This window comes from Wyeomyia smithii, chromosome 2 (genome assembly GCF_029784165.1).
Source record: "Wyeomyia smithii strain HCP4-BCI-WySm-NY-G18 chromosome 2, ASM2978416v1, whole genome shotgun sequence".
NCBI classification, from domain to species: domain Eukaryota; kingdom Metazoa; phylum Arthropoda; class Insecta; order Diptera; family Culicidae; genus Wyeomyia; species Wyeomyia smithii.
In genome coordinates this window covers 119009711-119070658 of record NC_073695.1, presented here as the reverse complement: position 1 = coordinate 119070658, position 60948 = coordinate 119009711, and the positions used below count along the sequence as shown (strand labels likewise).

The 60948-nt window shown below is 37.2% G+C and overlaps 2 protein-coding genes across 3 annotated transcripts; both read right to left on the bottom strand.

Annotated features, from left to right (window-relative positions):
- Nucleotides 1-2302: 2302 nt before the first annotated feature.
- LOC129723919 (protein wech) lies at nt 2303-27070 on the bottom strand. Of its 2 annotated transcripts, none has more exons than XM_055678417.1 (6): nt 26929-27070; nt 26065-26857; nt 7253-7453; nt 5311-7192; nt 5099-5251; nt 2303-4954 (listed from the first exon to the last, which is right to left on the bottom strand). In XM_055678417.1, exons 3-6 carry the CDS (start codon nt 7444-7446, stop codon nt 4784-4786), a joined length of 2400 nt encoding a protein of 799 aa, XP_055534392.1. In that variant the 5' UTR covers nt 7447-7453; nt 26065-26857; nt 26929-27070; the 3' UTR covers nt 2303-4783. The 2 variants fall into 2 exon arrangements, with proteins under 2 accessions (XP_055534392.1, XP_055534393.1); XM_055678418.1 differs by having other exon boundaries at nt 5311-7189; nt 26929-27069.
- A 30412-nt stretch (nt 27071-57482) lies between these two features.
- On the bottom strand, nt 57483-59264 carry LOC129719848 (uncharacterized). Its single transcript, XM_055671256.1, has 3 exons — nt 59077-59264; nt 57672-58336; nt 57483-57619 (listed from the first exon to the last, which is right to left on the bottom strand). Exons 1-3 carry the CDS (start codon nt 59262-59264, stop codon nt 57483-57485), a joined length of 990 nt encoding a protein of 329 aa, XP_055527231.1.
- Between the last annotated feature and the right edge of the window lie 1684 nt (nt 59265-60948).

Here is a 60948-nt window from a genome sequence, read left to right as displayed (position 1 = left end):
CTGTTGACGGCCGAAAAGTTAAGTCCGTGTGCACCTTCAAGGGCGACAATAAACTTATCTACAAGCTCAAGGGGGAAGAGTGAATTCACTGTTACCATTTTAACTGCCACAATGACCGCCAGGTCGGCAAAGAGTGTCCGATACTATAAAGTCGTCTAAAACCTCTTCCTTTTTAATAGCATCTATGCGTGATATACCCAGACTCTCGCACCATCACTAAACATCACAAAAACAAGCAATCAGCCTGTCCTTAAAAACACCTGCATCAAACGTCAATGCATCTACTCCGAGATCAAAAATCTTCCTTTATAAGTAATGTTGTTAGACAAATGCTACATGTATTCCGTTTGATTATTCCCTATTCTTTGTCTATTTTTCATTTTTTTTTCTCAAGTAAGTTTTTGTCAAAATAAATCAAAATATCTATTCTAGAATATTATTTCAAATTTAGTGTAACATTTATTTATTTGTTTACTTCATTTATTTACTTACTTTCATGAAGCATATTGTAAGAACAAACCAGACCTGTCGGAAATACATTACAGTATCAAGCAGTTGTTTAAAGACTCCTGAATATTCAGCGGCTTCTACTATCCAAGAGTTGAAACCTCTCCACAACACTTGGATACCCTTGCCCAAATTTTGTTATCATAGCATAGAAACTCATGTCGTATTCGAGAACTTCAGTTTCAAACATTTTTGCATCAACGTGAAATGAATAGTTAACAACTGTCTGAATTTCGAAAGCAGTTTGTCACTCAGAATAAGGACATTGTTCTTGACAGAAAAGTTCTGCTTGTTTCTTACCAATTAGACCTCAGAATTTCTCTTCAGGAAAAGAATCTTCATTTCGAAAAAACAGCATTTAAAGTTCAGATTAGCATCCTAACTGGTTAAGCCCTGTTTCCGTAGCCACCTCACCTTACTGTCACTTCTTTCAGCAAAGCGATTGTTAATCACCTGAGAGACGGGCTTTTTTACGGTTGATGGCGGCAACCTAGCGGGGTTAGTAATGTCTCCGCCAGCCACGCTATGGTGACACGGGATCAAACTTCAACACCAAGATGTTCGAAGTGGGTACCCAGAATTTTCGCTTCACTTCAATTCCATCACTTTTCAATAAAATAAAAATTTTTTTTCGGTAACTGTAAGAGTCCCAAATTCAAAGTATACATATTTTTCATTCGTAATAAATTTTGAAATAAATACTAAAAAGTTGTTACTAGAATGTATACAACTTTTACCATATTGTATGAACTAGGGATCTGAAAAAATAAGAAATTTTTGATATAAATAAGAATATCAAAATGGTATGAGTTTCTAGATTTTTGAACTGAAACTCTTGCCAGTTTCAAAAGTATTGTAAAAAGTATAGAAGTATCGACCTTCTGTTTATTATACACAGACTTCGCAGACAACTGTTTTAGTGTACAGGACAATTGCAGGGCTAGCGCTACGATCCTACTGACACTAACAGATTCTTCCGAACCGAGAATCGAACATACGACGACTGGCTTGTTAAACTAGTAGTGCACCTCGAGACCAACTGGGCGATTAAATTTAGTTACTATAGTTTGAATGAAAAAAAAAACTCTTTATTGACGATTTTACGTAAAATCTCTTGATATTACCAATAAAGAGAGAGAAAGAAAATAAGCACAGACTCATGCGAGTACCCATATTATATGTGATATGTAAATTGCTTTTAAAAATTTAAACCTGTAATAAAACAGCATTAGTTACTAAATCGTGTTGACGTCTACAAATAAATTGAAGTCTTATCTGGGCTGCAAACCATTTTTATTTATCAGGGTAGAGTATAATATTTTCATGTGTATAAAGTGCGTTTTCTAGTTTTCATCAGATATTTGCTGTTTTTATGTTGTACGCTTTAAAATATTTCTTAAAAAATTATTCTTCTATGGTAACTATTTGCCATTATTCAGCTATACTCCATTGTTGTTTCTAGGTATAATTTGCATTTCTCTTCTCTCCTGTTATGTATATATTCAGCAATAATAATGAAAATGTTGTACTTTCGTGTCGTTTCCTATATATTTTTATCATCTACGCTATCGTGTATATTTGATCTAAATTGTGAATTCGGTGTGTATATTTTTGTCGAACACATTTTGGCGTTTTAGAAGTCGAAGCCGTTTTTATGCTAAAGAGAAAAAAAGTAAAGATAAAGTTTTGTTTTAACATAAGTGTAGTAGTAAAAGTGGTTGTAGCACAATTAAGTGAAATATAATTTTTATCCAAGCAGGAACTTGCATCCAGGTCAGACCGAACATCTATTTGCTTGTTTTTTTTTTTTGAGTTTATCATAAACTATGGATTACAGTTTCACTCCTTTTTTTCTTTGGGTAAATTTATTTCGGTGAGGATTCGGATTAGTTCAATTTATTACATAGCAATGTGTTAAATGTTCAACCATAAAATAGTAGTTCGCACATGTTTAACTTTAATATTGCTCCGCATTTGCATGCTTTTTTGTCAATAATCTATTTTGCTCTAATTTCACGAACACAATATATTTGACGCTAGACAATTTGGAGATTTTTTCATTATCTTTGTATCATCCGTTTACATCCTCAGTCGAACTTCTCAGTCTTACTGGTTTCGATCAGTCAACTTAAAATTAATCTTGCAATTCTTCTTTCTGATTAAGATTTGTGTTTTTTCATTAGCCATCCTTACAAGATCTCCCAACAAACAATTTTGTTAAGGACTGACCTATTTAGCTGTTATTTAGTCAGAATCCACTGACTAGTAGCTTCATAGGCTGTAACTCAACAGAATTTTTTATTGGGCTAGAGTGATGAACTTTCGTTTTGCGATTAAGCTAACATTTACTACATGTCTAGATTGCATTTCAATTGCATTTTTCATTCTCTGCATTCAATCTATTTTTTCCAATCAAATGGTAGAAAGAATCAGGACCTTATATTTAGAAAAAATTAACACACACTTAATATACCTTTGTTTACTGGATTGACTTCGGCTAGAATCGAAATAATTTATAGCGTTTTGGAATTTTCAAAAAAGTACATCAAAGCACGAGAACACATACATTTCGATTAAACATGCTAAATGGTGGTTATGTTTACGCACTAAATGTAATTTACGTTAGAGTGTGTTTCGTATTATTTTATAAATAATAGTCAGGAAAATTGAAATTCCAAACCACCTGGCATGTCCCAGGGTCTAAAGTTTAATTTGATTAAATTACATTACAAAAACGCAGTATAATGCTATGCTAATTTTTATTATCAGTAATTTTCTACCGCTCCGCCATTGTGTGAGATTGTTTCATCTTTTGCGATTCGATTCATTACCAAATTGGTTTTTAATGTCTTTTTGTCTTTGAGATTTTATGGCAACACTTGCATGTTTGATTTATTCCATTTTATAGCGAATTGAATTCATCGTTATAGGTACATTCCGAGCATCCCTAGGAATCGATTGAGAATCGAGACATTCGTTCTATTTTTCTTTCTTTTCAAGAAAATTTCTTCCACACGTTCTACTGGCACTAGCTTCATTTCCAATTTCGCTTTCGTTACACGTGTTATTTCAATTAGGTTTAAACTGTCAGCTTCACTTTGTTTCGCGTACAAAATCACAAGAACAGTGGCTTTTCGTAAATCACCGAGCTTTGCTGCTTATAGTTTGCTTTTCATTATCGTTATCATCTACTGGGTAGTTTTTGAGAATGCTCCTGCATTACTAGCAATAGCTTTGAGGCTTTATTGTGCCAATTAGGAGTTTTCCATTGAAGTATCTTCAGTATTACTGGTTCGAAGGTATTTCTACTTAAGCAAATGAATGCGACTAATATTGTGTAGTGTGAATGAAAAATCGAATTAAGTCATTTTTAATGCTCGTTTTTATCTTCTTTTGTAGAATTTTGACTGGGACATGTTTCTACATGCAACGGTTATACTCACAATATTTTACTAAGTAAACTTTTCAGCTTAAAATTAAACTAAATCACCAACTTGCTTGGCGTAATACTCAAAAAGTAAACTTTAGCTCACTAGCTGCAAAATATACAATTAGGTGAACAGCGTCCATAATAATAGGTATATAATCGATTATATATAAAATTGAAGGTTTAAATGCCTGCATCATGCAAACTAATAATTTTCTTGGAAAATATCTGCTTTAAATAACACTATTCTGTTAATTACTTTAATCTCGTTAGATCCACTATCTTCACGATCTAATGAACAAAGAAAATCGGAACAAAAACAATATGACGGAAAACTGCTTTAAACAAAAATATACATCATTATACAGTACAAGCAATAGATAAAAAATAGTATCATATGTGACATGAACTGGCTCCTTCCTCTTCTTTTCAGTCTTTTGTGCTGCTAAGTCTTTGTGGAAAACATTTTTCTAGCTCTTGGTTGCACGTCGGAAATTGCTTTTCCAGTTGCTAAACCATATATATCAGTCACAGCTCGTTACTTACTAACTTGTACTATGGTTTAGTCAATCATGCTCGTGTCCTTGTACTATTAGAATTACCTACGCAACCTGGTTTCTTGTTTATATCGTGATAAAAAGTGTATAAAAGGTGAGTGTTTACTCATCGTACGTGTGTCAAAACGCTCAGCACAAAAATTGGTTTTCATTCTGCGAGAGGTAGCAACGTGAATGCGTGTAAAATTTGTCTAATCATTAAAAATTTTTAAAATTAAGCCATTTCGTTCGAAAACAAACGGTGGCAAATAAAACAAAATGAAAACAGAAAGTAATGAACAGTTTGCCTTTCCTAGTATATCTGAATAAAAGTTTTTTGAGGACTGCACTGATCACGAGCATCTGGCGATGTTTCGACCATCACTACAAGACGACCATCGGGCAACAATGCAACGTCACTGGGTCGATCCTTCTCATCCATGCCCACCGTAAGTAGATTTTGCGAGGAAGGACGTATTTCCACCTGCAAAATTATAACAAAACATTAGTTAAAAGTCACATATACAGAATTATATATATTATACATAAAGCTATGGTTGTTAGCAAGCGTGCTGAGATAAAGATTTCACAACAATTTGGATTAAACCATTGAAAAAGAAATACTTACGGCCCACAAAAACTCTAATTGTGGTGAAAAGATGAGTACTCTTTGATTTTTCGAATCTGCCACTATTACACGCCCATCGTCATCACAACAAATTCCCGATGGCCGACTAAATTCATGAACCGCTGAACCTTCATGTCCTTTTGCTGCAAGTACCTGTAACAACATTGAAAGTTACAGTTATTGAACATTCTATAGAAAGCATTCATTCAAACCTTTGTTAAAGAACTATCTATTAGCAATAGCCGATGATTTTCAAAATCCGAAATAATAATGTCTCCTTGTGGCGTAAAACACGCACCACGTGGAGTGGTTAAACCTTTTAAATAACGACTATGATTGACTCCATCGAAGCTAAAGCGTGAAATAAACTGTCCTTCCGAGTTAAACAGTTGGATGCGATGATTTCTTGAATCCGTAATCAGTATTTCTCCCTTAACGTTAACAGCGACATCCCATGGATACTGGAACTGACCACAATCTTTACCATAGCTACCAAATTTTAACAGAAATAAACCATTCGGAGAGAATATTTGCACACGATGGTTGTCCTTGTCAACGACGATTATGCGGTTGTGGGCATCAGTACAAATACCAGCGGGCAGGTCAAACTGTCCATTAGCAGTACCCTTCGAACCAAACTTTAGCTTAAACGTACCATCCGAATAAAACACTTGTACCCGATTATTGCGTCTGTCAGCAACCAACACATTTCCATCTTTATCTACAGCAATACCCCATGGACGTGAAACTTGGCCATCTTCATGGCCATCGAACCCGAATGTTGTACTTGGACCGACAGCTGGTTTTGCTGACACATGAGACGAGCATCCGGGAATGCATTGTCCTAACACTGGTGCTCCTGGTACTGGGCCAATCCCAATAGCTGTGGGTGATGAACCAAGAACGGGTTTTGCTGATGGAACTTGATCCCAAGAGGATGATGAACTGGGACGCTGTGCAGGTGTAGTGCTTCTAACAATAGGACGCCGAGTCAGGATATTGCCACTTGGTGGTTGAATGCATACGTTAGAACCGTTGGACACTGAGTTACTACGTTGATTTACTAACAGTACGTCACCTTGCATGCGTATATCTTGAAGAAGTTCAAAATTCGGTGGAACAAAGGTGATAAACTCTTCTTTTGGTTGAAGGTTTTTGTACATTGCAGCAAATTGCTCCATCTGGCTTTCACCAGCCGTAAGTGTCCTTGCTATATCCATACTATTCATGTTACCTACTGAATCTAAAGCTTTGGAAAGCATATCTGACGTCTGAGAAAGACCTGCCAATGCAGCCCGCAATCCAGCCATTTGGTCAGATAGTGAAGTGAGCTTTTGTTGGCGAAACTTATCAACCCGCTCTAACAGTGTTCTCTCGCGATCCTCGGCGGCCAAAATGAAATGCCGCATAGCTTTACGAATTCTTGCTGAAGCTTCCATTGCATCTCTTTCAACCGCTTGCGAGTATGTCACAGCTCGATCAATGCTAGCTTTTATATATTTAGTCCCCAACTTTCCACTTTCCAGTATAGAAATTATTTTTTCTGATGCACCATGTGAGATATTCGATACTGGGATACAAGAATGATCCTTGTGGTCCCATAATGTACATTCCTGGCAAACTATTTTTTTACAATTTTCGCATAGGTAGCGTAGTACTTCTCCATGCACATCACAGTGCGGCTCATTTGCCATTGGAACACTTAGTGCTCCTGGGGCCGACCCAATCGGCGAGATCGTGTGAATTGAGATCACACAGTGATCTTTAGCAAAGTTATTTTTGCTGTGGATGTGAGTGCAGTCCTCACACAATACATCATTGCAGTCTAAGCAGCGACTAATTGCGTGCGTGTCACAGCGTCCACACACTGCACCAACCGAATGAGAGCTTCCATTAGAGGAATTCGTTTGCGGCGAAGTACTCGGTGTCATCTGAGTTCCTATTGCACCAAGAATATCGTTGCTTTGAACGCACGCGTTACTAGTTCCGATCGCTCCTAGTACGTTAGAAAATAACACGTCATCCGGAATACTTATACTATCGCGGTCTAACGAAGTGTTGTGACTGAAATTTGGATTTCCGCTACTACTGCTGCTGAAAGATTTCGATATTAAAATCAACGAATCTTCAAGTTTCCTATGAAATGTTTAATACCTTTGCGGCACCGTTACCGGTCCTGTACTAATCTTTCCTGGGGCATCCCAGCGTGGCAGTGTACTGAACAGGTTCGAGAAAAAAATATGATCATTGGAGTTGAAGTCCACGTTGCTATCACTTTTTGCAGGTGCTGCGCTACTGGACGGTGGTGTTATCTGCATTGATGAAGCACCATTTGATAAAAGGGCCATAGCGGATCTAGAAAATGAAAATAACAGATTCATGTATTCACTATTATGGCACACAAAATATATGGGCATGTACTAGAAACTACATTTAATCAATTTTCTAGCTATTAGCCTCTAGACTGAAATGAGCCGCCAAGAGAAAAATAGTTTTGCGATGCGATTATGTATAACTCACATATTCTTTTTGAACGTAAAAATACATATTAAATAGGGTGACGAGAGGTTTTCTAGTTTAGATTACTTGCCTTAGGGGAAAAGGGGTGTAAATTATCTAATCTGTTTAGGCAATTTAAAGTATCTCGTTGCTTGTGAGATAAAAAATGTATGAAGAGTACAAAACAACGATACAGCTAATACTTCGTAAGGACAATCTAAGCTCGATGTAGGGCCGTCACGGAAGGCTCGATGAATCAAACAAGCAGTTAGGCGTCGTACAGAAATTACGTAACGCATGAAGGATGGGGGGAGGGGGGTTGGGTCTGCGTTACTTATTATGACATAGGGTGGTAGGGGGGGGGGGTAGTTGAGACCGTTACGTAACTCTGATGTTTGCTTAAAATTGCAAATATGGAGGGGGGACAGGTTGTCCAGCGTTACGTAATTTTAGGGGAGGGTAATATCTAAAGTTACTTATCGTTACATAGGGGGGTAGGGGGTCTGAAATCTAGGTTTTTAGCGTTACGTAATTTGTGTACGACGCCTTACCAAATAATAACAAAGTGCGAGGGCTAATATTCTAATGTTGCAGCCAACCATTGGTATACAAGACTACTGCACTAACAGTGGCTCTCGATTAGGGATTCAGACATACGCCAACTCGCTCGTCGAGAACAATACTCAGAGAGAGAGATTTACAGAGAGTGTTGTGAATCAAGCGAATTGTCAAAATCTAAGCCAAACGAACAAGAATAGTAATAGGGATGAGAAATAGCAACTAAACTGGCTATCGATAATTATCGATAATATCCTAATACTATCGATAATTATTGATAGTTCGACAGCTGGAAGCAGATAAAGAAAAACAACAAAATGTTGCTTCCGTTGTGGACAGGAACAATATCGAAAGTTTATTCGCACACATAATTCGCACTTATGCGAAATCTTGTCGTACAAGTTAGAGTGAGCGAAAATAAATATCTCTCAATTTTCTAGCAATTTTAAAGAGGAACTCGTGTGATAGCGAACAATCATTGAAGTCTCTTTCAACAATGGCAAGGCCAATTTTTTTTTTTTCAGTTCTGGCATCATTGTGGAGCATGAATGCCAATGCGAGGAAAATATCAATAACTATCGATAACGCTAAAAGCTTAACGATTCTATCGGTAGCTGGAAACTATCGATACTATCGATAATTATCGATAGGTTTCCCATCCCTAAATGGTAACACCTCATTGAAAGGTATTGCAATCAGACCCTATGAAGGATGTGCTTATTAACAAAATAATGATCAATTGTGGAGAAAGTGTATACAATTTACCGTAAAACGGGGCGAACAGAAACAGTCACTGATATACTTTGCAGTGGACAAAACGTATTGTAATGGCTAGAACTAGAGTGAAAGCTTTAAAACATGGGTCTAGGCTACCTCTATCAAGGGTGTAGCTACCATATCGATAAATAAATAATCCATTCCTTCATTGAAATAAATGTTGCATCAGACGGAGTGGATCCGGTTTATTGTTCCTGTTTTGGACCTTTTTGTTCATAAGTTGTGGCCAAAATGGGCAGAGAATGTACAAAACATATTTCATGCATTCATACATGGAAAATGTGATTGCATTTCTCAAAGCTTCTTGTTTTTGCGTAAAAATATTCGCTATGACGTTGTTTCTTTTTGCCCCGTAAATTTGCAAACCGGGAGTTTTCCATGAAACATAATCAAAAGGTTGATAAATACTTTAGAGCAATCCTCAAATTCACTATGAAAACTTTTAATGCTTTACTACCGACCCAGTACTGCACACGAACAAGCTCAGAATGGAACAAAATGGCTTCCATAGGCAGTTTTTTGGCTTTGAACTCGAGCCTACATTTTGTATTTTTTTTAACAACCTGACAGTAGTACTTCTAACCCATGAATAAGTTTGGATGACTTGTTTACTATTGATTACCTACTAAGAATTTTTTTACATGATTTTTTAATGTTGTCGAAGACTTGTAATAACATTTTTCAAAAATTGGCGGTTTTTCATCGCCTATCTCTCCCTCTCTCTCTTAGTATTCTCAGTCGAGACCAACTGTGAGGCTGAACATAAAAAAAATATTCTTGCAAATTTAGTAATCCTCTGTTTATTCTGATGTGCATTTCAAACCGCATGAGTTTTTCGAAATAAACCTATATACAGTGCGAATTTGATTTTGCAACTATTTTGACAAAAAGAATATATAAAAGTAAATCTATCCAACGGACAGTAATTCACTTGATTCACTGCATCCGTTCACAGAACATAACGCTGACACCAAACTTTGATTTGTACTCTGCTCAATGGATCAGAGCAGGACTATGCACAGCGAAACAGAGAAACAGATGAAATCCAACAAATAAAATATGTTGCATCTGGTTTAATTCTACCGTGATTGTATTATTTCTTCCAATTCACCCCAACGTTATTCTTCTTCCCATCGTCATTAAATATCCTTTTCCTGTCATACTACACACGACTAACTGAAACACCTTTAGAACACCGTTTCCCATATGCACGGCCAGGTAAAAAAGAAAAAGATTGACAATACCATACTATAATCATACCCGCCATAGTATGTTACTTATGACGTTTTAGGTTTGCACATTCAATCTAAATTATGAACTTCTAATGAAATTTAGAAAACAACTAGTCAAATCGTTGCTTAGGGGAAACACTACCGTAATAACCCAACAAACAATTTTGTTGTTGTATTGAGCATTAGTTCAGCCGGAATCCATCTAATAGAAGCCTAACAAGCTATAAATCATACAAAATTGTTTGTTGGGAATTACTCTATCCATATTAGAATTCCTGTAACAGGTAACTTCCTGGTTTGTCTGTGATGTTCCGGAAATCTTTTACTACCATCCAAAAAGTAATCTTTAACTAATATATTCAAAAGACATGTCAAGTTTGCTTTTTCCATACAACACAACTCGATACCTAGCGTAGCCAATACCATTCCGCAAATTTACACATAATTAGCAGAATAAACCAATGATTGTCTAAACTGTATTATTGATTTTTTTTATTAAATGTAAAAAAAATGTTCCAATAGCCTGTAATTGTACTGTACGTAATAGAGTACTACTAGCATGCAAAGCCTGTATTTAATAAACAGAAAGAAAATTTAAAATCGATTCACTAAAATAAACAATTCATCGAATTTGAACCGTTCTCGTGTATCAAATATGCCTGTATATATTAAATTGTATTAGTAAAGTTAGTACAAAATTATGTCAATGAAAAAAGAAACTCAAGCAGACAAATGTAGTTAAACAACAAACACATTTGTTGACTTTCGGAGGCTGTAGATACAAAATGCGTATTTGCTTCTAGAATATCCCTTCGTTAACAGGCATTGGAATATGACCTGCTATAAGCATACTAGCAAAATATTCTACGACCGTCAACACTAACTTCATATTGCATAGCACAACATTGATCTTCCTCTTTACACTACATATGCAACTTTCGTCGCACTTTATACGGGTTGAAACAAGCCGATAGAGAAGCAACAAGAATAATGCAGGGCCTGCCTCAACAATTTTGTCTTCTCATCCACAGTCAACTCATTGCATCCCATGCCTTCAGACTGTATCCTATGTGGCCACATGTGGTTTTAATGTATGTGTGTGTGCAACATAACAAAATATTTTAAAAATGATCATGCCACCATGCCTCTCCCGTGCACTTGAACATTGAATTAAAATTAATTAATGTAGTATCAACCAGAACCAAAAGTTACCTCAACGCAGCGTAAAAATTAAGAAAATTTTACATCTTAAACTCTTGTGGTGCTGATTTCAAACACGAAAAACATAGTTTTGATTTCAAACTAAAACTTATTTTGCGGTATTCCTCATAACTTTCGCTGACGTCGGACGTGGGCTACCACTATCAGTAATTCACACAAAAGTTCTCTCGCCTTTCGCAGCAACGATGTCAAATTAATTTTTGCGGTTTTGCTACACTTTTGCACTCTTCGTTTTAAGTATTCGAACTACACCAAAACTACATGTCCCGTGTAACACACGAAAAAAAAGTGTAGTTTGAAAACACTAACAACAAGTAAAATACTGATATAGGTGAACAAAAAAAAAGTACAAATACTGTCAAAAGTCAGTTTTTTTTTCTCAAAGGTAGTTTTCAGAAATACAAAAACAGGAGAATATATTGTAAAAAATCAAAATTGAAAAATTACTAATTTGATCAAAATGATGTCCAAAGACAGCGCATTACCTAGGTTATCCCTAAAATAAATAACAAAGTGAAAACAACGACTCAGTGACAAAAGAGTATGCAGTGTAAATTTTCTAAAATTTACTGCCTTCGATTCCCCAAACATTCTCAATATAATAACTTCGAAGTGTTCGTATACGCAAATTTGCCTACAAAACATTTGAAAAATCTTTACTGAGCGTCTTAGTAGAGTGATTTAAGAAATCAAAAAAAATTTAAGTTTCCATTGAACTCTACTAGAAATTTTAAAAGTAAATATCGAAAATATTACTAGTCCAGGCTTTCATCTCGACCATCGCAATGTAAGAGACCAGCCCACTAGTCTACCTCCTACGCAAATTTGGCACTATATCGCGAGCATTTAAAATAAGAGGTCGATCAGCTATGGGTACTTTATCAGAAGTTGATGAATTGTGGAGTCAATACCCTAGTTAGATGTTTAGGTGTATCTCATAATGACGCTATGCTCATAAATTCTGTGTTTTGTGTTAGTTACTTTCACTTCAGCAGTTTACCTCGAAAAAATCTGGCGACAAATTATGTGAATTATCCCGAATTAATAAACTATTTTAAGTATGATACGGTGATTACCATATATTTTTTTAATTAAATCCAAAAATATTTAAGTTCAACCAAAACGTTTAAAACAGTCTCGCAGTTGTCGAGAAACGCAAAAGATGAGTAGATTAATAACAAACATCTTTTATTTTTTCCATTTTGAGCTTTAGAGCAAAACCTGTGTTTACCAGTGTCATATTCGCTTATCAATCTACTAACTCGATTTTCTCGACAATGGCCTCGAGCGATTCACTTCATCAGTGGCTTTAAAAGTAGTTGTTTTCGGCTTTGCCTTTCACCTGTAACATTTAAAATGAATATTTTGATATTCGGGAGGATCTTCCGCAGATAATCATAAACTTGTGTCAAAATCCGTCTGAATATACTTATACAATATATATATATTCAAAAATGCTTTATTTTTGACACCTTTTCTGCTACAAAAAGCATCCAATGTTCCCAAAGAAATTTTATTATCTATAATAACTGCGCTGGAACAGGTGCGTATTTTTATTATCTTCATAACAAATGTAATTTACTATAAATACCTTAAGTAGTTTTATTGTAACCATTCCCACCAATGCAGCAGCAAACTCGTGAGTGAAGATTACATATAGGCAAACATTGTGATTACTTCAAGAGCGAAATCTATTCTCTATTTGCAATCTAATCTGAAAGACAAAAATCTATAACATTTCATCAAGAAAGCAAACCAGAAATAAGTGATAATTTGTTTCTGTTGGCCAACATCTAAAATAAACACACACTCACCACAAACTCGAAAAAAAATTTCACGTTCTATGTACATGAAAGTACACACTTTTACAAACTATTCAATGTACATTTTAATCATCATAATCAACCATAACATAAGATGCCTTTCAACTGCATTACTGATTTTTTGTGGGATACAACGAAATATTAACGCGTCGATTTTCAAGTGAACAAATCGCGAAGAATCTAATTATAATCCAACAACTTCAAGCATACGTTGCTTAAAACAGTTGACGAAAAAAGGACAAAACCTAAATTGACGGGACGATGGATAAAACATTGAAATCCTGGTGATGCGCGTACGAAGGAAAATACAAAAAAGTATGCTGCTTGCAAAAGAAAAGGGGCGCTGGTAAATAGTCATTTCCAGAGCTGCGGCCCGTGCACTCAATATTGGTAGTCATTTTTTGGCAGATCGCAGCAAGTCCTTCGAAGAAACATGGTGGGGTCAATGAATCCTAAATCTTTCGCTGTTCTAGAGTTCAAGAACCTTTGGCTGATAAGAGGCGCATGCGTCGCACCTCTGCAATTCGATTTCTTCCTGTTACCTTGTCATCACCCCAAGGCAAAAAGCCCAAAACAGGAAAACGCCGAAAATCGTCAAGGGTTGCAGAGTTTGAAATAAGAATCATTGTAGTGGATAAACCGCTTTAACCGGATTGACTTATGGAGGAAACACGGTTTCCTCACCAATGCTCATTAATCTGTTCTCAATTGCTAACGCTTTTGAACTATAAACCGGTATTTTGATTTTGTAACAAAGTTTTCTTCAACAATTACGGTCGAATATTAATGTGTGTATTCCTAGCCGTAATATAGTTATATATATCAAATTTTCAAATAATTTTCCAAATTACTACCAAATATTTTTTGAAACCAACAACAAATCCAACAGGGCCCGAAAGATACAAGCCTTCCACGATTTCCATGCTCAGTGGAACATCAAGATACCCAGTAAACAACGAACCAGCAATTAAAAAAAACCAAATTAATTTTAATTCTAGAATTTAATTCAGCTCGCAGTCGGCAGCGAGAATAAAAAATTTTCTTTTTGTTTTTAAAATACCTTAAAAATTAAGAGACTAGATTTGACTGGCGCCGTTAAACATTTTTTTTTGTTTTGTGCCGCATCAAATAAATGTTGTGAACAAAAAAAAGCAACAAAATGTAACATAAAATTTCATTAAATAATTTTTGCTGATATTTGAAAGTTAAACAACACTTTTCCCGATAACCTCCCACTTCAAAATCTTTATAAGATTTCTTAATGAATAAAGAATCTATAAAGATTTAAAAAACATAAAACCAAAATAAGTACAACATTTTTACTGCGATGGTAATGATAGATAGTGCAATACACTAGGTCTGCCAACCTTACCTTAGAAAGCTAACCTTCGTTAATGCGAAAAAAAAAATGAGGAACCGCATTTTAGGGCAATGATAACCTAACCACCAAATTTTACATTTTTATCAAATCGAAAGAAAATATAAATCTGTTGTTTAATATGTGCACCATCGAGCTTGTCGTTGTTTGCAGGCCTGAAAAAATGATGACGTATGAAGTTTTAAAGTGTATTAACCAAAATTATTTTCTAAGAGTTGAACTGACCATTTAAGTCTGTTTTAATGTAACAATAGCTCAAAAAACTGCTTCTTTCATAACTCGCGTAGCACAGTAATTTTCGAGTGCAAGCTATAAAAAGTTTACATTGTATGGTTATTATAACGAGTGTCTTGCAACTCAAGTAAAACATTAATGTAACTTTGCAGCAGACAATCTTAAACAAAAAACCTAAATTAATCAACCTAGCGGTCAGACCCAGCCTTTCTCATTCAAACTTTTATTTGTAAAAATAGATTTACATGAACGCTTCAATCCAATAAATGTATATTCACTCTTAAAAAATATTGATGTTGTGATCTATACATATAAAAATGCAATCCGGTCTGTCTGTCTGTCTGATCCATATAGGCTCGAAAATTACCGAACCGATCGGCGTGAAAATTTGTATGTAGGGGTTTTTGGTGCCGATAAAGGTTCCCATGATGGTTTGAGACCCCTCCCTTTTCTGGAAGGGAGGGGTCCCATACAAATGAAACATAAATTTCTGCACAACTCAAGAACAAACCAAGCAAATGAAACCGAATTTGGCATGAAGATGTTTTAAGGGGTAAAAAATATGTCCATAATGTTTTGACACCCCTCCTTCTTTTGGAAGGGAGGGATGCCATACAAATGAAACACAAATTTCTGCACATCTCGAGAGCTAACCAACTAAATGGAACCAAATTTGGCCAAATTTTTAGTGGTAAAAAATATGTTCCATAATCGACCATAGGCAACATTTTGGATTTTAAGATAGCAACTTCCGGTTTCTGGAAATCAGCCTAAAATGGACGATTCCCGTTAAATATGAGTATCTCCGGAACCAGAAAGATGCACAGAAGCTAAAAATTAATCACAGACACCATCTTGAATTTTAAGATGGTGACTTCCGGTGTCTGGCAAACAGCCGGAAATGACCAAATACCATTCAATATGAATGTTTTCGGAACCAGAATTACGCCCAGATGACAGAAATTGATTTCACAGGCAATTTTAAAGTTCAAAATGACGACTTTTGGTTTCTGAAAAACAGCCCAAAGTGACCAAATACCACCCAATATGAGTATCTCCGGAGCCAGAATGTTGCAAGAACACCACTATGAATTGTAGGATGGCAACTTCTGGTTTCTGGAAGCAGCTGAAATCGACCACACATCCCATTTTGGATTCTAGGTTGGCGACTTCCGGTTCCTGGGAAACAGCCGAAAATGATCGAATAACACCCAATATGGGTGTTTCTTCAACCAGAATGACGCTCAGAGGCTAGAAATTATCTCAAACACCATTTTGAAATCCAAGATGGCGATTTCCGGTTTGTGAAAAACGGCCTAAAATAACCAAATACCATCCAATATGAGTATAACTGGAACTAGAATAATGCAATGAGCTAACAATTGTCCTCAGGCACCATTTTGAATTGCTAAATGGCAACTTTAAGGAAACAGTCGAAAATGACCGAATAATACTCAAGATGAATATTTCTGTAATCGAGATGATGCATAGAAACCAAACATTGACCCTGGACACCATTTTGAATTTAAAGACGACCACTTTTAGTTTCTGGTGTATTTCCGGTGTCAGATTGATGCCAGAAAATCTGCTAAAAATGACCGAATACCACCCAATATTAATATATTCAGACTTAAGGCGATGTACAGAAGCCAAAAGTCGAGGATATTGTCATTCGATAAACCCAATCATTTCAAACGATTTGTTATTTGATTTGATCTTATCCTATGGCCGATTCGTCGTGCATTTGCAGACTTTTAACACATCGCAAGGAATCAATTAAATTGGAACGTTCTAATAGTACGATACCACATTTAAATTATGTTGAGGCCACATATATCGATCAAAGCTGGTATAGTTTAAAATAGTCTTTGAATTTCTTCGCTTTCCATAACTTTTGAGCCACATATCAAATTGTTATGAAGTTTGTTATTTGTAAGTTCGAGAGATGACTCGTTCGTATGACACTAGTTATGTTCAAATAAGTCATGTAATCTTTGAGATAATAGACTTCCGTTGTTTTATTAACAATTTAATACATAACGGTTGCTTAAGTTCGATTATAATTGAATGAAATGGGAACGTATAGGGCAGCCAAACTTTTAAACCACGTGTTCAATCATAATTCATCAGTTACCCCTTAACTAGCTCGTTCATTTTACATCAATATTGTTCAAATCGGTTGTGTAGTTTCTGAGATAATGAAGTTTCGTGATTTTCACATTGCGATACATTACAGACGAAATTACAGTCCGCTTACAGTAAAATTCAATAGGGTGTTATGAGGCAGCTATACATTTCATTTGACACTAATTTTGAGGAAATCGGGTCAGCCATCTTTGAGAAAAGTGAGTGAGTCCAAGTAGTCTTCGGAATATGTTCCTTTTCATAGCCTGATTTCACATTTTTAAACATAACAGGCAAAGTAATAGTCCGATTGCAAAACAAATCAATAGGGTCTTATGGGGCAACTAGACCTTCCATTTGACACTGATTTTATGAAAATCGGTCCAGCCATCTCTGAGAAACATGAGTGAGATTAAACAGTCTTCAGAACACGTTTCTTTTCATAACTTTTGAACCACACGTTCAATCTTCATAAAATTCAAAAGTGAAGGGTTTTTAAGGTAGCTCGTTCATTTGAAATCAATTTCGTTCAAATCGGTTGTGTAATTTTCGAGATAATGATGTTTCGTGATTTTCACATTTTGATACATAACCTCTAAACTAAAAATCCGATTACAATACAATTTAATAGGGTCTTATGGGACAACAAGACCTTTCATTTGCAATTAATTTCATGAAAATCGGTCCAGCCATCTCTGAGAAAAGTGAGTGAGAATAAAAATCTGCACATACACACACACACACACACACATACAGAAAATGCTCAGCTCGTCGAGCTGAGTCGAGTGATATATGCCATTCGGCCCTTTGGAGCACTTTTATACTTTCGGTTTTGCAAGTGATTGCTATACCTTTCTAGGAGAAAGGCAAAAAGCTATAACAGTACCACGGGCAAAAGCATTGATGTTGATCTTAATCAGACTTCACAACTGTATTGTAGCACTGTTACTGAAATTCAATTAAAATTTAGAGTTAATAACAAAATATAATAAATTAATTATATATAATGAAAAAATATTCTTGAGAACATTAAGTAACTTTTCTAAAGAGTGTAACAAAAAAGGTAAAAAACTAATTATTGCTAAAATATCTAAAGCGCAAGAAACAAGGCGCGAGAAACTAACAACTAGCGTGAACAACAGATGGTGTTCAGCATTCATCCGTCTACAAGTTTTTTCCTTCAATTCTGAGCACTTCCATGCTACGCTTTTTTCATTATTTTCTCTTCCTCCAGGAATTCATTGGTTCTCTGCTTTTTATTCTACCACACCAAACAGAAATCACATTGACAACATGAAATCATTACAACATAGTAGCCTACTTAATGAACGCTCACAGAGTCACAGTACAATAATGTAGATGATGTTGGTGAAAAAACACACAACCGTACTGTAGGTAGGTAGATATCGGTTTCTTGTGCACATCCGTTTTTTTTCTGGAAACGCTTGCACAGGGTGGAGTGGCCGGCCGGTTGCGGAACATCTTGACGGCAATTGTACGCGTAACCAGTAAAGAGTTCCGTGACCACTAAGGGAAAGGCCGATAGATGGAGAAAATGAATGAAATGAAAAGAAAATAGTGTGTTTAGTAGTAGGTATTACGAGAATCTCCTTTTTTATGAATATTTCAGGAAAAGTCGTTACTCGGCAGCGACATGTTGAATCTTAGTAATGAAAGATATACCTATTTTTTATTTTTTTTAAATCTATCATTTTAATGCACTTGTCAAGTCGATGGTTTTGGAATGGCATGATCCTCTCACAAACAACCCAACCGATCTAAATACCGCGAGTTTTTCCGAGGCGACATCTGAATTTATAAAGCTAAACATTTTCCAAACCTGGTGATTGGCACAACAATAGCGAAAGTCATATTTTGGCCCACCCGTGAACATTTCACGCATCTTATTCGATAAATTCAATGAATATTAGTAAACAATGTATGCACCATTGTAACAACATATCTAAGAAGAATATTCCATTTTAGTTTTCGGTAAATTACTCACTCTAGGTAGCATTTTTTTGAATGCAGTTCACAAATATTCAAAACCGTGGCATGGTTAACCCAAAGTCAAGAGGAAGTGGTAATATTCAATTCAACTTTCGACAGCTATTGTCACCAATATGTATGCTTTTGAAACAGTTCTTTTTTTGTAATAAGGCTGATACAAATTTTGAATAGTTTTTAAGTCCACGGTTATCAAAGTTAGCTGAAGTAAGGGTGAAAAAAACACTGAGAAAAAAAAAGGAATAGCTTTCATAAAAAATTGTGGGCAAGTTACGACATTTGTAACGTGCAGAAGTGTGTTGAAAAATGTCACATTATTAACATTATTAATCATTTGGCTTGCCTTTTGATGACACTTTCACTGTCACTTGACTTGTTTTTTGCTAACAAAACGGCTTGCTTTAACAAAACGGCTTGAACTTTTTTTTCTCCTCCTTCCAATTTTCAACATTTTTGAGCGGGGGGGGGGGGGGTGACATAAAATGAAAATGAAATTTGTATCGGCCTAATATCAAAAAAATATTATAGAAACCGTTTCTATACTCTAACAAGTGAAAAAAACTTAAAATAGTAGTTCAACGCATGGCCGAAATATGTGTGGTTCTGTCAGAAGCGAACACGTTTTGGCCATGCCAAGTTTTGACAGTCCATTGTTTACCATTCGACCGTTACGCGCTGGACGGAGATGCAGCTTGTAGCATTTTACAGGTAACTATTTCTTAGTTTATTACATTTCACTATATGAAACTGGCTGCAAATGCATGCAAAATAGATATTTTCAGATACCTAAAAATTAAAAAAACTTCACGGCAGAAGGATATTCTCGTCAAATCCACTATTTTTACTCTAAAAAGATCCATAATGATCTAAATTATGATCAGTCAAAAATATTTCAACACACGATTCTAAATACAGAGGTGGTCCAAAATGTGTTTAAAGCACTTCGTAGAAATTTTGATATTTTTAGGATATTTTCCAATAAATAGCATTGTTGAACGATGCTTAGCTCTTAACAATGGTATCATAAAGCAGGTATTTATGTTCAAAAAATCATGTTTTTTTAATAAATTGTGTGATCATTTCCAAAAGCCGGCCAAAATACCCCTGTTACCCAATTCTATTTCATCTGGTTCAGGGCCAACCTGCAAAAAACTGGGTACCAGCATCGCTTGCGTCAGAATCGATAAGTGGTGGTTGAAAATGTATGGAGTTTGACAGCCACACGAGCACCCTGTTGACATTATGGTGCAGAGAATAACATGGAGCCTAAAGCTGAAAGGTATTACTAGGTAGTGAGTTTTATCATGCTGTTAGGAATTGATAATATTCGATGTGATAAACCTTTTTATATTACATCGTTCAGATTACAAAAGGGACTGCCGCAGGAACTGCCTGCATTATGCCGCAGGAACTGCCAGACTGTATTTTTCATGCAATTGAAACCCGGACTAATCAAACACAAACAATAAACAACAAACAATTGGTCTAGTAGTTTAAATCACATCGCTAGCTAAACTGCCGTTCAAATCATAGTAGTCCCATGATCTACACAAATTTTATGGACGCTGGGACAACTATGCTTTGAACGGCAGTAGATTATTTCATATTTTTCTCATTATTATCTGTACTATCCATTAGCATCTATTTATCAAATAGATATTAATACGATAAATTTATAAGTTGAGAGGGATTGACTTCTATCGTTACGGTAACATAAAGAAAGTGTCACAACATAACAATCATATCGAAACTAGAAAATTTTCTACATATCCTTGCTTTTTATTTTTTTTGCTTACTATTGCATTCTCATTGTTTTCAAAAGAATAAAGCAAAGCCTTGGTGCTACATTCCGATTCGGAACTCGACCTTCTGTTTATTATACACAGATTACGCAGCCGACTGTTAAGGTGAAACGGGACGATCAACTCGAATTTTGCAATCTAATTTTCTCTTGATTTATGAAGACTACGTACATGCAACTTATATTAATTGTTTTCACAACTGTTGCATGCCTGAAGTAGCAATATGAGTGCTGTTTATTTAGTGAAAGCCGATTTTTTTACGCTCAAACTACAAAAGTAAAAAAAAACTCTAACCTCAAAATTGTATAGGAAAAGACCACAATCCCGTTTCACCTTAAGTGTACAGGACAATTGCGGGGCTAGCTCTACGATCCTACTGACACTATTAGTCTCTCCCGAACCGGGACTCGGGCCTACGACGACTTGTTAGGCCAGCATCGTACCTCAAGACCAGCTGGGGAGGCAATTCTAGGTGCATTGCAACCGAATTTGCTTTTGACTTTACATCATTTCTCAATTGAATTCCCGGTACAATACAGATCAAACAAGCCAGTAGTCGTATGTTCGAGTCTCGGTTCGTCCATTTATATGGCACGTTGTTAAACACCTTGATGTGTAGATGGTTGTATTACTTGAATCAACCCTTAGTATTGTTAGTAGGTAGCATTTATTACATATTATATCCAACTAAATTTCTACAAACATAACAATGATTTGCAATAACGTACAATTGTTTGATGGACCATCGCGCAAGTTTCCTCGAGAAGCGAGCGAGCAATACTGCTATTGACAATCTCAGTTTCAGTTATATGCAAAAACTCTGTAAGGTTTGTAAATTTAGTTTGATAGAAATAATTTTTAGCCGCAAAATGGTCAGAATAGTCTGCTACCCAACTTAATTATGAAGACAGTATACAGTATGCCCCTAACTACTACTGCACACTTTACCAAAAAACAATGCAAAATTTAGTCAAGGAACTACCGTACAGAACGCACCAGCGGGGCACAGTGGTCGGAAAGGCCTGGAATCAGGGCGAAATTAATAACTACTAAAGGTTGCCTCCTATATGAACAATGTCTTCTCGAGTGTTGATCCTGAAATTATTGGCCATCTTTTGGTAAAGGCTATTTAGTTCAAAACTTCACCGCTAGGGCGGCGCTGTCGCCAACTTCTCAAGGAAGCAAAATAGAAAGATAATGTCTAAAGGTAGTTTTTAGAGAATATTATTTTGAGAAACTCTTCCTTGGACGTGAAGTTAGTACCTACATGATGTATTTTTTGAGAAATTCAGCGATTAATCCCAAAAAAACATGATATATGGTGATATATGGTCGAAGAAAACACTCCAAAAATATCGAATTTCACAAGCCAGAGATATCAAACAAAGCTTAGGTAAGTAACGGCTATCAAGATTTGAGTAGTTCGAATTTCAATTACATGAGTGGCGCTCTAAGCTAACACTGCTTGCTAAAAAATGGCCGCTGGCGTATCGCACGATCGTTTTTGTTTTTAATATTGTGAATGTTTCGGCGAAAATTGCCCACAAAACTTTTATGTTCCTGTTTCTATGAACACGAGGGAACGTCCTAGTCTTTGAATGAGCGCGGGTAACGGCGGGGATACTATTTAAAATGCAACTTAAAGTCGGAGTTCTACGTATTTCATCATACTTATTTTGTGGAGTGCTTATTTCCATAAAACAACTTCAAGAAGGATATTAAAGTTGTAAGAATGCTGGAGTAAGGCCCTATTATAGATTCGAAACCATTGTAAGATTCATTACAACTTCTGCATTCTGTAATACATCACTTTGGTAAACAACATGAAACAGAGAAGTTGTGAGTACACAAAAAGCCTGCTTTTTCAACTAAGTTAATTGCATGACAACACAAAAAATCCGAACATTCTGATGCATTTTCACATAGTTCAAACCTTGCAAAGATGATTGCCGAAGAGTGCCTGCTCGATGCATTAAGTTGAAAAATTAACTTTTTTCCGACTATTCGCAGTTCCAGACCACTGCAGTGCACTGTGCGGGGTAAGATCGTACATGCTACTTATTTTAGTCATTATGGTGCACTTTCTGGTATGAAAACTGAATAGCGCAGGGTTTAGGAGCGTTTCTCGCTTGAAAATGCGTTGCGGCACTAGCTTTGAAAGCCCATAACTTCTGAACTAAAAATAACACTAACTTGAAATTTTCAGGAGAATTTCGAAATTTTATCAAACGTGCTTGTAATGTTTGTCAGATTCTGCAGTGCCCCAGAACATATTTTTTCAACATATTGTTTTAAATATTGTTTTAAATAGTCAAACAGTTTAGATTTAGATGTATTAAAGAGATTATTCAAGAAAATATTCTCATTAACTACCGCTTAGGATACATCTGCTTTGAAAATTTCATCAAATTCGATGTAATAGTTTTAGAGATATGTCTGTTTAAAAAGCGATGTCTAATTTAAAAAAAAAATATTGACCTAAATTTCAAATGACAATAACAACTTCAAAACTTACTCAGATTCAATAAAAATTGTAAAATCAACTTGCCGAGTGAAACTCTTGAAGTTTTTAATACTTATTTGAAAAAATTAGACATCGCGATTTTTAGTGATCCGTTTCACGAATTCTGATCCAGTATCGTAGGACACAACTATTGAAAAAATAATGCTTTGAAAGCATATACTTTTCATTGTGATTTAGCAACAGTTACCGTTCAAGGGGTGACATACCTTTTTGCTGGAGAAAAAAATGGAACTCTTGAACTTTGAACAATACCGACAACTTTAATGACGTAGGTATAAAAAAACTCTGATTATCTAGCTGTCTTACGAATATATGCAACACTTTTCATCGCAGGCGAATCTTTGAATATACATCAATCAAAAAAATTAACCTAAATTGTCGCAATTCAGGCGCTATTTGTGTACTGAAGAAAACACCCTGCACATTACATGTAATTTGCCTAGAATAGGCTAAGTGACTGAAGTGGTTGCCCTCGATTGGGAACTTGAATTGAATATTGTTAAAGAACAGAGAAAAGGATAGTGTTGATATACTTATGTTTGTTTTTGTCTCAATACTCTTCGAAACTGCATAAGCTGCCTAAAAAAGGTTTCCTACCCTACATTAAAGTTATACTATAAAAAAATAGTACAAGTGTTCGACAATAAAGGATTGGTTTAAAAATATATCTACGATCAGTGAAGTTATGGCCGTTTCCCCGAAACACTTTTCAAAAGGGCCTGCGATGTTTGCGATGGAGATTCAGCAGGTCAACTGAACTCATTGACTTACAAAGCAAAGCCTTGGTGCTACATTCCGTATCGGAACTCGACCTTCTGTTTATTATACACAGACTTCGCAGCCAACTGTTAAGTGTACAGGACAATTGCGAGGCTAGCGCTACGATCCTACTGACACTAACAGTCTCTCCTGAGCCGGGACTCGAACCTACGACGACTGGCTGGTTAGGCCAGCACCGTACCTCGAGACCAGCTGGGAGACTTACACACGGGGTAAAAAAATTGGATATAGCTCAAATTTCTATGAAATTGTGGGCAAATGTCCGTAAGAAGTTGTACTTTAAAACAGAGCAACAAAAATTAATTTTTTGGGAAAATCAGACAGTCCTCATCAAAGAAATATTAAAATTCCAGGTGTAGACGTCAGGGAAACATTTATTTTGATCGAAATGAACATTTTAAATGTCGTGAAATCAGGAAAGAATACATTTCATTGTTTTTAAACAATCTTCGTGCCCTAACACTGAACTTTTTCTTATGGATCAGCATTTTTTGTAATTTTCAGTTGCTTTGGCGATATTTTTCATAATTTACACCTAATAAAGTTCTTTTGAACTTAAATCGAATTTTTTATGTATTGTCTCTGCATCCTGACATGTTTTTTTATTTTCTGATTGTTGGTGCTCTGATGCTTCATAATACAATTATTTTGTAATTATGTTTCTAGCCATTTTTATTTTCATTTTTGACATCCTGTCAACTCCTATCGCACACATTCTATTATAACGATTGAATTAAAAAAATCTGAAAATGGGATTGTTGTTTATTTTAGAAAGTAGTATAAGTGGCACGCCGACCGCCGCTGAGGCAAAATGTTCCTTACGCCGCCGCCGCTGCCGATGATATGGTCTAAACTATTCAATCGCATTTCCATTACACTCCTAAAAATGTATTCAAGTTTTGAAAAAAGGGAATTTCAATATGTAGTGAACAGTTTAGAATTGTTTAAGTATGACAACCTATAAGTAAAATTGTTTAACATGAATATGATCAACAGGCATGTGCGCGACTTTGTTCAATAACGTGAAAATTTAAGCGACATAAATGTTTGTTCATAGCTATCATAATAATCTAATAAAATTAAAAAATGGGTTCAACAAAGGTTGAAAATTAATCAATTGTTGTTACTGTCGAGAAAAACAAGCCATTTTTTCAGTTAGATCTAAGAAAGTATTTTTATAAATAACTTTTAAACTGAAGCAACCAATTACGATACTGTAACTGTAAATGTAGGTAATTGATAGCGCTCAAATTGGTCCAACTATTGCTATTGACACAGTATACTTTTTGGGGGATCACTAATAATTTTGATGTTTTCCTAAAATTTTATTTCTTCCGACGGTTAAGCAACGAAAAACTCTTCTATATGAAAAATAGTATAAGTATTTTGAGAAATAAAAACATTAAATTTTTTATGTTCACTTTGTATATTGTTACATTTACATTGAAAATCAAGAAGTTCATAGAGCTAATTTGTGTTTAAATTCAGCTGTTGTTAAATCAACATTTAGGTAGCTTCAGTTAAATTTGCACATTATTTACAAATGTAGGTACTAAACGCATCCTACCATTTTCTACGTCGTTTCATGAAAAAGTAGGTGCCTCTTCTTCGAACTGCCTACACGATAGTTTTTTTTTTCATCTGACTTTTTCCGCTTTAATTCATTTATGTATGTAGTGGATTTGTGTGAGTGCATGTTTACACTATGAAGAATGCGTGGTAGGAGAGTGGAAAAAGCTAGTAAAGTGCCTTTAACGAAGGAAAATGTAGTGTTGTGGATACAAGAGCGGAAAGCAAGTCATAGATACACGGTTCATGATACATTCATAGAAGAATAGCACACAGCAGAATATATCAACCACATAAAGGAGAAACGTAAAACTAAGATAAAGAACTAATGTGAGCCGTACATTTTCTCATCTGAAACATTTTTGTACACCTACAACTGCATACGATGTTATTCAAATTATACACATATTATTGTTGAAAATAAGCTACGTTACTTACCTTATCACCCGCTCGAAACTTGATAAGCTATAGCCTTATCTTACAATCGAAGATTTTATCCAACAAAGACCACACTTTCACCTTTGCTTTTTTTACACAACGAAGATAAACAGAACTAGCATAAATTTTCTCTCAAACTATTTCTAATGTATAAAACCACTGTTATCTCATAATTTGGAATACTTTTTTTTTAGATCATCAATATACACTAAATTATCAATTGACAGTTTATTACAATAAAAACAAATATCAATTTCAGCCAAACGGATGCCAGCTACGTCTTTGAGCTTTTGAATAAACTCGCGTCAACATCTGCACCGCTGAGGAAGGGATATAAAATGCATCAACGGGCCCTAAAACTTCACTACAATTCGATCCCTTCTCCCTTTGCTTCGCCGTGTCCCTTTTTCAGAACTCCTTCTTTATCTTACTGCTGGTCATAATCTTCTCAACATACTAATACATTCACAAACATCACACAACAATGACAGTAGCAATAGCAAAATAACCTGCGAACTATCCGTTTCTAATACGCAGAAACCTAAAATGTCTATTCAACTTGGAACGAAAATATACACTAATTCAGCTGCGGCCTCTGTCCCGGTTTCATACCTCGGTTCGCATAAGTTGAAAACTGCTTTTCCCCGTTTCTCCTTTCTATTTGCTTTACTTTCTCCTAAAGTGTACCTATGTTGGTTATACCTTGGAGAACTCACTCACACACACCCACTTTGTTTTGGTTGAATTTCCTTTGAAGAATAGAGGGGCTGAAAGTAATGTTCTTCGCACATACCTGGTAAGGAATTATTGCTGTAATTTGTTACCTGAATCAGAAATGTTTCAAAAATGCTATGTAATTCTCACCCGTAATTGAAAGCACTGCAAAAGAATCACTAGCGTCGAAAACGCGTAATGAAAAGCCACATTCAAAAATATTGCATACATTTGGGTAATTCGCGGTTATGAGGTTTCTTGCTAAACGCTCAAGCTGAAGCTTTTTAGCTATTGAATCTCGTGTCGTTAGGGTTTCCAACTTAACGCAAAGTTTTAGTAATCTTAAAGATATAGAATATGGACGTTCCATCCTGGACAAATTGGTTAACAGATGATAGTTTCCCCTCAGTTTGTTTACGACCGTATGCAACATTCATACGAGAAGAGAGAAACGAACTAACTCGGAAATGATATTTCTGAATTTGTAGGAGTTGTTTTAAAGGAAAATAAGAAAATGAAATTTCCATACTTCCTTACGACATTAATTTGTATGTAAACTAGAATAAGAGTTGATAATTATCTCAATTCAAATGACAATCTTTATGTAATTACTCCGTTCGTGGGACAATTCCATACATTTTTCACAATTTTCCAGTTGGCCAAACGCGATACCTGCATAGAGTGTAGTTGAAAAAATACTACAAGGTAGGTTTAAAAAAAAAATTGTTTTTCGCTCGACTTTTTTTTTTCATTTGTTACCATTTACATTCACTTTATTACGAAGACAGCTAGTATACGTATATAATTTGTTAAGTTAAAAATGAAAAAATATTATCTAACAATATTCAAATGTAAAATAAGATTCAGAATAAATCTTGGTGAACGGATAAAAAATTCACAAGCATTCGTCGCCGGCTCTTGCTCTTCAATAAATTTGTATTTTTAGGAATGCACTCTTTCGATATTATGTCGGGCACGATTATTCAGTGAATATCGAAGATAGAATGAAATAAAAATAACTTTTAACTCATCACCGCTGCAAAAATGTTCAGTTCTTGTTGAGTAATTTATGGGAAACATATTCATGAGATAATATTTTAATCACCATCAGCAGCATTCGTACTGTGTCAAATATACTATCATTGATTACCATTAGCAGCAGCATTGCAGTTTTTCCTCGATTGCACACGAATATAAATGTATGAATAAAAGTGATCCGCTGCACTGCGGCACTCTGCTCCACATATACTGTGCGGTATTGTTGCTTTCATCAGCATGTTTTCTTTAAAAAGATCAGCGTATAGCTCTAACAGCAGGTTTAGAAATTGTTTAAGTAAAAGGGTTGTTTTAAACTCTTCTAAATATCTTTACCTTCAAGACATCAGATTAGTCTAAGTTCATGGCAGCAAACATAAATTTACCTATTGGAACGGGGAGACACCTTACCTATTGGACGAGGGAGACAGAACAGACATTCATGTTCATATAAAGAAATTTGAAAATCGTGTGTAAATATTTGAATCCAAATACATTAATACACTAACGACATCTGTCTTGTGGTGCCCCAGTTGCACTGCATAAATATCGCTGTATCGATATTTTATCGATATCTGCGCTTGGTTTTTAAGCGACACGAGCGCCACAAAGCGGGAGCATTACCACTTACTGTTAAATGACGGTTGCAAGTTTTTACACATCTTTTGAAAATAAGATGAACGTCTGTTCTCTGTGGGGGAGACTCTGTCATTTTGTTTATATTGATACAGAGAATATCACAGGGAATGGTTGATATCCATTCACATCGTCTGTGCTAGAAATGCTCGCATGTGATTGGTTCATTTTTCGCGTAAATTTGTCCTTGAAAGTTTTTATTAATTTTTACCGCAGAGCAATAAAATAATAATGATACCTAGCGTATTACAAAATTCTCCAACATTTTATCCATCCAACAACAATAGGTTATTGTTATCGCTAGTGTCGCTTTAAGTAAGCGTGCACATTCATTATCAAAGACAAAAACCGTCAGTAATGCCGCTGATGTTAATTTAAGCCAGCGCGCACACCCATTAGCAAAGACAAAACCCGTTTTACGAAAAGAAGTTAGTAGGCAATCAGCTCACATGGGGGCGCACGAGTGTATCGTTCCAAATAAGGACGAAGATTTTTCAGGATTTTTCTTCGGAGAGGCACGTCTGTTTGTCTGTGATAATAGCATAGCCCATGTGGTTATGCTATTATCACAGACAAACAGACGCGCCTCTCCGGCTAGCGGCATTATTGCCTAATAAGCAATATTTCACAATGATCGTTATTTTTCAGGTCGATGAAATCGTCATCGACTGGCACGTCTGTTTGTCTGTGCTTTCATTATCATCTGAAATCTGACCCGCATAATCAATAACCATAAACGGATGATAATCCATATGGTTTAACGATACCCCATACAGTCGGGACTATATCCCGAACTAATCTGCCGGTACCCAGATAACTGTTCCATAATGAAAAACAACATATTGAGAAAACGGCGATTCAATGTTATCCTTGAATTTTCGGATTTCCAGCAATTACATTCAGAACCAACGACCATAACAGTTTCATGGCAGCACAAGTTTATCATTGAGAACAAAAAACCATAGGTGGAACTGGTTTTACGTTATATAACTTGAAAAAAAGACAAAATGGGACAAAATATGCGGGTACTTTTCGAATGTACTCGCATATTTTGTCCCATCACATATAAATTCAACCAGCAACCGGCAGTATCATTGGCAACGTAGATTGTACTACAGAAAAACAACACTAGTCTAGTTAATTAAATGACATACTTCTATATGCCTAAAATAATCCGATATACTCCAATCCGGAGCAAAATTATATGTTTGCAGTTTGCACCACTATGCAGTGGGACTGTAATGCGGGTACTTTCAATATGGGACAAAAACAACTTGGTATTTTTTCCATGTTTATCCAAACAAAAGTATAAATTTTAATTTTTTTCCAGAAAATATGATAACAGTTAAGTCGATTCCCGATGATAACTCAAAAGTGACCAAAATCAGTATGGGACAGTTATGCGGGTACCGGCAGTTAATTGTTAGGCACGTTTTATGGTTATCGATTATGCGGGGACGCAACATTTGCCAGTTTCATTTCCAATTTCACAGAATACAGCTCAGTATAGAAAACAAAGACATAGTCCCACGTCAAAAAACAACAACTGTAAATAAAAAATTCATGAATGAAATTCTGACAGAAAGCTCGGAACCGCTGAAATAACGCACGTAAAAGCAGCATCAATATCAGCAGGATCCGTGACATCTGCCAGTTCGTAAAATGGTCTATTAGCTCGAAAGTCTAACACAAAATGTTTACGCTTGTTTTGTTGACATCCGCATCCGTAATTCGTACGAGTAAATTACTTGGAACCAATTGAAAAATACATATCCAATTTCGATCGGACGTAAACAAGGGGCGTCCAATACATGATTGCAAGATTTCAAAGTAGGTGTGGCTTATAGAGCATTTTACGAGACGTTTCTGGACTCAATTCATGGATGAAATCTCGACAGATGGCTCGGAACAGCTGACATAACGCACGTAAAAGCAGCATCAATATCAGCAGGATCCTCGACACCTGTCAGTTCGTGAAATAGTTTTTTTTCGGATCTACTTGGTCTTGGTTCCACTGGTTTTGTTCACAACTAAACAAATTGCGTGATGATGACCTATGCGAAAACTTATATGAACTCTTTTGTGCCACCAAGATGAGTACTTTTACGAACCGGGTTGAACGAGATTAAAAAAACAAAGTGACATTTCTATTTTTGAATAAAAAATATACATATAGATATAAATACATAACTTGATAGAATATTGAAAGATAATATGGGTATTCATGTCGAGCTCGTAAACAAATACCCAGCCGTAAAAATACTCACCTCCATTGACGAGTAATGGAAGATACACAGTTTACGGCTGTATATTCGTATACGAGCTCGATATGAAGACCCCTAATGATTAAAGCACAAATTATTGAAAATAAAAATTAAAATAATGTAGGGTAGGCCACTTTTTCTCCGACTAATTAAAATAGGCGCCACTGCTTAGGCCTTTTCCTACCCTACTTCTCGAAAGCAATCAACGACATGAAGGGTAAGTCAATAGAGTATCTAAGAACATAACAAAACTAGTCCAGTCCAACTGTATGACCGTGCTGGATCGAAACCCGTACAGTATCGAAACCCGTACACCGTGATGTTTTTCTTCAGTTTTAAGCATTATAAAAATAAAAATTCATATGATGATTACATGTACAATGTACATGTAACTAGGGACGTTGCGATACCACCGATACTAATACAGAATCGATCCTTCTACTTCCGATACTCGGATATTTGGTATCGATGTTTTACCAGCGATACTTAATCAATATCGATACACACCTCTCAGTATCGAAAAGACTCAATACAATGTGCCATTTTGATGCTTCGTATGCATGCATGCCATCTCATCGGCAATGCAAATTTAACAGAAATTTCTGTAGATTAACCTACGGGAACGATTCTTTTCTACGGTCATGCAGATCCGAAGGTAAAATCTACAGAGCCAGCGGCTCTTTTCGAAAACGGGATCAATTATTAAGGAAAAGCGTAATCGACTTTTGACTAAGTTACTGCAGAAGCTGGTGTTTCTAGATTCAGTAAATTTATAGACCATTTTACGAACTGACAGGCAGGGATACCAAATGTGCAGATTTGTCTGCAAAACGCAGTTTTTTGGAGTCCGTGTGCAGATATTCATTGATTTGCAGTTTTTCCACGGTTTCTGCAGATTTTTGTCAGAGTCTTCTTATATTTGCGCAGATTTTCTTAAATTGTGTGCAGATTGTTACAGACTTTTGCCTGCGCGAGCAAAATTTTTTCGGACCACGGATAGAATTTTTTCAGATTTCGAGCAAATTTTTCCGGTTTTTCGAACAGTTGCAGACATTTTTCAAAAACATCTGGCATCTCTGCTGACAGGTGTCACGTATTCTGCTGTTGATGATGTTGCTTTCACGTGCGTTATGTCAGCTGTTCCGAGCTCTCTGTCAAAATTTCATTCATAGAATGAGTTCAGAAACGTCTCGTAAAACGGTCTATATAAATGATTTAATTGAATTAAACGTTTTATCTTGAGGAATAAATAATAAAAAAAAGAATTATGACTTATATTTTGAATGAAGTGGTATCGCACAACGATACATTTAGGTATCGATACGTTAGCCTCGATACTATCGGAATATCAGTACTTGCTCTCGATACAGGTATCGATCCTAAGTATCGATGTTTAATGATATCGCAACGTCCCTACATGTAACTATCATATGAATTTTCATTATAATGCTTAAAACTGAGAAAAAACATCAAGGTGTACGGATTTCGATACTGTACGGGTTTCGATCTTTCTCAACTTCTACTGAAATGTAAACCAACGTTGAAGCCGCAAAGCCTGTTTTTTACTACCGGTACCCTATACAACCGAAAAGAAGTAATAATTTTTATTTATAGATTTTTAAACCGTTTACCATAATCAAATCCACGATTGTGGTAAATTGTCTTCCTCAACTTCGAATTTGATAGTTACGGGAGGTTCTGTGCCATTTGGCTCATTTAAGTCATTGGCATCCGATCCACCCTCAGTTTGATCAAACTTTCTCAAATGCATGTATTTGGTGTGCTGTTTCAAATAATTTCGTTGCTCAAAACTTCGCGGACAAAAGGCACATTGAAACATTTGCTTAGAGGCTGATAATTTATTGACGATTTCTTTGGGGTGGTATTTACCTAAATGAATAAGCTTGCCTCTTTCGCTGTCGAATCGTGCGTTACAATAATCGCATACTTCAGGTAACATGTCATAATGTGACTTGATATGATGGTTTAACGAAGGACGGTGCTTGAAGCTTTTTGCACAATATGGACACGAATACGGCCCGTAGACATTGGTTGGCTCAACAACCTTTTGAACTGACATACCATGCATTTGCTGATAGTGTACTCGCAGCGATTTCTCTTTCGCATAACTTGCGCCGCATTCTTCACAAGAATAACGCTTGTAATCACCACTATGCGAAGCGACATGTCCATCAAGATGATTTTTACGTTTGAAAGACGCTGGACAAATCGTGCATTGAAAAGGTCGTCCAACATCAGAATGTTGAGATTTGTAATGCATATACAAAAAAGTTTTATTTTTGTATTTTTTCTTACACATATGACACATAACAGCATTAGATGAAACCTCAGCTTAAATATCTTGATGGCCGGCACTGCTAGGAGAGGTAATATTCATTTCATCAGCAGATGACGATGGAAGCAAATGATCTGGATTCACAATTCTCTGATTGTGTATTTCATTTCTCATGTTATCATCGTCTTTGCTGAATTCATCTTTGTAATGACCCAGTAAAAGTATACACCTCTAAGTATACTTCTTTGTTAATTGTAAATATCATTCACAATACTGGCAGCACGGTATGCTGGCGAAAAGTAAATAAAGATTGCTGACGATCGGTTCAGCAAGCTCACTTTTAGATCAAACTTACAAACGTTAAGACTAGTGACCGCGAACGAAAATAAACGTCCTGTTAAAGACATCTCGGATAACACGTTTTAGTGGCGACGAGGAAAATTAAGTGCCGGTGATAAGTGCTAAAAAAGGTGGTTGCTGATTGCTGTTGTAAAATTAAACAGCGTCTTCAGTAAAAAGTTTTTCGTGCGGTGAATTTGGTGGCAGTACTCCGGTGGTTTTTTATCGCGTTTTGCAACCGGATGGTTGACGAGTATTCATTAATTTCAAGCTGGGGTCTGCGTAAGTAGTTTTAAAGCTGCTGTTGCGTCCATTGAATTGTGCATTTTGGATGCTTTGTGTGAAGCCATTTTTCTTACATTTGCTTGTAGCTTGGGTCTGAGGACGCCATCGTGGAAATATTGTATGAGTAAAAAGAATAAAAGCTATTGTCATTTTGATTACAATAAAAGAAATTCATTTTTTTTTTTAATCTCGCTTATTTTCCGTCGGTCTATTTCCGCCACTGTTGTGACCAATTACCGACGCCCAGGGAGGCGACTCCACACCCAGGTCCCTAACTCACGACCCGTTTATTAACGGACCGGCGCCAACGGCTTTACTTCCTCATGCGATGGAAGGCGTGATCCCAGAGCTTTTTCGCCTCAGAAAATCTCCCGGTGTCGGCTAGGATTGAATCTAGACCAGTTGGGTTGGTTGTGAGTGGATCACGCCACCTCACAACCATCGACACCTATGTCGGCGGTGGGATTCGAACCCAGGCGTCGAGCGTGGTTGACGGAGACATTACCAACCACACTAGGCTCCCGCTCAAGAAATTCATTTGTTTTATTTCAAACAAATTATTCTGGCATTTTTTATATTTTGCTAATTTTTCTATTATATACATTTTTTAGCATCAATTTGCACGGTTGAAAAAAAATGTGTAGGGGTACTGGGGGTAAGCCCGGCCTCCTAAGGAAAATGATTCTTTAGTAGGACTTGATAGCGAATATTGTTATATTTCTTTCACAGAATCATTGCTCAGATTGGTTTTCTACAAGGTGTGAAGGTTTTCAGAACTTTCAAACCGTTATTTTACAAAGAATAGTGAAGTTTTGAAACTAAGAAAAAAACGACGTTTAGCAATCAGTGCGGGTGAAACCGGCACCCCTTGGGGGTAACACCGGCACCTAAGTTTGTTCATGAATTAACTCGAATTAACTGAACCAATTTGAATTCGGAAACCGCCGAATGAGCGATCTTACATTTCTGTATGTTACCGTTGAATTTGGTTGTTGTCGGTTAGCTGGTTCTGGGCAGATTGTCGGAACAAGTTCCGGTGAACATTATGTATAAACAATGAAAGAATTTGATACTCGGCAAGCCTATCATGTGGCACTTTAAATCATATTATTAACTAGTTTCATTGAAGCCAGGATCACATTGACCACACCGGAGCATATTTCAAATACCACCGGGTCAGTTTTGTGACTTGATTCAGTACATTTGGCACCTCTAATAACCCTTGGAATCATTTATAAATCACAGAAGAGCTTGAGTGCATGGTTCTAAGTCGATTAATTAACTTATTTATCAGCGAGACATCGGTAATAGACGAGAAATATGTGTCAGTAACATCCAACTAGCCTCAGACCATGTCGGGCTTACCCCACTCACTGGGTGACGGTGTTACCCCGATAGCACACATTTTTTCAAAAAGAGTATTTCTACAAATTTATCGCTTCAATTTACCTCAGATCGATTTCCTGTGATTGCTAACAGTACAGGCAATAAATTGTAGAGCAACGAAAAATTATTTTAGTCTTTTCAAATGAATGAAAGCTTAAGTTCCACTCACGAAAAATTACATCCGTTTACGCATCAGCTGCAGTAGCATATGTTTTGTCTATTATTTTGACGTTTGACGTTTCAGGGTGGCTTCGATGTGTCTTAAAATGTCTAAAATATTAAATACCAACACTTCACATATTCCAAAACACAGTTAATTAGCGTTTTCTAGTAAAATCTTAGGGGTGACGGTCTTACCCTCAGTGCCGGGCTTACCCCAGTACCCCAGTAGTTGGCGTTGACGTGAAATATCTAGATTGTCAGAAATATCGGGCATTTTATTTGCCAAGTTTTGCAAGTCGAGCGGAAGAGCTCCTTGAGACGAATTATTAAAATTGAATTAAAACCAGCAGGATTGAGCATCGAGTCAGCGTGTCCGGTCGAATATTAGATAATGGCTTATAGTGACGAAAATTCCCGCCATAGTGGCACCGTTTTAATCGGAACAATAGAGCCTTATGTAGTTGGTTCATCTTTTTTAAATTATGCTGAAAGGCTTGACTATTTGTTCCAAGTTAATGGCATTACTGACGCCGCTAGACAGAAGGCTCTTTTCGTAACTTTGAGTGGGCCTGCTGTATATGAAGAACTTAAGCTTCTGTATCCTTCATCGGAAGATCTTAAGTTAGTTTCCTATGCTGATATTTCTAAAAAACTTAGAGAGCGCTTTGATAGGGTTGAGTCAGACCTTATTCAAAGATACAAATCGGAATATATATAGTTTGCTTGTCTTTCAGTCACGCGCACGACAAATGAAAGTTACTCAAATTGCCTTTTTCCTAAGCAAACTCTGAAGCTGAGGTACACTAAAGTTTGTTATTTTTTTGTGGGTAGCAACGCAAACACTCCTGTTCTGACTACCTTTGCTTTTAGTCCTCCACTCACCTCCTCCCGCCTGGTATGAAACCAGTCGTAAGGAAATCAAAGCTAACTGCGTTTTAACTAATATTCGGCACACGTGTTAAATTAGCACATGGCTATAGGTTCTGATGCAGGTGCATAGACAAAAACCGCCAAAACGTAATAAAGAGCGAAAGGCAATTTTAAGATGTAAAAAAGACATAGTATCAAAGAGATCAAACATGTAAATGAAATCTAAAGTTAGACAATCCACTGTCGGTTGATTATGAACGTTATTTCATAGTTACATGTCCAATAAGTTCTGTAATATCATGGGCCATGGCATTACCATCAAAATTAGGTTGTCAAGTTGTGGAATAAGGCAGTACCTGTTGTAGTTCATTTAGGATAGACTATGAAAAAGTCAAGAAAATAATGGGGATTATAAACCTTTTTGCTCGAGAAAATAAGCAAAGCCATTTCATGCAAAACATCATATCGAGTTTCAAGTTTAGCTTATGGCGCGTGACAAGCCGCACTTGATTTTTTTGTCGAGCGGAAGAGCTCCTTGAGACGAATTATTAAAATTGAATTAAAACCAGCAGGATTGAGCATCGAGTCAGCGTGTCCGGTCGAATCTGACGGATTGTGCGACGAAGCTATTTTGTTTTACACCGTTAGGCGGTGTCGGTGAGGAACGGATTTATCTGGTAAGCGTTTTCATTCTTTTTATTATGCTCCAAATTGCATTCTGGTTTTATTAGATAATGGCTTATAGTGACGGAAATTCCCGCCATAATGGCACCGTTTTAATCGGAACAATAGAGCCTTATGTAGTTGGTTCATCTTTTTTAAATTATGCTGAAAGGCTTGACTATTTGTTCCAAGTTAATGGCATTACTGACGCTGCTAGACAGAAGGCTCTTTTCGTAACTTTGAGTGGGCCTGCTGTATATGAAGAACTTAAGTTTCTGTGATGACAGATGCGCGTCATTTATCATGTGTGAAGATATATCGGAGTGTTAGAGAGGGATTTGAACTACCCATCAATGATTAAAAGAGGACAGTACTTCGCTATTCCAAGCTTTGCTATTATTAATAACAAATTGCAGGGACAAACTTTTGCATGTGTGAATGTTTTTTTAGCAATCCAGTATTTTTTCATGAGCTATGGTTTTTGTAAATTGTTTTTTTTTTTTCAATCACATTCATTTTTAGTTATTTTGTAAGTTTAGTTTGAATATAACATATGTAATATCAAGCAATTGAGAAAATAAAATATTATTCATGTTATAGAATTTCAAAAAAATTAATTCGTTAGAAAACAATTTTCGAAAATAATCAAATAATGGAGAAAAAGTCTTTAGATATTGGAGAAAACAGCTGTGCTGTGGATCCGTATAAGAAGCGAGATGCATATTAGTTTTCGAGTAAGCAATCAAACGAAGGATTTATCGCAGTTTAGATAATTAATTAAGTTTTAAACCAGCGCTGGCCATCTGAATCGAATTGTCGATAGTGTCATAGTTACATCTTGAACTTCAACTCTATATTTAAAAAAAAAATCATTTTAGATTAAATACCAACTTTTAATAGTTTAAAATGCATTTGAAAGTGGCTAGCCACTATGGGCCAACTAGTTTTATAATAGAGTGCAAGGACCTAACGAAAGGGCAGAGGACTTTGTGCTTGCGGTGAAACTGCAAGCCGAGTTCTGTGCCTTTGGTGATTTTCGGGAAACGGCTATCCGCGATAAATTGGTCATGGGAGTTGCCGATGGAAAACTCCAAGAAAAGCTCTTGAACGAGGACAATCTCAGTTTGGCAATGGCAGAGAAGATGATTGTCAACTGGGAATTGGCTGGTTCTCGGGCTAGAATGATCAATGATCGTCAGGGTGGCCAAATTGCATCCGTTAAAAGTCGTTCAGGTCGGAGAGATTTACATGATAGGAATATGAGTCATAGTAGAGGCAGAAGTCGTAGTAATGTTCATAAACGGAGGTGGCAAAGCAGGAGTACGGAACGGAAGCGGACTGGGCGTTATGCGGATTTAGTCTGTGACTTTTGTGACATTAAGGGCCACATCAAGAGGTCTTGTTTAAAGCGTAAAAGAATGCAGAAGAACTCTGTTAAATTTATAGACGACAAGAAGGACCTGAGTTTCGGTGACGACAAAATAGCTGATTTGTTTGAGCGGCTAAAAGCGGGCATGAATGACACGGACAGTGATAGTGATTCATGTGAATATTCATGCATGCAGGTGTCTTCCGTAAATAGGTTTAGTAGTGCATGTTTTTTGCAATTATTTGTGCAAGGTAAACGTTTGCAAATGGAGGTTGACTGTGGGTCTGCAGTTTCGGTGATAAGTTCAGCTTTATATCATGAGTTATTTGACATGCCTTTACACAATACAAAAAAGGATTTGGTTGTAGTAAATGGTTCGAAGCTTTATATTTTGGGTAAAATTGACGTGATGGTACAATATAAGTCCATTGAATGTTCGTTACCACTATTTGTATTGAACTGTGATTATAATTTTGTGCCATTACTTGGACGTAAATGGTTGTATGTATTTTTCCCCTATTGGAGGGAATATTTTATGAATTTTTCACAGGTCAATAACGTAAGTTCTACAAATCTAGCTGAAAATGTTATGATGGATATGAAAAAGCAATATTCTAACGTTTTCAACGAAGATCTGTCTTTACCAATTATTGGTTTTGAAGCAGATATTGTTTTAAAAAATAATACTCCCATTTTCAAAAAAGCATATGAGGTTCCATATAGGCTAAGAGATAAGGTTGTTGACCATTTAGAGAAGCTAGAAAAGGAAAACATTATTTCTCCCATAAAGACTAGTGAGTGGGCTTCTCCAGTCGTTGTTGTCCCTAAAAAGAATGGTGAGATTAGAATGGTAATCGTCTGTAAGGTTTCTATTAATAAATTGATAGTTCCCAATAGTTATCCTTTACCATAAGCGCAGGATATTTTTGCGAATCTAGCGGGTTGTAAAGTTTTTTGTACCCTTGATTTAGAAGGTGCGTATACTCAACTTAAGTTGTCAGAAAAATCTAAGAAGTTTGTAGTTATTAACACGATCAAGGGACTATTTACTTACAACAGGTTACCCCAAGGTGCATCTTCAAGTGCAGCTATTTTTCAACAGGTTATGGATCAGATTCTAGCCGGTTTAGGGAACGTTAGTTGCTATTTGGATGATGTACTTGTTGCAGGGAGGGATATAAACGACTGTCGTAAAAAGGTTTTCAAGGTTTTAGATAAATTATCTCAAGCGAACATTAAAGTTAATTGGAGTAAATGTAGATTTTTTGTGTCATCTCTTCCATACCTAGGACATATTATTTCAGCGAATGGGTTGCTTCCTTGTCCAGATAAACTTGCAACAGTTAGGGATGCAGCTGTTCCAAAAAATGTGACTAAGCTAAAGGCGTTTTTGGGGCTCGTAAACTATTATAATAAATTCGTACCCCACCTGTCTTCGAAGCTAGGTAGTTTGTATAGGTTGCTAAAGATGGACGTGAAGTATGTGTGGGATTAGAATAGTGACAAAGCTTTCGTTAGGTGCAAAAATGAGCTGCTTTCTGCTAATATTTTAGAGTTTTTCGACCCTTTGAAACCGATAGTTGATGTTTCAGATGCTTCAGGATATGGGTTAGGAGGAGTGATTGCGCATGAGATAAATGGTATGGAAAAACCTATTTCCTTCACTTCTTTTTCTCTAACCAGTGCTCAAATGAAGTATCCTATACTTCATTTAGAAGCATTAGCGTTGGTTTGTACGGTGAAAAAATTTCACAAGTTTTTATATGGTCAAAGGTTTGTTATTAACACAGATCACAAACCTTTAGTAGGAATTTTTGGGAAGGCTGGGAAAAATTCTATCTTTGTGACTAGGTTACAAAGATACATCCTAGAAATGTCTATTTACGACTTTGAAATCAAATATAGACCGTCTGAGAAGATGGGCAATGCTGACTTTTGCTCACGTTTTCATTTGAATCAGGCTGTCCCAAGTCAATTTGATAAAGAAGTTGTAAAAAGCATTAATTTTAGCCAAGATTTTCCTGTTGATTTTTCCCAGGTTGCCAATAAAACGAGGGAAGACGAATTTTTACAACAAATTATTTATTTTACACAGAATGGTTGGCCAGAAAGAGTGGACAAACGCTATGCTCATATATTTTCTAATCGAGTTGATTTAAAAGTTGTAAGTGAGTGTGTGTTGTTTCAAGACAGGGTCGTGATACCAAAAACCATGCATTGTGGGATTTTAAAACTGTTACACGCCAATCATTCTGGTGTTGTAAAAATGAAAAAGTTAGCTCGACGGGCAATTTTTTGGTTTGGAATTAACTCAGACATTGAAAAATATGTTGGTGATTGCGAATCTTGCAGAAAGATGGCTGTGGTTCCAAAACCAAAAATCAATTCTGCTTGGATTCCTACTAAGAGACCTTTTAGCCGAATTCATGCTGATTTCTTCCATTTTGAAAACAAAACATTTTTATTGATTGTTGATAGTTACTCAAAATGGATTGAAATAGAGCTGATTAAATATGGAACCGATGCTAAGAAAGTTTTAAAAAAGTTTATTGGAGTATTTGCTAGATTTGGGTTACCAGATGTTGTGGTAACAGATGGGGGTCCTCCATTTCATTCTTCTGATTTCATTACCTTTTTAGAAAGGCAAGGTATAAAGGTTCTAAAAAGTCCTCCTTACAACCCTTCCAGTAACGGTCAAGCTGAACGTTCTGTAAGAATTGTGAAAGAGGTTTTAAAGAAATTTTTTTTTTGATTTACTGAACCCGAATTCTAATTATAAGTTTCATTTAGCTGAACCACCCTCCCATAGTGATGTAACTAAACCAAAGATCATTGAGCCGGAAAAAACTCAGCTCAATGAACCATTAGATAAACTGACGATGGGAGATGGGGTTTATTATAAAAACCACAATTCCCAGGATTTTAGTAGATGGCTAAGAGCAAATTATTTACGGAAACTTTCTAAAAACATCTTTCAGGTATCTGTTGGAAACGTGGTCGTCACGGCGCATCGTAATCAGCTTAAGCTACCAAAGAACACAACTGCTAAGGCGAGCGGAATCCTATTCCCTTACGCTAGCAGAAATGAAAACTCCTACCTTAAGGAGATCGAATCGATTGAGGAAGGCGAAAATAGAAAGGAATTTTGTTTACTATCGAAGAAAACAATGAAATGTTTAATCATAAATATTATTCAAAATATTTTCTAATTGTAAAAATTTAAGATCACTTTTAAAAATCATTTGTACATTGTAAACATTAAGGGGTAAGAGTTGTAATGACCCAGTAAAAGTATACACCTCTAAGTATACTTCTTTGTTAATTGTAAATCACAATACTGGCAGCACGGTATGCTGGCGAAAAGTAAATAAAGATTGCTGACGATCGGTTCAGCAAGCTCACTTTTAGATCAAACTTACAAACGTTAAGACTAGTGACCGCGAACGAAAAGAAACGTCCTGTTGAAGACATCTCGGATAACTCGTTTTAATCTTGTTTAACAGAGCCGTTATTCACTTCATTGAATTTTTTTTGCTGCATATCGTGTTCTGATTATAGAGTCGTGGCGCAAACTGCGTTCTCTTAACAGTTGAAAATCCTCCAATGTTACAGCACATCTCCAGCAGATAGAAGCAGAAAGATCGTCTTCTGGATCAACTTGGATTCCCGTGCATAGAAATATTTGATTCAAAAGCGTTTTATGGGGTTTACTGAAACTGGGGAAAAGTGGTACACACTTAAAATTTTTTGCCGGGTCTCGGTGATTTATTGCCGAGAACGGCACCACTGAGGGCTCGGTTAAGAAAAAAATGACAGCTGTCACATTTTTTCGTAAATCTCGGTTCAGTCTAACTGAAATCTTGGAATTCGGATATCTTGTGCCGAAATTTCAGTTTGGTGAACCGAGATTTACGAAAAAATTTGACAGCTGTCATTATTTTTTAAACCGAGCACTCAGTGGTGCCGTTCTCGGCAATAAATTACCGAGACCCTGCAAAAAATTTTAAGTGTGTACAAGGTTGCGATCCGCGAAACATAAACGACAGTAACAGTTTGAATCGCTGAGTCTGAAAAGATATTGAAGAAAATTGAATATTTATCTATACAAATTGTAAAACCCGAAACTCCACACCTTAAATACATTTTTTTGAGTTACTATTCGGTAAGCTCTTAAGAGAGGTATATTGTTGTCATACATGTTTAGTTTTGAATAACTAAAAGTGCTGATACGAATTATTTACGCACATTGGTTCGAAAACAAATTTTTGAAGTGATTATTTCATTAAATCTAATTATCAATAAATATATAATAAATACATAATTAGAAATATCCGTATTTTCATACAAATCAACTTCCTCGGCATTCATTGTCAGCGCAAATAACTGAAGAGCTGTTACAGCATGGTGACACTAGGGCCAAGTATGAGGACAGTTCTACAAGGTATGCTACATTTTTGTCTATCCACGCACACAAACAAATCTCGTTATGAAAAATTTTGCGTTTTGTATGGAATTCAGAACATTTTTGGAAATTTCTCGTTTTATGTTGTTTTATATCTGATTTTTTTAGTTGGAGAGTGAATCTCCAGTTGAAACACACTAGAAATTGATATTGATTTAGATTTAGTGTGAAAATTTGCGACAATATGTCGAAATAAAACATATAAAAATGCTATATTTCTAATAGTTGGAGCATAATCTTAGTCATTATCATAGCTCATGACTTTTGTTTCTGTATGAAACATGAGCGACTCCATTGAGAAGCGCTATTAGAGTACAAGAAAAAACGAAAAGTGCAAAAAGGTTACCGGCAAATTGATGAAAAACAGCATATTTTACCTAAACCGCAGCATGTTTATGTATTCCCCACAAATAAAACATGTTTCAACATCATTTCTATAACTTTTCAGGAAAGAATGTTCAATAAGTTTAGTTTAAAATGCAAAATCATTTCAAATTTCATACAAAATCGGAAATAGTTCATAACGATCACTAATACTAATGCATCGACGTGAATAGCATACCTTATAGAACTGTCATCATACTTGGACACTAGGGTTGCTGATATTTTATCGATATTTGATATTATCGATATTAGCTCGTCACAATATCGATATTTTCGACCGATATTGACGCGTTCGATATTATCGATATTTCGATATGGCGACTTGTTATTGCTGTCCGATATTCTCGGTTGCCATCAGGGGAGTGCTGCCGTCAAAATTTTGCCTACCAATCATAAATTCATCATGGCATCAAAATTAAATTTAAAATGCTTACACACAATATAAGATATGCATTGAAAGTGCACATTATACTGAAAACAAACGTTAAGGCTTGGTTTCTCCATCGATAAATATATTTATTCGAAAATAGGTCAATAGCAATTAACGGACGATTACTCTATTTCAGCTATTTTAGGGAAAACCAACTAATAAGTAGGTACCAGAGTTGTTGGTATTAGAATCAATAAGTGGTAGATGGAAAAGTTAAGGGTATGTGCTTGAGTGCACAAACATAGGCTTGCCGTGGAACTACGGTGGGTGTAAAGATTTAATTCTGCCATAGCCATAGTATATAACACACACCAAACGTACAAATACCATACACAGTGATCCATGAGCATTTAAATAAAAACCACATACACCTGTCATAAACCACAGCCTACAAATACCAATACCCACATGAACTGCCCATAAATGCACAACAGTCCCATGTAATTTTTAATCAAAAACTTCTTAACATACCCGGTGCTTTCGAAAAATCGCAAGACAAAGCTCTTTGTTGCTAAATTGATGAGAAAAATATAAATTTTGGTCTGTCCATTGTTACAAATAAACGTAAAACAAGCTCAGTGCTGAAAATAACCAGCATAAAATTATGGTCACTATCATAGAAATACCAATTGAAGTACTAATAGGAAAAATAATTATCTTGTTGTGAATAGAAGTATTCTGTCATATATATATTTACCTCGGATAAATGCATTTTTGCACACACATGTTATACACACATACACGCACACTACTCACACACACACACACACACACACACACTACTCACACACACACACTACTCACACACACACACTACTCTCTCTCACACACACACTACTCACACACTCACATACACACTACTCACACACACACTACTTACACACACGCTACTCACACACACGCTACTCACACATACACACACACTACTCACACACACGCTACTCACACACACACACACACTACTCACACACACACACTACTCACACACACACACACACTACTCACACACACACACACTACTCACACACACACTACTAACACACACACACCTCAAACACACACTACTCACACACACACACACACACACTAGTCACACACACTACTCACACACACACTACTAACACACACATTCGCGCACATACACAGGCACACACACAGGCACATACACAGCCCAAGTAACAATATCAGTTTTACGATGTACTTGAAGAAGTTTTGATTGCTTGTCCTTTAAAACAGGGCATAAATCTTATTATTCTCACAGACTGCTACAAATCAGCCATAAAATCCCCATAAGATCAAGGAGGCCCATGCTAGAGAAGGTTCTCAAGAATAGTTCCTAAAGTTTGCTTAAAACTCTATATTTTTATCGATATGTACTCATGATGACATTCTGGAGATGCTCACAACCATGAAAAAACTGTAACAAATTTCGAGAGTTTTATAAATTAGGTTCGCGATCCTTCTTTTTAGCTTATTTCGCTTGGAGCAGAGTTTATTTATTATTAACATAGAGCAATTTATGAAACAAACCCCATCGATCTACTACTTCTCCAAAATGAAGGTCATCGTAGTCGTTAAATAAAATAGGTAGGTAAATCTTCACGTATTTTCAAGTTCATGTATGAGAATTTTTAATTGCCACGTTCAGTTTATAAGTGCTATGTGGCAAAAAAGTTTGCAATTTTCAACGCGCCATGATATTACTGCCAAATAAATAATTTATTTAGAAAATAAGAAAAACATCTGAATTTTCGTTCAGTTCAGGATTGCTGGACTATGGAAAATTTTACTAAACTTTGTGTTCATCATGATCAACATTCACTACTAAACTGCCAGAATTATTAGTAGCATTGAGAATCACGGTCTTTTATTACCGTTTAATTACAAATGGCTATTGCTTTGACGGAGTTAAACGCAGTCTGTTCGCCATATTTGTCGATGGTTTTATATTATTCCCTCATAAGACGGCTTCTAACTAAAACTTCTTGAGCAAGACTAATAAGATTTTTTTAGTATCTCGACAAGTTGGCATTTACTTGTTGCATTCACGGAGAAGAATACTTGCGCTTGAATAAAACTTGCTTGAACTTTTCAAGATAAACAAATTTTATCTGACATAGCCCCCTCTCCCGTTTGACAACTGTTTGTTTACAGTCAAGCACAATTTTTGTGAGCATTACTGTTGGAAAAGCGTTACTTGTAGCGATTTTTAAACAAGAAACAATAAATGGTTTAGAATAAACATCCGGTGTATTTTATAATTAAGGCTTTAAACATGAGCAAAATGAAGAAATGCAACATATTGCATGAAGCAGGGGAATGAATATCATTTCTCTGTCATTCTTAGGTACAAGTCGGACTCGATTATCCGGAATTTTAGATTCGATTTCTGGTTACGCCACTGCATCATACACGTAAAATAAAAAAGGAAATACCTATTTATTTTATGTTCGTTAATCGCAAATTTCAATATATTTCTGTGATTCGATTATCCGGAAAACTCGATTATCCGGAATAAAAAATGTTTTGGTAATCGAGTCCGACCTGTATTGGAATTTCTACCATCTTATATTTTATGTCCGTTAGTTTTTGCTGTTTTTAACACCAAAAGTAGTATACCCTTAAATGACTTGATTTAGTATGATTTAGGTTGACTTGATTTAGTATGAGGTAGTTGCTTGAATGAGCTAAAAAATTTTGTTTATTGTAGATCATTTTCTTTCACGAATGTTTTCTCTTTCATGAGACAAAATGGGTTTAAGAAAGTTTTATGGGCACATTTTCAAGATAGAATCATCTTACAGATAAGTAACATAAAAGTATCATAAAACTGTAATGAAGTTTTATGGAAGTTTCTCATAGGTATTTTGTAAGGGATATTGAGTGCGTTTCAAAACTGCTCCTCAGGCTAATTACACTTATTGATGAAGGAGTTTTATGGAGGACTCTTCAAGTGTTCTTTAATTACTCTTGGGAACCGTTGATAAATAAAAACCACAAGTACTTAAATAAATTTATGATAAAACTCGATAGATTTAGTAATTTTTTGATAAAACTTCTATAAAATATAAATAAAACTAAATCGTCTTTGGATTGTTACTTGGGAGGCACACACACGCGCACACACACGCTCACACACACGCATACACACACGTTACTTACACGCACACACGTTATTTACACATACACACACATACACGCACACGCCCCTCACACATACACACACACGCTATTCACACACCCAGACGCCACTCAGACACACACGCTTGATATACGACACACTATACTTAAACTATCGGCAGCACCCAACGGCTTCCAAGTCTTCCAATGGTCCCTTCCAACGGCTTCTAATGGTCCCCAGTGCCATTCACGTCCAATTTCGGGCTGTATTCCAACAACGATATCTGAATTAGATTACCACTGGAGAAGTCCAACTCAGATCGAAGGGAAGCCGAATTGTTCGCCTTGACGGTCGACCAGGGAATGATCTTTTCTCAACACGGAATGTCCTTTTATAGCGTCACTCAGTGTGGGGAACTTGGGTGATTGGGGGAAGAACCAATCACATGGAAGTATCTCTGCTTTCTTTCTTCGTCGCTTACGTTGGGTGATGAATGCGATGCCAATTGGCTGGCATTGCTAGCTAATGACTGAATGCGTGAAATCATTTCGTCTATGTTTTTGAAGTCTGCGTTAGGGAAATATACCAATCGTATGAAAAATGTATGTGGATATTCGATTTTGAAACTTTTCCGCAATTTTCACGGAGTAATAAGGAAATTGTAACTAAAAATGTTATGTTATACAAATCTTGTATGTTTTAGCTTTCCAACGGTATATTAACTATTGAAATCGGATCAGTTGTTTGAGCGCTATTAACATCTAAAATCTTCCATTCCGCCAACCAAAACCGTTACATGTTCAATCCAGTTTTCACAGAATGTACCTTAGTATAGTGAAGAAAGACGTAGTCCCACGTCAAAATGTAAGCAGTTCGACAGAAATATGGTTGCCATATTTCCATTTTTATTGACAGCATGTACCGACAGCATGTTTAACCGATCAAATGCGATGCCTTGGTGTTGCATTGGGATGGCAGAATCGATGAATTTCAGTAAAAAATCGGTGTTACATAAGCGATAACATGAATGTTCAGGTAGGATGATTCAGTAAGTGGCTGGTGATTAGTCAATGAATCAGTGACGATTAGGAGACGCGGCTCACGAAACGTCGGTTTAACCTTGCGAAAAGCGATCAGCAATCGGCCCGCTGTCCTAACGAACGAGATGAAATAGCAAACACTTCGCCGGAATATTCAATACTAAAGCGCAGTATGTAGTTCCAGAAGGAATTCATTTTCCTATCTCAATCCCATGTAGAATTCAGGCACTGAATCAGGCAATGAAATTTCTTCTGGTAGCTAGTACGCAGCTAAAAAGAAATCATAAACCGTAAGGGAAAACTAAGTTCACTTGCTGTGAACACTGCTATAAAGCAAAATGTCACTTGTTCTTGCACGGAATAATGAGCACTGACATTATTCAGGTACTGTTACCGGAAAAGTTACGTGAATATTTTTCACTATCATTTTCTAGTAGATTCTACGTGATTGTTATTTGAGTTCAGGTGAGATGAATTATCCTTTGAAACTTATTCAGTAGATGCATGCATTTCATGTGAGTTTCATGTAGATTCATTTACTGGGAAACGACGAATTTGCATACCTGAGTGATTTATTACGCAACATATTTTGATAATTTCTTAAACCCGTTTCCTAGCTCATAAAAATTAGAGAAATGAATAAAAATTGTACATTTCGTAAAACGTGGTTGCTATCAGATATCATTCAGAATGAATGAATAATACAACATAAAAACTGATAAATATTACGACATTCCCGGGGATTGTTATTGTCCGCTGCAGCTGTTTTTGTTCAGGTAACTCTTCCACCTTTGAACTGAAGCTGTGTGAAACCTGTAAGCTCAAGTCTCGAGTTTATTAGGATTTTCCGAAAATTCACTTATTTGCAAGCCATCCAGAAATTCTGTTTTATGTTCAGAATCAGACAACAGCTTCGCCATTTTGATTTCTTGTTATTTTCGCACAGAGAATTCACGCGATACATCCTGTTTGACGTTGTCAAGTTCACGTAGATGGTACGTGATTAACCATAGTATACATGGGATTCTCACGTAGATGCTATGTTTGTCACATAAATCATGCAACATGACTGAAAATACACAAGTATAGGAACTTTCACGTAACAATAACGTGAAAAATATTTTGAGTGTATGATGAAGACATCCTTTTTTGTGACGACAGCGTGAAGACATTGGAGAAAACATGTGAAGACATTGAAAAATATGTGAACGACCCGAATTTTGCATTAGTGCATTAGTGGTGATCTTTTTTTTTTTTTTTGCTCGACAGTTTTCGATTTGCCGGAAAGTTTAATCAGCCTTCGGGCTTCGGGTAGGAAGACATTTTTTCGCGGACCATGAAGACTTTTGAAAAAAAAAATACCTGGCGTCCCTGCTCTCACACCAGTTCGCGGTCCACAAGTGTGTTCTAGGTAGACCTGTGCGCCGACCATATCATCGGCGGCGACGGCGTAGAAAACATTTTACCTCGGCGGCGACCGGCGCGCCGGCGTGACGCCGTTGGCTTATATCGGCGGCGGCGGCGGCGGCGGCGGCGTGTATCGGCGTGACACTAATTACCACTTATAATTGCGCATAATGTGTGCTTTGAACTCTCATTTTCGGTTTTTTGTTAATTCAACGATAATAAAAAAATTATTGCGTCAGGGTTGACATGATGTCAAAACTAGAAATAAAAATGGTAAGAAATCAAGTAAATAAACAATTTAGCAACCAGAAAATAATAAACCAAGCAGAGAAAGTAAAACAAGTGTAAATCCCAAAAAAATTGCAAGGAACACTATTTCCAAAGACGTTTTGTTTTGAAAAAAAAGATAGATAGTTTGTCGATGAGTTCATTTTGATTAACCGTAGACCGACTTTGGGAAAATTCGATTGATCTTACGTTAGAGGGTCGTTTTCAACATTCATATATTTTGTTAGGTTGACCATGGAACAACTGAGAAAATGGGATACTCTTTTCATTCAAATAGAGTACTTCGTTAAACTTCACAGATTCTTCATTACCATCTGGAAATTTTTTGTTTGCTCGAAATAGCGTTGAAAAAAGCAACAAAATCACATGAACTATGTGATGTCATTACTATGAAAATTACCCTTAAATATGATGGGTCGAAAGCGATCCATTCTGACCGAAAAATCCGCAAATATCACCATAGTAATGGAAAATAGCTGAAAGTGTTTCTTTCGATGCCTTAACGTTGAAGCAACAAAGTAAGGAGAATTCAGCAAAAACATAGTCGATTTTCAGTGAATTCTCGCATATTGATTAGGGTTTGCAATATTCCCGACAATAGATTTCCCGGGAAACGGGAATAAAAAATCTCATTTCCCGGGAATTCCAAATAAAATTTATTAATAAAAAGTTTCAAACAATCGTTTACAATTTAATTATCAATTGAAGAACACTCCAGAAATTCATGAACAATCGTCTATCAATCGCCTCAGTACCGCTGACAATTTCTCGTTAAGCGCAACTAATGTAGTTCCCTTTTGTAAAACTTTGCTTAAGATCGCTGAATCACAGCTGGTATCTGATTTCTAAAATACTTCTAAATCACCGATTCCAGCTCTTGCTACATTTCATTAGAAACTGAAGAGTCCAATACTTTTAGTTTGTTGAAGATAAAGCTGAGTGTTTGGCAACCAGATTTTAGAGCATTTGAATGCCTTCGTCGTAATTAATGTGAAATCGCGGCCACGACCCAAGTTACACTGACTGAGTTTTATTAATTTATTTTTTTCTGGTCGCATTGATTTACGAGTTTCAATTTTTTTTTATCAATTTACAGGTTTCAAAACTTTCTGTCAATAATCAAAGAAAAAATCAAGCAACTATCCGCTTTGTTTGTGAGGCCCTCTTTTCTTAAAACATTTAGAGGTAACGTTCTGGAAGGTGACGAGCAAAAAAAAGGTCGCCCCAGGACTTGGGGGGCCCTTGAATAGAGAGGCCCGGGACATTTGCCCCCTTGGCCCTCCCTCAAATCCGGGCCTGGTTACATGGGTCTTCCCAAGGGCTCATGCTGAAGCCCCCTTCTTTACAACTTTTATGTAATTTGACCAATGTCTGGTAAATTCATGCACGATAAGGCAACTTGCAGACGACAGCGTAGTCTCTATCCTAGAAGCCAAAGCTGCCGATTTGCAAGGACCATTGCGAGGTACCTTGGACAATTTGTTTGCATACCGCTAGGTATCGAGTTCTCTCCGGAGAAGACTGAGATTGTAGTTTTTTTTCTGGGAAGCATGAGCCTGCTCAGCTCCAATCACAATTGATGGGTAAAACGATCTCTCAGGTTTTGGTGCATACGTATTTTGGTGTCTGGTTCGACTCGAAAGGCACCTGGGGTTGCCATGTTAGGTATCTGATGAAAAAAAAATGCCAACAAAGAGTGAATTTTCTTCGCACAATAACCGGATCATGGTGGCGAGCCCACTGAGGAGATCTCATAAGGCTTTACCAAACAACGATATTATCTGTAATTGAGTACGGCTGTTTCTGCTTCAGCTCCGCAGCAAACACACATTTGATCAAACTGGAGCGAATACAATATCGTTGTTTGCGTATCGCCTTAGGCTGTATGCAGTCGACCCATACGATGAGTTTAGAAGTTTTGGCCGGGGTTCTTCCGTTAAAAGACTGCTTTTGGAGTCTTTCTTCTCGTATTCTTATCAAATGTGAGGTTTTGAACTGTCCTGTGATTGACAATTTTGAAAGGCTAATCGAATTAAACTCCCAAACATTAAACTCATGACATTGTATTTCAATCACATATCCCACAATATTAATCCTTCCTCGTATATTCCAAATCGTGTCAGCTTGTTTGTTTTGAAATACTTCTGATCCCACTGTGTTTTTCGACATTTCCATGATAGAAGAAACTCGTGGAATCCCGGATCACTTACGTGTGCAGCAGATCCCCAAAATTTTTTATAATAAATATCGAAACATCAACTGCGATAACATGTTCTAAACTGATGGGTCACTTTTCAATGGCCCACTGGGTTCGGTATCTTCAATAACAATATCACCGTCTCCCATAAGCTCGATAATCCTGCGTCTGTTAACGTCGCTGTTCCTGATTGGGCGTACCTTGACACTTCGATAGTCTCACTGGAGGCCACTAGCCTAAGTCTTCAGATTACCGACAGAGCACTAAACTCGCAACGCAGTCTTCGGACACATCCGTAGTAAGATGTATATCACAATCCGGCACAGAAAGTCACTTTATTTGTAACTTAAGAACATCTCTTTATTAATTATATACTTCCAATTTATTCTCGACTTTTTAGCGCGGTTCAGTAATATTGCTTAACGATCGAATAAAAACTGACTCTGGTACAAGTGGGGTACGGCAATATATGCCACTAGTGGTGAATTCAGCACCCGATCTCACACGATCGAATGTTGATTGCTATCCTTATTTGACCTAATCTGATAAGCGCGATAGCACGATAAGAGTAAATTATAGCGAGAGAGAAATATTATGGATCACGTTTGAGTTGCCAGTAAATCTTACTCATCGAATCTTAAACACGCCGGCCGCCTTGAAACCAGCCGGGTTTCAATTACGTTTGCTCTTTTACTTTAAATTACAATTAGTTTTCTGACTTCTACTTAGATACTAATAATAATTGAACAATTTGTGTTTGGTTTGAATTTTTACTTTGTTGTTTTCTGCTACTCCATTGCTTGTCGACACCGAGCCCTCTCGATGCACCTTCAGCCTTTCCTTTGGGTGGTACGAAATCTGTTGCCTTCTAGCGGGAACGATTTCGGATAGTGATGCTTGCGATCAGAGCCGGATTTACGATTGTGGGGGCCCGGGGCCCAGTTTACAGTGGGGGCCCCAGAATAAAACAAACCCGTTTTTTTATCGTACGAGTTAAAAACACTTATTTCTCATTGAAAAGTTACCAAAAATTTGCTAGAATTTTTTCTTACGAGTTTTTTTTTGCAGAGAACTTATTGATTGAATAATCAACATTCAGCTCCTTCAGAATATTGTACCTTCAACTTTTTTTCTTGATATCTGAAAAACAAAAACCTACCGCAATTCGAAAAAAATGCGATCCGCAAGCAAAAATTTGCACACAATTTGAGAAAGACTGCGCAAATATAAGGCTACGCTGGCAATAATCTACAGAACCTAGGAAAAAACTAGGGGTAAGCGGGGTAAGACCGCCCCCTTAAGCAATTCTGTTTATAGAAAAAAAAGTTGCGGCTGCAATTTCATTTTTTCTTCGCTAAGAGGTTCTTCTATTCAATACCCGCATTTAAAAAATAAGAACTGAAATATTTTTGTTTATTTTCCAGTTTTTTTTTTCAATTTTTAAAAATTCATTGAAAATGTGCAGATCTTTTTCATGCGGGGTAAGCCCGCCCACCAGCGGGGTAAGATCGCCCACCATTTTTTGAGGATGAACAATATTTTTAGGGCCGAAACGGTTGATTTTATCGGTATAGTGTCTCTGACAAAGTTGTGGATGGTATTTTTTTTCTTCTTAAATAAAATATACACTGTAAAAAAGCAGAAAAAAAAAATTCTAAGTTTCAACTTATTTTGTTTTCTGATTATTCAAGTTCAGATCAATGTTTAGGTAACTTTTTTGGTTTTCAACATAAATAAATTTTTCAGAATTGGGGGTTTTCAAGATATTGAATTCATAATATACCTATCTTTAAGCTAAAAATTAAAACTCATTAAACCTGTCTGTATGATTCTTTTGAAGACTTATTATGTATAGAAAAATACTAATAATTATTCTTTCGTTTATTTATATTTTCAATTTTCTATGTTTTTTTTTTTTTTGAAGAACAAAATTATCAACGACTCTATACACCAAACAAACCGTCCAAAAAAAAATTCTTCACAAAAATTTAGCAAATAATATTTCTATTACTCCATGATCCAACAACCATAAAATTTTAGCTTACCTTTTGTAGATTTTACAGGCAAAAACATATTTTTTCAAATAAATTTGAAAAAAAAATATATTTTTAATTCTATTTTTATATCTTTTCTTTAAATTTTTTTAGAGTGTGTATTTTTTTCGGAAGTAAAAAACTACTATTTTCAATTCTGCCGGAGACGTCATACCAATCAAACAAACCGTCATGGCTCTAAAATTATTTTGGTTCATTAACACCATTTTCACACAGGTTTACTTTTTTCAAAAATAAGTCTTGTTAAAATATATTACTAGAAAAGCTTCAACCAAATTGAAAATGGTCGATTAACATCGATGTCTTATGTGGCTTGAAGTTGCTTTACTGATCCTGTAAATATTCCCTTTGTAGTCTCGAGGCATTTGGGTCTTGAAGTAAAACAACAAGCAGTTGGATACGTGGCGGTTTTACCCCTTGTATAGTGGGCGACTTTACCCCCAGTGGAACATTTTCATATTTGACCGAAAAAGTAGTCAAAATTACAAGATTACTCACGGCCTTCGATATTCCCGAAAGAAGATAGATTCAGGCAAGCGAATAAACGTATATTCACGAACAAAACAATAGATTTTTAGACTGAAAAACCTTAAGTCCCGTTGCCGCAAAACAATAGCGCATTGACTGGTTGCCAGCTGAAAGGTTGTTTTTGATTATTTCTGCGACCGTTCGCGCACTATCAAAACAGAAAAACGTGCAAAATGTTATGTAATTATACTGTGATAGACACGTTAAAGAAATTTTTCAATTATTTTATAACTTGGTAGTAAAACTACAGTGGGCGGTCTTACTCCGCAGGGCGGTCTTACCCTGTTTACCCCTACACACTTCTGCAGGTCAATAAAATCTGCACACGGACTCTGAAAATCTGCATTTTGCAACGCAAATCTAGTATCCCTGATTCGGATAGGTAAACTTATTTTCGGAATCAACAGCAATGTATTAAAAAAACTTGTGGATTATCTTCTTTCCTGCTTGATTTCCTATGCGCGCTGGTTCGATTCAAATGGTGTGTTGATGTGTGTCATTTCAAGAGAATCGAAGGTGAAATCTTATGGATGTGGTTGTGATATTGGCGCTCGCGAAAAAATAACACTGAAGGAAAGTTTCAGATTGAAATGGTCTGTTCAAATTTTCTTACTGTAAATTGAACTTTTGATTGAATCTCATTTTTGATAGAGAAAAGAACTTTTTCTCGTTTTGTGGGGGCCCCAAAAATGTGGGGGCCCGGGGCCCGGGCCCCCTGGGCCCCCCCTTAAATCCGGCTCTGCTTGCGATGAATCTAGATGAAACCTTCGTGGTTGGTGTGGTGTTGTGTACTTCTATGCTGGACTTCAATTGATGAACTCGGATGACTAGATCGTGCTGTATGAATGACTTCCTTCATTTCGTCGTGTAGCTCTTTGTGCATGATAGCCAGGTGTGTGTATTGGTTGGTTGTTTCCTCGGAATAAAACTGATCTAGTATACAGACGAGATTTTTTGTAAAACCGGAACAACTTACCACACAGGGCTTTAACGGCGCCTGTATATTTGCGATGATGATGCCTGTGTGATGTATAGGAGAATGGCTTAACTGGGCTGCGGAGGCGCTCATTAATGATAATGAATGCAGCAGCGGGTAATGATAATGCAGCAGCGGGTTTAGTGGCCGTCTGCTGTTGATTGCTGGATGTTGTCTCGGATTGGGAGAACGCAAATTTTCGATATTCCCCTATCGAAACAACCGTCCTTGGTACGTACAGTGACCACCCTGATGTTGCCATATGTACCGGCGAAGATCTTGGTTACACGTGCTAAAGGAAGCATTTGAGTGTTGGTGCATTATCATCCTTGAGCAGGACCATCGTTCCTACTGCTACATTGTCGCGTTTTTTAGTCCACTTGGTGCGATTATGAAGATCAGATAAATACTGTGTGCTCCATTTTTTCCACAGTTGCTGTGTTACACTCTGGGCTCGTTGCCACATTGACAGTCGGTTAATAGGGATTTCTTGTAGATCAGGCTCTGGAATTGCGGTGAGTGGACGATGCACTAAGAAATGCCCAGGCGTAAGTGCCTCGAAGTCATTTGGATCGCTGCTAACCGGTGTCATTGACAAGAGTTTAACACTGCCTCGATCTGTTCAAGTGCTGTTTGCATCTCATCGATGTTAAGAGTTCTCAGTCCGATGGTTTTTCTAAAGTGATTCTTAAATGACTTCACTTGCGCCTCCCAAAGTCCACCAAAGTTTGGTGAGCGAGTAGGAATGAACCGAAAATCAATATCGTCCTTTACTGCTTGCTTTGTGATTGAATCTTGAAATTGCTGGCTACGAAACAAATGGTAAAGCTCGGCCAACTCTCTCTTGGCACCAACAAATGTAGTAGCGTTGTCGCACATTATGAGTTGAGGTTTTCCGCGCCGAGCGACAAACCGTTTCAGCGCTGCAAGAAACGCCTCAGTAGTCAGGTCAGTTACGAGTTCTATATAGACTGCCTTCACAGTTAGACTGACAAATATTGCCACATAGCATTTCACTGGCCTGGCACGACGGTTAGGATAGCTGATCATGAATGGGCCACAGTAGTCTACTCCAACTTTTAAGAATGGCGATGACGGTGTTACTCGTTCTGGTGGGAGATCAGCCATAAGCTGTTCTAAGATCCTTGGTTTGTTCTTGAAGCAGTCGACACACTCATGGATGATTCTCCTGTCTAAGCTGTGAATAGCAGTTGGCCAAAATCTTTCTCGGACAGATGCAACTAAAAATTGTTGTCCGGCGTGAAACAAACGTAAATGGTAGTGCCGCAAGACTAACGTAGCTAATGGATGATGGTGGTGTAAGATGAATGGATGCTTCCTAGACTCTGGAACGGACACGTGGGAAAGTCGCCCGCCGACACACATTACATTGTTATTTGACATTTGCGGATGCAGGCTTCGAAGTGAAGAACCTTCTTGAACATGGCCATGCTTTTCCAAGCATCGTAGCTCAGCTGAATAACATTCCTGCTGGGACAAGCGCACTAGTACAAGTGTGGCTTGCTCTATCTCTCCGTACGTAAGATTTCCCAACCTTCTCTGTTGTCGGTGACAGACTTGAGAATTATGCCTGAAGCGCAATAGCCACGCTACCAATCGGACGAGCTCTGTGTACGACGATCTGAGGCTGAAAATTTCACTCGGTGGAAATACTTGAGTTGGGAATGCGGACGTAGCTCGTTCTTCTAGAAGCTCAGGCTCGATCTCTGCAGGGGTCCCTTCCACGTCTTGAGGCCAACAATTTGAAGCTTGACACAACCAACGCGGGCCCTCAAACCAAAGCCATTGGTACCGTATATACAAACATGCTCCGTATGCAACTTCGGAGGCATCGCAGAAACCATGCAACTGGATCTGAGCCCAATCACGGCTGCAACCGATCCAACGCGGTACGGATAAAGATTCTAACGCCAACAAATTTTGTTTGTATTCGCGCCATATTGTCTGAAGCTGCTCATCCAACGGATCATCCCAATCGCACTTCAATCGCCACAATTGCTGAATAAATATCTTTGCCTGCACTACTACTGGTCCTACCAGTCCTAATGGATCAAATAGGCATGCAGCATCGGGATGAACACCTCGCTTGGTGATAGCTGATGCGGTGGACCTCCACTGCGGAAAAGTGAAGCAAACTATCGTAGTCCCAACGTCTTAACCGTGGAATCAGAGGAGTTGAATTCCAGAGCGGATCGATCATCACGTAGGTGTTTCGGAAGATTCGCCAGTAATTTAGCAGCATTTGAGTTCCACTTCCTGAGAGTGAATCCAGCAGAATTTGTTACTTCCGTCACCTCTGCAATCAGCTGATTTGCTTCCTTGATACTGTCAGCTCCCGATAGCATGTCATCGACATAAAAGTCCTTTCGAATTACCCGGGAGGCGAGTGGATGTGACGATTAGCAATGTTCTCCCAGCTTCGTAAGACATTTTGTAGCGAGATATGGCGCACTAGCAGTTCCGTATGTGACAGTGGTGAGTTGATATGATTTTAAGGGCTGATCTGCAGAATCTTTCCATAAAATCCTTTGTAGATGTTGATCTGGCGGTTGAACTCGTACTCGAAAGCGAAGCGATGGAAGCGGAAACGGGAAATAATCGAGAACAAGTCGTCCTGAACGACTGCCCCTACCATCAGCGCATCGTTCAAAAAAAAAACCAGTTGACGTGCGACAAGAACCGACAAAAACTACACGGAGCTTGGTCGTTGTACTCTCCGGCTTTATTACTGCATGGTGGGGCAAATAGTATACAGGCCCCTGGCATAGTTCATCGTCCACTTTTTTCATATGTCCCAATAGCAGGTATTCATGGATGAATTCAACATACATCGCCTTCAATTCTGGATTAGCGTCGAGTTTTCTCTCCAAACTAGCAAACCGCTTTTGCGCAATGCTTTTCGATTCTCCTAGCTTCACAATCTCTAACTTCCGTTTTGGCAGTGTTACTACAAGTTTCCCTTCAGCATCGCGGATGGTTGTGCGCTCAAACAGTTCTTCGCATGCAGTCTCTTCAAGTGAGTGAGTGCTGCTTACCTTGCAGGCCTCTAACTCCCAAAACCTAGCGATTAACTCTTGGAGATCCACAGTGGAACTAACGTAGGTAGCCGTACATGGACTGGGAGCTTGATCAGATACTCGTCCGGAGATCACCCACCCAAAAACAGTTTCTTGCAATGTTGGGCCACTTTCGCTTAACCTCTTTTTGCCTGCTTCGAGTAAGTCATAATATACTCCAGCACCAATTATCATATCAATCGGTCCCGGTTTACCATACGATGGATCAGCTACAAGGTCGCTAGACAGATGGCTTAAGTTGATCTCGACTGGACTAATCGGCAGCGTTCTTGTAATCCGTGGTAGCACGTAGAACTGTATATTCTCAGCAAATGACGATATCAAAGGTAGGCGCGGTTGAATGTTGGCATCAACGTACTTAGTTGACGTTATGCTGCCGTTACCAATACCTTAAACCTTCAGAAAGGTAGGTGACTCTCGGAATTTCAACCTTTTCGCGAAATTGTTAGTCATATAGCAAAGTTCTGAACAGGAATCTAACAATGTTCTGGCAAACGAAAAATTTCCATACTGATCAGCAACATCGCTGTGGATATGAGTACTTGTCGTGGAGCTGATTGAACGACGGTTTTGAGAGTAGCTGTCGTATGTTGGTCTGTAATGGGTTTCGCGTGAGTGGTTTGATCTGTGCGTGTTACGGGATATGAGGTTGAAGGTTTTTGTTGGGAAATTATTTGAGGTGTTGTGTTTTGTGTCTGACCTTATGGTTTCTGCTGTGTTCGTACTGGTTGAGGCCCTATGGTCTGTTGTCTATCTTGCGTTTGCGAAGCAGAATTGTTTGCCGGTTTCAAAACGTTTAGCCTGTCTTCGTGATGCAAAAGAGTATGGTGTCGTCTGCCGCACCGATTGCATGAGCCTCTGGAACACCCTTCAGCGAAATGACCCGGGGTTAAACAATTTCGGCAAAGCCGTTTCTCGTTGACATCTTTCACTCTTTGCGACACTGACATGGCTCTAAATTTATTACATCGGAACACTAGGTGGTAGGAGTCTCCACAAAACACGCACCTTTTGGCCATCTCTACAGCTGCATGCGTAGCAGACAGGCGTGGCCCTCGTGGGTCGTCTATGTTTGGATTAACTGGCACAATCGATTGCGAAACTGCACATTGGTCACGGAGGCACTCTATAAGGACTTCATACTTCGGCACCTCTTTCGAGTTGTGGTGGGTTTCCCATTGACGTAGCGTTACCATATCTAGACGCGAGCAAACCATATGAGCAAGAATTGTTGACCAATCAGCAGGGTTTTCTCCAATTTTGGTTAGCATCTGCAAATTCTTATCAAATTCGTTGATCAAGTGATTAAGGGCATCCAAATTTTCCTTCCGCAATGGCGAAAATGGCATCCAAGTGCGCTTTTACAATAAGCTTTTTATTTTCGAACCTTTTCTCCAACTGTCGCCAAGCCACTTCATAGTTGTCAGCGGTAAGCTCAGTGGAACTGATTTCTCGAAACGCGTCATTAGCAACTGAGGACCGCGAATAAGTGAATTTGTCGATATCGTCAAGCTGATGATTGTTGTGTATTAAACTCCGGACATGTCTCGAAATGTAACCCAATCCTTTGTCTTGCCAGTAAATTATGGGAGCTTGATATCAGGCAGCTTAACCTTCGACATGACTGGTTGAACTGCAGCAGGTTCAGCTTCGGGAACAAAACGTCTGAACGGAACCTCCGTCTTGGGTCGCAGAGCAATAAGCGTGGCCTTGACTTCGAAGTATTCTTCTTCAACAAGTCGAATCGCTTCCTCACACTCTTCCTCACGCTGAATTTCCAACGCTTGCAAGCGCTCATTCCGTTGATCAGCAGGTTCCTTTGTGTCTATCTTTGCATCTTCCTCGTCGATACTCAATTCGATCTTGCGACGGACAGTGTTCCTGAACGTCCGTGGGCTGATTTCGTTAGCAAATCACAACGCTTTTAATTTGTTATAATGTAGCTTAAGCTGTAAATTTATTTTGAAGTAGAATACTTCTCTCAGGAAGTTCGGCTACATAGGGATGTGAAATGAAAATCTAAAACCGAAAAAAGTTTAAAATATGTCCAATTTCAAATGCTAATAAATCGGTTAGTATTCGATGGATTTCCTTCGTTCTTGCAGCAATAGATTGGAAAATCTTTTAAGATTCTTCCCAAAATAAGATAATTGTAATTTTATTATTCACACTATTGTACTATTGAAAATAGTCAAGCCTTGTCAAAACGAAAAATTCGACCTCTGATTGGTCGTTATATGCTTGCTTCCCAAGCACGGTCGACAGGATCATATATCTTGTAATTGAAAACATGCTATTTGGCCTATATAAGAGCCTGTTTCAGCCGGAGCCGCTCATAATAGTTCTAGACAGCGACAACAGCAGTCGTCCTTCCTTAGCAGCAGCACTAGCCCTGTGGTTGGTCACCACGTCTCAGGAGCAGCGCGGTTTTTCTCAAAGTGTGTCGCCAGACTGCCATTATTCCCCCACTGTCAGGGCAACATGAAGATTGCCATCAGGAAATCCAATTTTGGAAATCATAATGCCTTTTTCAAGGCAAATAAATAAGTCATTGAAAGTTAGTAATTTTTGTCAACGCAAGCAAGCATTCTGTGTTGCATCCTAGCAATTTAAATTTGTCGCACCCGTCGAATTTACTAATGTGAAATAGCTTCCACAGTGCATGTTGTCCGTGTATCTTAATTCCCCCAATGTTAGGGCAGCTCAAAGGTTGTAATTTGCAACCGATTTTGAACCGCAAAATGCTTTTTTCAAGGCAAATAAAATAATTGAAGGTTAATAATTCTCTGGCATCAACACAAGCAGACATTCTGTGCGGGATGCAATCAAATTCTGTTGTAGTTGTCTAATTTTTACCTTATTTAGTAAACCCCCCACTGT

Bases quoted from the DNA above. Each gene is read 5' to 3' on its own strand.
- LOC129723919 (XM_055678417.1), bottom strand. From the start codon at position 7,446: ATGGCCCTTTTATCAAATGGTGCTTCATCAATGCAGATAACACCACCG. The intron at 5,252-5,310 runs GTTTGAATGAAT...ATGTTGTTACAG, and splicing joins TAGATAGTTCTTTAACAAAG to GTACTTGCAGCAAAAGGACA. The intron at 4,955-5,098 runs GTAAGTATTTCT...ATAATTTTGCAG, and splicing joins AATTAGAGTTTTTGTGGGCC to GTGGAAATACGTCCTTCCTC.
- LOC129719848 (XM_055671256.1), bottom strand. From the start codon at position 59,264: ATGGTAACGCTACGTCAATGGGAAACCCACCACAACTCGAAAGAGGTG. The intron at 58,337-59,076 runs GTGCGTGTTTTG...ACGGATTACAAG, and splicing joins GCTGTAGAGATGGCCAAAAG to AACGCTGCCGATTAGTCCAG. The intron at 57,620-57,671 runs GTTCTTGTCGCA...CGCTGATGGTAG, and splicing joins GCTCCGTGTAGTTTTTGTCG to GGGCAGTCGTTCAGGACGAC.